We start from the raw sequence: 64,416 nt of genomic DNA, 5'->3' as shown, positions 1-64,416 counted from the left end.
GTTTCACCGTGTTAGCCAGGATGGTCTTGATCTCCTGACCTTGTGATCCGCCCGTCTCGGCCTCCCAAAGTGCTGGGATTACAGGCTTGAGCCACTATGCCCGGCCAAGGTTGGATCTTAAGTACACTGATGTGGCCTGATTTTCCTCCTCCAATAAGTTTGGAATTATGATGTTGGAAACGCAAGACATTGAAAGCCCATATACAAATGAAGATACTTTCTCTATTGGCCTTCATAATAGAGAAATTTATCAGAGTCATTTTTAGATAGATGGACATTTAGTATTAAAATCATAAGGGGAATTGGAGTCGGAAAGGAAGACAGACTTACAGCTGCACATTTCCGCATCAGATGCAAGAAAGGCATATATTTGGACATAGCTAGATCTGCTGCACTGACCCAGACCAAAGCACACCTCTCCTCTCACACTCTGGGGTGGGTTTGAGGAGACAAGGTAACAGAAACACTAAAGCAACAGTAATGCCAAAAATAAGAGGGAGTGACAAATTAATGAAGCAAGAATTATCGTTTAATAGACTTTCAGACATTCTATGACAACTGCTGCACTCTCAACTTAGGCCTGAGACAAAATGGCAGAGGAAGAAGATTAGGGACAAGGGTGAGGGCAGAGAAATCGGAGTGCTGTCAGTGGCACGAGCTTCCAATTGGTGAATTTTTTTTTTTTTTTTGAGACGGAGTCTCGCTCTGTGGCCCGGGCTGGAGTGCAGTGGCCGGATCTCAGCTCACTGCAAGCTCTGCCTCCCGGGTTTATGCCATTCTCCTGCCTCAGCCTCCCGAGTAGCTGGGACTACAGGCACCAGCCACCTCGCCCAGCTAGCTTTTTGTATTTTTTAGTAGAGACGGGGTTTCACCGTGTTAGCCGGGATGGTCTCGAACTCCTGACCTCGTGATCCGCCCATCTTGGCCTCCCAAAGTGCTGGGATTACAGGCTTGAGCCACCACGCCCGGCCCCAATTGGTGAATTTTTAAAAAATGAGCCACAGATTTGCCAGCCCTTTGGTATTTTCTGCTTGTATTGATATATATAAATTGCCAGTGTGTATTTCTTTGAGGTTTACAGATTTTCTTTATCAAAGTATCAAAATATTCAGAGATTTTTTATTTATCCCTGGCATGTAGAGATAATGTGGAGCTCTTAGGAAAAAAAAAAAAAAAACATTCTAGGCTTAGGAAGTGGAACCTGAAACTTCTTTCAATAAGCTTCTGAAGCCTGTGAACCAAAGTTGTCTGCTCTTTTACAGGGCTTATTGTGTAGAAGGAAAAGGCCTGGTAACCCTCCCAACTCAACATGCTAAAACCAAAGTAGCAGCCTTCCCAGCACCAATGGCCTGTTTCTATTAATTCTCCTAGGCTGTCCAATATCTTGGATTCTTTTCTTTTTCCTATATATTAAGGACATCATTGTGTTCTGAGAATTGTCCTTCCATGTGATCTGATTCCCTCCATCTTCCATTCTCTTTGCCTGCAACACCAGTTTGAGGTCTGCAAATTACTTTTCTCTGCCTTTTCTGCCCATCCCTCTCCCTGTCTCCAATAAATCCTGAACACTACCAGGTTCAGGATTTAGGCTCTTCAGATTTTTATGTTAATTAGCCTAATAGGGATATTAAGATGAACACATTGTGTAGGAAGATCACTTTAATTTTTCCTCTAAGAATAATGGCAGAGGGGAACTGCCATAAGTGAGAATAAAGGGAAGCCATTGAGTAAGCCAGGACATTATTCCTAGGAAAATGTCGGTTTCTAATTACTGCTGACAATGCTAGTATTTTATTTCTATGACTCCTGGATATACCTGTGGTGATTGGCATTGCAGTTTAACAAGGAGTTAGTTTGCTTTTTTTAAGGGCAATGTAGAAGAGCATCTATAATACCTCACCCATAAACAAGCCTGGTGGGAGAGGAACCCCCAGTAACAGAAGTGAAGGAGAGTAGGCAATCTTTATGGCTTTTAGAAAACAGGGTAGAGCTAAGTGTAACTATCATGAGGTCCTTATGATCATATGCTTATTTGATTCAAAAAGACCATTACTAAAGTGATGAAGTACAAACTTCTTAGTATAGCATTCAAGATTTAACATCAAAATAACAAACCAATCTTTTGAAAAAGAACCTCTAATGCTCGTGAATCCTCAAGAGTGATTTCCTTCTAAAATCTTGATTTACACATGGAATGACCTCCCCAGGGTTCTGCCAGACCCATATCCATCCCCACTCCCTTCTAGGCCCAATTCAAGCCCCACCTTCCCTATGAAGCTTTGTCTGGCCAACAGGTCCACAAGACCTCTTCCTCCTCGAAATACCCTTAGCACAGGGGTCTCCAATCCCAGGCCATGGGCTAGTACCTGTTCATGGCCTGTTAGGAACTGGGCCGCACAGTAGAAGGTAATTGGCAGGTGACGGTCTAAGCTCAACTTTCTGTCAGATAAACGAGACGTTAGATTCTCATAGGAGTGCAAACCCTATTGTGAACTGCCGCATGTGAGGGATCTAGGGTGCGAGCTCTTTATGAGAATCTAACACCTGATGATCTGAGATGGAACACTTTCATCCTGAAACCATCCCACCCACTGCCACCCCCACAATCCCTCGCCCCGCCACCGCCCCACCATGAAAAATTAAAAATTGTCTTCCATGAAACCTGTCCCCAGGGTCAAATAGGCTGGGGACTGCTGGCCTAGCAGATACAGTCTGAACTCTTTTGGCTCTTAATATACATATATACCACCTTTAAACAATTCTTTATTTCTGTGTCCTCATTTCCCAGACTAAATCATTAACTCCTTCAGGACAGGCTCTGTTTGACTTAGACAAGGTTATAATTAGCACCTAGCTCATGATGGCTTCTCAATTAACATTTCCTAATTGATTACTGATTGAGCCACTATCAGAAGCAAATGAAAACTTGAGTTGATGGGACCAAAAGTGTCCTAGTTCCTGTGATGGTTAGCGGAATCCAGCACTTATCTAAAGACCTCAGAGTTTTTTACCTTTTGAGTAATAAACCCCACAAATTGGAGACTCAGGTAGATTCAAAGCCATCAACACACTGGAAGAAATTTCGGACTCAGTGAGCATCGGGATTTCCAGAAGCTAAATTTTTGTTTAGGTTTTTTGTCTTTCTTTCTTTCACTCTCTCTGTCTTGGAATTTCACTCTGTGGCTCAGGCTGGAGTGAAGTGGTGCAATCGGGGCACTGCAACCTCTGCCTCCCGGGTTCAATGATTCTCCTGCCTCAGCCTCCTGAATAGCTGGGATTATAGGCGCATGCCACCACGCCTGGCTATTCGTTGTATTTTTAGTAGAGACAGGGTTTCACTATGTTGGTTAGGCTGGCCTCAAACTCCTGACCTCTTGATCCGCCCATCTCAGCCTCCCAAAGTGCTGGGATTACAGGCGTGAGCCACGCCACCCGACTTTTTTCTTTTTTTGGAGGAACTCCCTGTCGCTGGAGTGCAGTGGCGCGATCTCAGCTCACCGCAACCTCCGCCTCCCTGAGTTCAAGCGATTCTCCTGCCTCAGCCTCCAGAGTAGCTGGGCGGATTACAGGCGTGCACCACCACACTCAGCTAATTTTTGTATTCTTAGTAGAGACAGGACTTAGCTGATTTTTGTATTTTAGTAGAGCCGGGGTTTCACTATGTTGGCCAGACTGGCCTCCAACTCCTAGCCTCAGGTGATCTGCCCGCCTCGGCCTCCCAAAGTGCTGGGATTGCAGGTGTGAGCCACCGTGCCCAGCCTTATTTTTTTAGGTATTTAACTCAAGAGGCCAAGGAAGCAGAACCTCCACCTAATCTCCTTCTAGCATGAACAGCTCTTTATTTTGTATTGTCAAATGACCCTTGAAACACTTTTGAGAGGTAAAGTAAAAAGGTATTAAAGACCAAGGGCAGAGAAGACTAGGCTCTTTCCCAACTCACTCTTAAGAAACATCAGCCTATTACATATTACTTATTTCCTCTTTAGACATCTGGACTCCTCTACAAAGAGGTGTCTATTTTTGATTTTATGGTGTCTAAGAACTTGGTCTCCCAGAGTGCCCTGTCCCCCAAAAGATGTTGAAAGCGGGCATTCTGTAATCTACCCAAACATTTCTGCTTTTATGTTAATTACAGCTGACTGTAGAGAGAGTCCAGTCCCGTGAGCCCCACCTTCCACGTGAAGCTGTTTGACAGGTCCCCTGTGTGGCTCAGGGCCCAGCCTTTCAGATCAGTTAAATAAAGCCCAGGGGTCTACTCCAAGGACACTAACCCATCGCTTTCCAGTGCCTCGTATGATTCTGCAGCCGACTCTAGAACGCCCCTGCCCTGCCCACGTCCCCTCTACATGAAGTCGGTGAGCCAAAAACTCCTCAGGTTTTTCCACAGGCCGTCGTCGTCCCTTCCTCTTTGCCATGGCATTTGAGATTCTGGGCTAAGACTGTTGATTTCAGCATCTGGGATATTTTCTCACAGCCGAGGACGCTGATAGAAAACTGCCAGAAAGCGGGAGGGGTCCCCGGCAGCAGGTCCAGTTTTTTCTCCCCTCCTGCCTCCCAGGTGCTGCGGATTACGCCACGACAGTCTCGACCCTGCACACGGATTTTTTTCTTCCGTTCCACGAACCAGACATAATGATTCTGATTTACATATTTAAGTGAAGGGGAGAAGAAACACGACTCTCAGGACCCAAGGACTGAGGCACGGTTTTTCTTTCTCAAAGAATTCCAGTTAAGACATTTTTCTCTTGCAAAGCCTTTCCTACAATGATGGTTTAATCGTGTAATTATGTAGACCAGTTACAACCTGGATAGCTAAAACAAAAAAGCCAATTCCCTACGCCCGAGCCAAGCCAGCTCCCCCTCGCCGCGCCGCATCCCAGACACCCGATGCTCGCTCAGCAACTGCCAGGTTTCGGTTCAACCGAAAACCACGGGAAATGGGAGAAGCTACTGGCCCAAGGGAGGGAGGCAGGACTTGATCGCCGAGCAACGGCCCCGGCGATTGGCCAGCCTTCTGCCGCCGCCACCAATGGGCAGGCGCCCTAAAACGTTCGGCGAGCCGACTGCGGCTGCGCGGGGTATTCGAATCGGCGGCTTGGCTCCGGGTTTGTGGCTGAAATTTGGCCGCTACCGGCCAGCGTCCTCTGGCCATGGACACCCCGGAAAATGTCCTTCAGTAAGTGTCCGTCTGGTGAGGTGGGGAAGCCCAGGGGATTGGGGCGGCTGGGGTTCGGGCCTGGCCTGCCCCAGATCTGCCTTCTTTTGCCCTCTCCTCCCCCTTCCTGGGTTTGGAATGTGTCCCACCCAGCAAGGCCGTGGGCTGCTTGAGAGCCGGGGAGGGCTCCGGCACCTTGAATTCCGCTGAGGCCCGGAGCTTGTCCGCCCATCCGCGCCACATAGGCCGTTTGGAGGAATCTGGATAATTCGTTAGGTCCTCAGAGCTCGCGTTTATTCTTTGCAAGGAATCCCCTCCTGACAGTTCAACCTGAGAAAAATCCTGAACCTTGTATTTAGATTTTATGATACATTTTCAAAATCACGTATTTAACAATTCGACTACAGTAGGGAACGAATTTAAAGTTGCTCTTCCATCCATAATCTCACTGCTGTTTTTTAAAAGTCTTTGAATACAGGGTACTTTAAGAAAAAAAAATTGAAAAAAAAAAAAAAAAACTTTGGTTATTATTGAGTGATGTGTGCCAACCCGCCAACATCACTAACTTTTGAAGTTCCCACGCCTTTGTTTTATGACTTAGATGATTTACCCAGAATGTGACTTAAAGGCATTTAAAACGATTAAGTCATAGGTGCAGGAAGTAAAACTGGTCCGTTTTATCAGTTCCTTGGGATCAGAAGACCGAGATTGTTAAATATAGTCAAAACAAAAATCCATTTGCTCTAAGACGTTTTCTGTAGCCTTCAACCTAGCCGGCAAATTATTTTCTTTCAGAAGTCCCCCGCCCCCTTTTTTTTTTGAGGCAGAGTCTCGCTCTGTCGACCAGACTGGAGTGCAGTGGCCTGATCTCAGCTCACTGCAAGCTCCGCCTCCCGGGTTTACGCCATTCTCCTGCCTCAGCCCCCCGAGTAGCTGGGACTACAGGCGCCCGCCACCTCGCCTGGCTAGTTTTTGTATTTTTAGTAGAGACGGGGTTTCACCGTGTTAGCCAGGATGGTCTCGATCTCCTGACCTCGTGATCCGCCCGTCTCGGCCTCCCAAAGTGCTGGGATTACAGGCTTGAGCCACCGCGCCCGCCCCAGAAGTCCCCCGCTCCTTTTTTTAAATGGAAAGCAGATATTCCTGGTCCTATTTTGACTTACTAAAGATGAATTTGCTTTAATGAACTGGATGTTTTACTATTACAGGGTATTCAGGTCATTTTACTAGAGAAATGTGGTTGGTTTTAGAACATGAAATGTTTACCTTGGGCGGGCCTACTAGACATATTTTGGAAGAAAGGTTCTGAAATAGGGATTTGTCCCTCTGCTATAAAGCATGAGAGACATTTAAAATTCAGAATTTATTTTTTTCAATTTTAAAAATAAGCAATACGTTTATATGACTAAAAGAAGATTTAGAACAGTATTTACCAAGAACTCCTGTACCTGTCTACTCTCCTACTCTGTCACATGTAACCGTTTTTCTAGTTTCTTTTTGGAAATATAAATAGTTACATTATTATAATATATTAAATGTCTGCATGTTTGTATACATTTTTTGCCTTTACCACACACAAAATATAACAGTATATACACTGCTCTTTTGCCTAACAATATCCCTGGCGATCTCTACCAATACATAAAGTTCTTTCTTATTCTTTTTTTACAACCGTGTAATATTTCATGTACCATAATTGATCTAAGCAGTCAACTATTGATAGACACAGATTGTTGACAGTCTGTTTCAAATGGTGGCACAGTGAAAAATCTTGTACAAAACATTTTGCGGATACACATGTGTATGTGTCTTCCAAATCTGCAGAAGTGGTTTGCTGGATCAGAAGCAAATCAGTCCAGTTTTGGTAGATAATTCCCTTGGCAGGAATTGAGCACATGCCCACCTACAAGCAAGATGTGACAGAGAGCCTGCTTCCCATTGCTGCACCTACACAGTCTTGTCATGTTTTTTATTTTTGCCAATCTGATGAGTGAAAAATTGTGTCTCAGTGAAGTGAATTTCTGTTTTGACAGGTTGAACATTTTTCATGTTTGTGAGCCATATATGTTTTTCTGTGAAATAATTTCTTATGCCCTTTGCTCGTTAAAAAAAAAAAATGGGTTAATAACTTTTTTTTTTCAGCTTCTAAAAGCTCATTGTTTTTCCAGTTTATCATTTCTCTTTTGACTCTATTTTGTAGTTTTTTTGTTTGTTTTGGTTATTTGCCATGCGGAAGTTTTATTTATATATAGTTGTCTTTATTTAGCTTTTCTTTTGTGGCTTCTGGATTTTGAGTCATAAGAAACATTGATTTCATTTATATACCAAGGTGATAGCTAGAAGTAAATATTGCTTTTTAGGCAGGACGTGGTGGCTCATGCCTGTAATTCCAACACTTTGGGAGACTAAGGTGAGAGAGTCGCTTGAGGCCAGGAGTTCAACAGCAGCCTGCGAAATATAGTGATACCTCATCTCTGCAAAAAATAAAATAAAAAATTAGTCAACATGGTGGCATGTGCCTGTAGCCTCAGCTACTCAGGAGGCTGAGGCAGGAGGATCACTTGAACACAAGAGTTTGAGGTTACAGTGAGCCATGATTACACCGTTGCACTCCAGCATGGGCAACAGAGCAAGATTCCATCTCTAAAAAAATAAAAATAAAAATACATATTGCTTTTTACATCTTTTAAAAAAAAATCATATAATGTCTCAGATAGAAAACCTAGGAGTCTTACTGACTGGTTTCCCACTTCTGTTCTCACCTCTACCTCCTTCATACAGAGGTACGTTAAAATGCAAATTAGGTCTTGTCACCCCTGCATTTTCCTGCTCATCACACTTAAACCACACTGGCTTTCTTTGTGTTCCTGAAGTTCTCTCGGCCTTGACCATTTCCCCCTCAGATAGCTACATGGCTGTCTGGCACTGATCACATGTCACCACCTCTGAGAGGCGGGACTTCCCTGACCACCCTGTCTAAAACTAGTAACTCTTATCATATTCTCACCCTTTCTCCTGTTATATTTTATTTTGTTTGTTCTTCTAAGTACTTAGTGTAACCTGACATTACTTTGCATGTTTCTTTTTGTTTGTTTCGTCCCTCTAGCATCTGAATTCCCAAGGGGAATTTTGCTCTGCCTGACTGATTTTTTTCAGCTGTGGTTAAGTATGTGGAAGTGGGGGACGCAGAGTTCTCTGGGAGCTCTGTGGCTGATTTCTGAGCACTGCTATCATCTGCTGTTCCTCAGGGACTTCGTTACTTTGAAGCCATGAAAACAAACTGTCTGGGAACTCTACTTTGTGGTACTCTGGGCTGCCTCACACCCATTTACAAGTCCTCTTTGACTCTTGTTCCAGCCATGTCTCAGCCATGCTCCTGGGAAGCAGAGGCAGGGGTCTGAGTCAGTGCCATGCCTGGATCCCACTGGAAGGGCAGGGGTCTGAGTCAGTGCCATGCCTGGATCCCACTGGAAGGGCAGGGGTCTGAGTCAGTGCCATGCCTGGATCCCACTGGAAGGGCAGGGGTCTGAGTCCCATGCCTGGATCCCACTGGAAGGGCAGGGGTCTGAGTCAGTGCCATGCCTGGATCCCACTGGAAGGGCAGGGGTCTGAGTCAGTGCCATGCCTGTATCCCACTGGAAGGACAGGGATCTGAGACAGTGCTATGCTTGGATCCTCTTGTTAGGAGGAGGAACACACTTCTGGACACTGCCCCTCATGGTGGTAGTGACATTGGGGTTCTGTGAGAGGAGAAGGACACTCGGGGTTAGAGCTGGGACTTCTGGAAAAACACCGGCTGCTTCTGAGTTTTCTATGTCTGAGCGAATGCTTCTTAAAATTTTAAATACTATGTGGATTGATATTTAAGATTTTCATTGTAATGCATATAAATGGTATATGTAAAATGAAGTCTATCTTTTGCTTTTAGACATTATCCCTAATATCCCATGTGCATACCTTTCTCTCTTCTAGGATACTTGAAGTCCACATGCAGAGCTACAAGGGCAATGACCCCCTTGGTGAATGGGAAAGGTTAGCATTTAGTTATTTTATTTCCCCTAAACAGACTATAGGCTGCCCCATGGAAAATTAACATTATCCATATTTTTCTAGATACATACAGTGGGTAGAAGAGAATTTTCCTGAGAATAAAGAATACTTGATAACTTTACTAGAACATTTAATGAAGGAATTTTTAGATAAGAAGAAATACCACAATGACCCAAGATTCATCAATTATTGTTTAAAATTTGTAAGTATACTTAAGATGTATAATCAAATCTATAATCATGTTGTACTTTTGCTTTTTAAACTTAGATTGTAAGATCATTTTAGACTTTTAATTCCTTGTTTCTAGTTCTGAAGATATAGAGAGGAAAGACTGTTTATTCTCTGATTCAACAGACTTCAGTGCCACTAGTGATTAAAAAGTATGTAGGGGCTGGGCACAGTGGCTCACGCCTGTAATTCCAGCACTTTGGGAGGCCAAGGCAGGTGGATCACTTGAGTTCAGGAATTCGAGACCAGCCTGGCCAACATGGTGAAATCCTGTCTCTACTAAAAATACAAAAATTAACTGGACATGGTGGCAGGCACTTGTAATCCCAGCTACTCGGCAGGCTGAGGCAGGAGAATTGCTTGAGCCTGGGAGGTGGAGGTTGCAGTGAGCTGAGATCACGCCACTTCACTCCAGCCAGGGTGACAGAGTGAGACTCTGTCCCCCCACCAAGAAAAAAAATTATGTGCAGACTTCTCTCTACCAGCAACCAGTTAGTCAACTCTGTAGTTGTGTCTCCAATTCAATTCCAGCACTACGTGAAAATACCTTCAGATTCCATAGGTTAACGGTTCTGTTCCACAAGACTGCCTCTCACTTCTAATGCCAGTTGTAAGCCACAGGTTGTTTTACTTGTGCTTCTGACTGACTGGCTATAAAGCAGAGTTCCCACAACCCTTCCCTGGGCCTGGGTTTGATGAATTTGCTAGAGTGGCTCACAGAACTCAGGGAAACACTTTCAGTTAATGTTTTATTATAAAGGATATTACTAAGAATACTGATGAATGCCAGATGAAGAGATGTTTAGGGCAAGGTATTGGGGAAGGTGTGTGGAGCTTCCTTGCCCTTTCCAGGTGTGACACCCTCCAGGAACCTCCATGTATTTAGCTCTCCAGAAGCTTGTCTAAGCTCTATCCTTTTGGGTTTTTATGGAGGTGCCTTACACAGATGTGATTGATTAAATCATTGGCCATTGGTGATCGGCTTAAACTTCAGTCCCTCTTCCCTCCCTGGAGGTTCAGCGGTAGGGCTGAAAAGTCCAACCCTCTAAACCTGCCTTGGTTTTGCTGGTGAACAGCTGCCATCTGAAGCTACCTAGGGGCTCCCAGCTTAGCTGGCTAACTACCTCACCAGACATAGACTCGCAGTTCCATTATTCTTATGTCTTTTTGTTTTGGGTTCCCGTAGGCTGAGTACAACAGTGACCTCCATCAGTTTTTTGAGTTTCTGTACAACCGTGGGATTGGAACCCTGTCATCCCTTCTGTACATAACCTGGGCAGGGCATCTGGAAGCCCAAGGAGAGCTGCAGCACGCCAGTACTGTCCTTCAGAGAGGAATTCAAAACCAGGCTGAACCCAGAGAGCTCCTGCAGCAACAGTACAGGTACTTACAAAGTCAAACTCACCGTGATGAATCTGACTTTGAAAAGTAGTGTTTGCTGTTAAAAATTGTATCGTTAGCAATTTGTACAGGGAAATCCTTCTAGTTTCGGAAAATGTGGATAATATAGGATAGTGTAAAGAAAAAAACTGCTCAGAAATATTACTGTTAACAATAACTGGCACATTTCCTTCTAGTATCTTTTCCTGTGCCTGTGTGGGTATCTTTGTGTTTATATATTTTAACAACAAGTCATATTGTATGTCTGGTTATACATACAAAGAAATTATGAACTTTTAAACTACTTCTGTAGTAGTTGTGAAATCTGTCACAGTGTTGTGTCATAATCCAACCACACTGAAGTTCTTTACATTTTGGTTTTTATAAATGGCACTATGATAAATACCTTTTTTTTTTGGAGATAGAGTCTCACTCTGTTGCCCGGGCTGGAGTGCAGTGGTGTGATCTCAGCTCACTGCAACCTCCCACTTCCGGCCTCAGGAGATTCTCCTGCCTCAGCCTCTTGAGTAGCTGGGACTACAGGGACATGCCACCATGCCCAGCTAATTTTTGTATTTTTAGTAGAGACGAGGTTTCGCCATGTTGGCCAGGCTGGTCTTGAACTCCTGACCTCAAGTGATCTTCCTGCCTTACTCGGCCTCTCAAAGTGCTGGGATTACAGATGTGAACCACTGCGCCTGGACTGTGATGAATATATTTCTTAATGAATAACATTGTTCACATTTTAAAAACTTTTTCTGTGATCAAACATATGTCACTTAGGGAATTGTGAAAATATAGAAAATGAAAGAAAACCTTTTGGCATTTTCCTTGGCACTTTTTTTCTTTGTTACAGGATTGCATGCATGCTTTATGTACATATACAGCTTTGTGTCAACGTCTTTTTCCTTCATCATAAAAGTATTTTTTAGTATATTTCCTATTTTTACTTAGTTTTTTCTCTTAGATTCTCAGAATTGAAACTGTTGAGTCAAAGGGTGTATGAAGAGTTTTTACACTTGTGGTGCATGTAACCAAACTACCTACTTGAAGGTTACACCAATTGTTTACTCTTCTCTCATTAGTAGAATTTGAGATCCATTATCTACTGCACCCCTTGCCAGCCATTAATATACTCATCTTTTCAATTTTTCTGTATTACTCATGCCTTTTTAAGATGTCATTATGAGATTTTTCAAACACACAAAAAAGAAAAAATTAGTATAATAAACTTTCATTTATCTATCACCAGCTTTTAATAATTAACATTTCATGTTTCTCAATGCTGAGGAATTTTAAAGCTGATCCATAACAGCAAAATATTTTTCTCCAAACCCTATTGTAAACATCTCTAAAGTCTTATTTCTTACAGAGCCTTATTCCATAATCATACCTAAGAAGACTAATAATAATTATTTAATATCACGTAATTTTCAGTCTTTCCTCATCATGTAAAATGGCTTCTTAACCATTGGTTTGTTTGACTAAAGAGCCAACAAGGCTTACCACTTGGTTGCTTTATAGCGTGCACTTTGGCTCGCATCGCTCAGAAATGTCAGGCGTGGGAATTGCACATTACTCGACAGATAGAGTTGAAAATGAAATATGCCATGAAATGACATATTTGAGAACTTCTCACAGAGCGTGAACAATGACATGTCTGCCTTTTGAAGCAGTAATCTAAGTACTTTTGTACTTTCACTTCTTTCTTCCAAATGTATTCATTATGTTCCAAATGTATAAAGTATCTAAAGTAGGAGTTCAAACATCCTTGTTAGAACATTTGCAGACTTGACACATGGAGAAAGAGGGTGCATTTTTATATGAATTTGAGAAATACTAACATAAACTAGGCAAAAGGAGGAATTTTTGTAATACAGATAATGTATTGGATATAAAAATATTTCCAGAATTTTATTTTTTAATTTCAAAGCAACTCTAAAATTTAACTGTACATTCTCTCTTGACATCAGACTTTACTAGCTTATAATAAGTTGTCTATGGTATTTAGTTTTCACTCTAACAGCTGTGTATTGTTTTATAATCTATATTGATGTCTTTTCTGCTATCATTTAGGTTATTTCAGACACGCCGCACTGAAACCCATTTGCCAGCTCAAGGTAAAATCAGGCTGTCTAAAATGCCTGTTGTTGTCCATTTAGCCTTGGATTTGTACTAGTATTTTCTTTTCTTTAAAAAACAAACCTGGCTGGGCGTGGTGGCTCAGACCTGTGATCTCAGGACTTTGGGAGGCCAAGACGGGTGCATCACCTGAGGTCAGGAGTTTGAGACCAACCTGGCCAACGTGGTGAAATCCCGTCTCTACTAAATACAAAAATTAGCCGAGTGTGGTGGTAGGCGTCTGTAGTGCTGGCTACTCAGGAGGCTGAGACAGGAGAATTGCTTGAGCCCAGGAGGCAGAGGTTGCAGTGAGCCGAGATCATGCCACTGTATTCCAGCCTGGGCGACAAAGTGAGACTCCATCTCCACGAAAAAAAAAAGGAAGAAAAAAGAAAACCCATCCAATTTTTAATGAAAACCAAACTGTACTCTGAGGTAACAGAGAAAGCATTCTGATCATCATAGTCCCACTAAATAGCCCCAGAGAGCAGGGGCTTTGTCTTAGCATTTTAAAAGAGCAAACCTGCAAGAAAAGCTTGATAATTTCACTGTATTTCTAGGATTTTTTTTTTTAATTCAAAATTGACCAAAATACTTAATCTGGACTCCATCTATTTGTAATGGAATCAAATGTGTTTAATGCAACTTTTAAAGAAATACAGCCATTTCTTTTTCTTAGAACTAAATATCACATTTCAGCAATAAGCATTGCCTATCCTATCTGGTTGTTTAAAATTACTAGTTAGGTTTTACATTTCTTTTCGGGACTTCCTGGCATTTTGAATTGGTCAGAAAATTGTATAATACTTATTTTAAAAACGTTTTAGTTGCAATTTCTGAGACGGTGTAAATGAGTTGATTTACTTCTTATGATTCCTACTGGAAGGATCAGGGGAATTTATTATGTGTGATAATTTTACTTAATATGGTTTTACCCTTAATTTCTCCTTACTTTATTCTCTTTTCCCTCTTAGCTAGAACCTCAGAACCTCTGCATAATGCTCAGGTTTTAAACCAAATGATAACATCAAAATCAAATCCAGGAAATAACATGGCCTGCATTTCTAAGAATCAGGTAATAATGACATTTGTAGCTTGTGTGGAAACTGGGAATGGTATTGAATGGCCAGCCTGGCTGCCTTCTACATCCACTTTGACATCTCATTTCTTTGATCTTTCATGGCTTTAACCTCCATGTCAGCCACCTGCTCCTGTGGCAACTTCCTGGGCCTGTTATTCTCCCCGACAACTCACCTCAAATACAATTTGTTGTTTAACCCAGGGGCCCTCACCACATAGCCTCCTGTCTTTACTCTCCCCACCAACTTTTCCCTTACCAATGAGTGTCCTTCCCTCTGTTCTGCTGGCCTCTGCATAGGCTCTGGAAATCCCTACCTGGGATTGCACCCATCTGGGGGCTCCTGAGCCTGGCTTTCAAAACTCAGAGCCTCAAAGGTTGGTGCCTGTTACCTCAAGTAACAGGGAGGTCTCATACTTCCAGGCACTGGGACATGCTTCCAGTGTCCAATTCACTCTTTTATGTTTTGTGTATCTCTTATGTTTCTAGGTTCACTCTTTAGTGCCAAAAGATAGTGATTTTAGACTTCTTTTCAGTCTCTTCAAACTTGGGACCTTGCTACCTCTAGCCTCTGTCTCAGGAACTTCAAAAATACTATCTCAACAGAAAGCAGATGCCATCAAGTGACATCTGTCAGTTTTCTGCCACCAACCAATAAATGTAACTGCATCCTTCCCTGTGAGAAAAGGTGGCCTTCTATCTGTGCTTGTCCTTATCCTCATCAAGATTTTTGCCCTGTGGAGATCTCTTCTGCCTCCATGGCGTGTCAACATGGGAAAATGCTCAAGTCTCTTCTTCCCTCAGCCTCATGTTTCCCAACTATATTTCCCATGTTACCCTCCACAGTACAACTTTCTTTCAAAGTTCATCAAGGACCTCCTTGAAGCAAAAGCCAATGGAAACGCCTCTGTTCTTAGGGTGTATGTACAGGTTTTATTAATGTAACACATTCTTAGAAGTTGAATATGCATTCCTAGCTTTGACAGGTAGTGCAGCTTGTCCCAATTTACATTTTACATCCTATACTTGCTTGCCAGCCTCCTGACCTCCTGTTGCCCTGTCTAAGCTCTAGACAGTAGAGATGGGTCTTGATTGCAGTCACAGTTCCCAGACCTACCTCAGAGTGTGACATGGAAGTGTCTGGTAAATATTTGTTTAGTGAATGAATTTGAGAACTCTTAAGGGCAGAGTAGTACCTGAGGAAAACTTTAATTAAAAAACAAAATTTAACACCGCAGTTGGGAATGTCAGTCGCATAATGTTCAGACACTATCGTCTAGCTCCTAGATTATGAATTGAAGGGAAATAAACTATGGTTCTTCTCTACTGCTGAGTAGGACTTTATTAAAAAACAAACAAAAAAGTCTTTCTTTGATTAGATTAAGTTGCAGTAGTTATTGTGAGGTTGTTGATACAAACTAAATCTTTTGATATTAATCATAATTTAAAATTACGTACATCTTGGGATTAAGGTCCCTCTTCCCCTCAAGCATTTTCATATTGTTTTCTGAAGTAATTTGGGTGACGCTTTCTTCTCAGATAAGTGAATACTGATGTTGGTTTTTCGTTTTTTAGGGTTCAGAGCTTTCTGGAGTGATATCTTCAGCTTGTGATAAAGAGTCAAATATGCAAGTATAATCAGTGCATTAATCTATTATTAGTTTCCTTTAAGTGCTCTTCGGTACATTGTGGTAAATAATGTATTTTTCCCCCTTATAGGGAACAAAGAGTGATCATGATTTCTAAATCAGAATATTCTGTGCACTCATCTTTGGCATCCAAAGCTGATGTTGAGCAGGTTGTTATGTATTGCAAGGAGAAGCTTATTCGTGGGGAATCAGAATTTTCCTTTGAAGAACTGAGAGCCCAGAAATACAATCAACGGAGAAAGCATGAGCAATGGGGTACTTGCAATCTTGTATTTTGAGTTATTCTTATGTCACCTAAAAAAATCCTCATCTCTGAGTAATTACTTTTTTATAGAATAATTGACTATGTTGAAAGACTGCAAAAGTCTTCATCTCATCCCATCAGAAGCCCGAAATCATTCTTAACCCATTTTGTGTTTGCCTCGAGAGTACTACGCTGGCAGCGAGCTGCACTTCTTTTTTCTGAATTGGAAATTGCTTAACCAAGTCCAAGGACTAAATTGATGTCTTGGCAACAAACTCATGGTTGAAAGAGTGCTAAATTAGATCTCCATACCACTGTCATCTTAGCTTTAGTGAAATAAATATTTTAAAATTTTTCAGCATTATCTGTATATAGTAATTCTAAACCCCTAGGTCAGTTATTTGAATCTTGATTCCACTCAGAACTTCTATACCATCTAAGTTATTTGGGCTGTAGCCATTCTGGGCCTTCCTTTTTTGTTCATTACTTTTCATACTCAGTTGACAACAGAGAAGACAAGTCAGTTAACACAGAGGACTCATTTTGTGCTGGGCATAGATGCATTTTTCTTTCACATGCCATGACCAAAGTCTTAAGCCAGATTCTTTGACTTGTCTGTGGCATGGCTGTGTTAACCAGTTGTTGGAAATGGGACTGACCACAGCATGCTTGAAGCCCTGATCAGTTAGTGCACTTCACTTCTACTTAGAAAGTCTCTAGAAATTTTTATCTTTTAAAAACAAATAAAAACTTACTTTAAAATGATTTGGCAATCATGATTGTTTACAAGAACAATCATGTATATGATGGTTAAAAAAATCTTTACTATTATACTGTGCTATTATTATTATTTTTGATCAGCATGTAATTTTTTTTTTTTAGTAATTTACATGCCCTGAACATATAGCAGCCAAGCTGTGGGCAGGTAAAAATTAAAAGGTAATACAAGTTTCGCTTCTAAAACCAAATATGAGAAAGACAAAAAAATCGGTCCCCTAAAATATAACCCTTTCCTCATTTTGCATGTATTCCTATGATGAGCTGGATTTAAATTTTGCATGCAAACCATTTTTATCTTTCCTAAAGTAAATGAAGACAGACATTATATGAAAAGGAAAGAAGCAAATGCTTTTGAAGAACAGCTATTAAAACAGAAAATGGATGAACTTCATAAGAAGTTACATCAGGTGGTGGAGACATCCCATGAGGAGCTGCCCGCTTCCCAGGAAAGGTCCGAGGTATGTTGTGCTCTTCATGACATGTCCTGTACCCAGCAGCAGGAATGGCAGTTTGATCTGTTCCTTTCTATGTGCTGTTTTAGAGTTAATTCTGATGTTAATTTAGCTAGTAACTTTCTGAAAGTCTAAAATAATTTGACACAGAAGTTCAAAAAGTAGAGTGAGAGTAGAAAGTTATAGAACAGAATGGTAGTATGTTTTACATGTTTGTGTGTATGTGTACATGTCTATACATTCATGTATTTATATATAGACCTTTTTCTGGTTTTTGTACAGTGACTATTGTGTAATGAATATTGGAGTATAGTACGCTCAATAATTTATCATTTAGATATGTTTTTTGTTTGCCATTATTTCATCTTGGAAAAGGAGGTAAGTGATGAGTGTGTTAGAGCCACATATATTTTCCTAAAATTAGAAATGAATGAAGGAGATTGGAAATAAACTCATTTAAGCTGTATAATGGTTGCTTAATCTTTCATAGTATATGTCTGTCTATGACATAGGATACCATGAAGATAAAATACTTTATTTTCTTACATATTTGGAAAGTATAAAAATATGTGACTATATGATGGGTTTTTAAAATAGCACATGAAATGTGTGTATGTATGTGTATATGAAGGAGAACATTCATTTGTATATATGTTTGTGTGTATGTATGCATTTATATATACACACACACACACAAACATTCTCCTTTTTCGTTTTTTTTTTTTTTTTTTTTTTAATTTTTAGACCAGGGTCTTGCGCTGTCACCCATGCTAGAGTGCAGTGGTATGATAACTGTTCATTGTATCCTCCTTAGTAGCTGCGACCACATGCATGTACCACCACACTCACCTAATTTTTTATTTTATTTTTTATAGAGATGGGGTCTCGCCATGTTGCCCAGCCTGGTGCCAAACTCCTGGGCTCAAGCGATCCTCTTGCCTCAGCCTCCCAGTGTTGTGATTAAAGGTGTAAGCCACCACATCTGGTCTGAATGTTCTCCTTTATTGCTAACTGCTGTAGTTTGTATTTTTCCAGACTTACTGTGTATGAAAACACATAAATATGAATACAATAGAACGTTCTACATAAATAAGACTTATTTTCTGCTTCTTCTACCTAACACCTCTGATAGACCTTTCACTACTATTGCATAGATACCTAGCTAATTCTACTTACAGCATAGTCTTCTGTCATACCTTATAAAAGGGAGTGTATCATGTAGAAACTATTAGAAGTCATGCTGCCTTTCAAGTGTATGTACCTAAAATGCTGTCAGTCTGCCCTCTATAAACTTGGGATTGTGCACTCACATTAATAGTGTGTAAAAGGACTTATTTCTTGTACACATTTGGCTAACATTAACTATACTAAATCTTTTCGAGCACCTGATGTAGTTTCTTTAATTATAGGTGGATTTGGACATTTTTTGGGATACATTTAGTGGCTGTTTAACTTTTTTCCTTTACATTGACTGGATGGCTTTGTCCATTTTTCTATTGAGTCATTTCATTTTTTTCTGATTTATTTGTGTTTCTTTTTTTGTATAATTTATATTTTCCCTGGATAGTTGTAAGAAATTATTAATAAATTGTTCTTCCTGGCTCCTTTCCTGTGGTATATCCCTGGTTCCCGTGTCTTTATTTCTCCTTAATGTCCTCATTTTGAAGGCACACATTCTCCAGTAGCTTATTTAAAAAACAAACAAAAAAAAAGAAGAAGCAACAGCAGCATGTTTGAGGGGTTAGTTTTTGAGGTCTCTTGCATGTCTAAAAGCATCTTTATTCTACCCTCATACTTGGCTGCTAATTTGGTTGGACACAGTGTTCTAGGAAGGAAATCACATTCACTCAAGAGTTTTTAAAGACACTCCTTCATTGTTTTTTGGCTTGCGCTATTGGGGTGGAAAAACCCTGAGTCCTTCTCATTCTTGGTTCTTTGAGATGACATTTGTTTTTCTCTGGAGGGGTGTAGGATCATTTTTCCCCGCTGTATTGTGACATATTTATCTTTTCATCCATTATACTTAGTGCTTAAATGTTCTAGTTTTGCAACTCTGGGGAATTTTCTTAATATGTATTTTTAGAAGTGGATATTTTTTCCTCATACTCTCTGTTAGGCTATCCTGGACTGGTCATTTAATTTTCTTAATTTTCTTAAATTTCACCATTTTTTCTATCTTTGTCCTTTTTTCCCCCTAATTTTCTTTGAGATTGCCTTAATTTTCATGGCCATCTTATTAAATTCTTTTTTTTTTTTTTTTGAGACGGAGTCTTGCTCTGTCGCCCAGGCTGGAGTGCACTGGTGCAGTCTCGTCTCACTGCAAGCTCTGCCTCTCGGGTTCACACCATTCTTCTGCCTCAGCCTCCCGAGTAGCTGGGACTACAGGCACCTACCACCACTCCCAGCTATTTTTTTTTTTGTATTTTTAGTAGGGACGGGGTTTCACCGTGTTCGCCAGGATGATCTCGATCTCCTGACCTCGTGATTTCCCCACCTTGGCCTCCCAAAGTGCTGGGATTACAGGCTTGAGCCACCGTGCCCGGCCAGCATCTGCTTTTTAAACAGACTTTTACAATGTTCCTATCTTCAGCTCCACCTTCACTTCCATTCTCAGGTGTAGATTTCTGAACTTGTTTAGCAATTAGGGACATACCGCTCCTAGCCGCCTTCAACAGCTATGTTAAGTGTAGAATTCCTTCACTGTCATTTTGGTGAGATTTTTGGAGTATATCAAGCCACTGTCTTTAACTAGAAGCCTGCCTTTTTCAAACTTACTTCTCTATATGAATAGCATCAGGTTATAATTTCCAAGTGGATTGCCTGTTGTCTCTAAATCATTTATTGATCTGCTCAGCCTTTCCCCATTGATTTAAAATATCTTTACCATGTACTAAATTTTCATGTATACAAGATCCAATTCTAAAATATCTATACCTTCGTTTTAGTCAGTAGATCTCTACTTGATCATTTAATAGGTGTATTTACTACAACTTTCTTTTTTTTTTTGAAACGGAGTCTCCCACTATTTCCCATGCTGGAGTGCAGTGGTGCGATCTCTGCTCACTGCAACCTCTGCTTCCTGGGTTCAAGTAATTCTCCTGCCTCAGCCTCCCGAGTAGCTGGGATTACAGGCGCCGGCCAACATGGCCGGCTAATTTTTTGTATTTTTAATAAAGATGAGGTTTCACTGTGTTGGCCAGGCTGATCTTGAACTCCTGACCTTGTGATCCATCTACCTCGGCGTCCAACTTTCTTACATGTTTTGGTATCTGGTGGAGAAAATCTCTGGTATTGTTCAGAATATTTCTTCAGAATTGAATATTATGATTATTTATGATCTTTACTAATTTGGTAGGTGAGAAAGTGGTGTCGGTTATCATGTTTGCTGACAAAGGAGGATGAGGTTTTTGTATTTTTTTCCATTAGTCTGTAAAATAACTATTCTTGCCCTAGATATTTGGTGGTGTTTGTTTGTTTGTGGTTTGAGACAGGATCTCACTCTGTCATCCAGGCTGGAATGCAGTGGTGCAATCTCTGCTCACTGCAGCCTCCTCCTCCCAGGCTCAAGTGATCCTCCCGCCTCAGCTTCCTGAGTAGCTGGGACTATAGGCACTTGCCTCCATGTCCAGCTAATTTCTTGTATTTTGTGTAGAGACAGGGTTTTGCCATGTTGCTGAGCCTGATTTCAAACTCCTGAGCTCAAGCAAACCACCAGCCTTGGTCTCCCAAAGTTCTGGGATTGAAAAGTTACAGGCTTCAGCCACCCATGCCTGGCTGGTGTTTTTCTTAACAATTTATAAGCATACTTTTATATGGTGAGAAATTAACTCATCTAACTTTGTAACACTAAAGCATACAATTACAATCTTATATTGATGTGAGTAGCAAAGCAAAGATTTTAAATTTAGAGCTTATTATTCTTCCTGTTGTGAGACAGGCTTTTGTGGCAGTTATTATTACAATTTATATTTGTGTTTCCTATTCTTCAAAGTGAAAATGGCTACGAAAAGTATTCTATTTATTTATTTTTTCCCGTTTTCAAGTCCTGTCTCATATACCAATCTAAGGGTATTTTAATGGGAGGAACACCATAATGAGCTTTTGATAACACTGATTTGTTGACCTTTTCCCAAAATTAAGTAAAGAGAAATAAGATAATACTTAAATGCTGATACAACTACAGAGACTTGTTATTTCAGTGGTTAGAAATTATGAGCTGCTAATGGTGTCTGTGGTTCAGAAGCTACAAAGCATCCATTTTGTAGAGTGGTCTTTTTGTTGTTGACTGTACATTTCAGAATGCTTGAAGAAGGAGTATGGGGAAACGTCAAGGAAAAAGGAATCTACTGAAGACAGATGCCATGCTTTGAGAAGTTGTAATGCCTGATTAGTAGTATTCTGGACTTCATGGTTTTGTTTTTGTTGTTTGTTTGTTCAACATGAAAGGTTAATCCAGCATGTATGGGGACAAGTGTAGGCTCCCAGCAGGAACTGAGAGCTCCATGTCTTCCAGTCACCCATCAACAGACACCAGTGAACATGGAAAAGAACCCAAGAGAGGCACCTCCTGTTGTTCATCCTTTGGCAAATGCTATTTCTGCAGCTTTGGTGTCCCCAGCCACCAGCCAGAGCATTGCTCCTCCTGTTCCTTTGAAAGCCCAGAGAGTAACAGACTCCGTGTTTGCAGTGGCCAGCAAAGATACTGGGTAAGCTGAAGGTAGTCCTAGAGATGACAGTGATGTGAGTGGCACTTGTCACCTTCTCTACATGACCTGCATTATCAGGAACAGTATGTAAAAGATGAATGATGTCTGCCTTTTATTTTTAGATAGGTATGTTGTTGAAAAAGCAAGTGGCAAAATATTGCTCCCAATCCTTTAGGCTTACTTATTCCATGCTTCTTTTAGAGTATTTATTTTATTTTATACGTTTGTGAATTAAAAATTTTCAATACTCTGAAAGTCAACAGTCACTTGGTAACTGAAGAATATACAGCTTTTAGGCTAAAATTGCCTTTGCTCACTGGCTTTGAATACCTGCAGAGATTGTAACTATCTAGACAGTTACTTGACATGTATTCTCATATTCCTTCTGTCTTCCCATAGAGAGCAGTTTGGGATTAATACACATGATTCTGTCTCTCAAAATGTACCTCTGCATTGGAAATTTTTACCCCAATTTTGAGGGATTTTCCCAGATTTCAGAAATTATAATTAGTGTCATATTACTTTTTTAATTACCTCCAGTCATTTCGACTCTCTTTTAGCTCGTTTTTATAGGGATTTGTAAAATTAAAAATGCTTTGCATGTTTTACTTTATACCTTAACAGGGTTTATTAAGGGAACTCCAGCAATGTTAAATAGACACATTAGATCCACTACCCCAAGTGCACTTAAACTGATGTAAATGGCTTGTGTATCATTTTTTTCTTTCTTGATAACCATTACTTTTAAAGGCTGGAGGACATTGCACTGTGGCTGCTGGCTCATCACAGCAAAGGTGTCCTGCACAGCTGAGGCACACCAGTGCTTCTCCATGTCCTGACTCTGGTTAGCTGCCTGGAGCCGGGCTCAACTCTTTAACCTCTGTAATGAATGGGATCATTTGAATAGTCATAGGACTTTACCACGTATAGAGATGGTTCTTATTCCTATAATCACTGTGTCACACAAATGTTTACTACCTGGTCTTTTCTGTGAAAATTCTTTTCCTGAAATGGAACTCAAAGGAAAAAAAAACCATTTTATTTACTTACACTGTAGACCCTAAGTGGTTCCATCTGTATTTTGACAGGCTTGTAATTATTGACTGATTTTTTTTTCTTTCTATTATTTCTTGAGAGTTAGTTAAAAATTCTAATAGATCAAGCTTTTTTTTTTTTTCTTTTTTTTTGAGATGGAGTCTCTCTCTTGTTGCCCAGGCTGGAGTGCAATGGTGCGATCTTGGCTCACTGCAACCTCTACCTCCCGGATTCAAGTGATTTCTCCTGCCTCAGCCTCCCAAGTAGCTGGGATTACAGGTGCCTACCAGCACACCTGGCTAATTTTTTTGTATTTCTAGTAGAGAAGGGGGTTTCACCATATTGGCCAGGCTGGTCTCGAACTCCTGACCTCAGGCGATCCACCTGCCTCGGCCTCCCAAAGTGCTGGGATTACAGGCGTGAGCTACTGCGCCCAGCCTAGATCAAGCATTTTATTCTCTAGTGTGTCTCAAGAGTTTTCTCTTCCAGATGTGTGAATAAGAGTACTCATGAATTCAAGCCACAGAGTGGAGCAGAAATAAAAGAAGGTAATGTTTAATTATAATAAATGTGTTTCTGTCCATATTCCTCTATATCACTTAGAGGTGTGTTTTATGACTGTGGTTTATGAAGTCTTCAGGCCTTCATGAACCTGAGTGTTAGATTTCCTGTTCTTAGAGTATAGGTTATTTATCCATGAACCATTTCAAATAAATGTAGAAATCCACTTGTTAGTCACATCTTTTTAGTTTAACATTCTTTGGAAATGTAATTTGTGAATACATTTCTAGTAAATTTCTCAGGAAATTAATCCAAAACAGAGCCATCTTTAGTATGTTAGGTAGGAAAGGTTATCAAAAGTTTAGTTAGAAGTGTTACACTGTTATTTGATACTACTTCATTGGAGGCATTTTCATAGAAGATAATTTTTATAAATAATAAGACACACAGATTGGACTTTCACATCCCCGCTGTGTGACTGGGACATCTTTTTTTCTGGACAGTTTGGTGAGGAGCAGGGCTGTTTGAAATAGCTGGAGGCTCATTAACTGAACCAAGACTTACTGAGCCTGCTCTGTAGGTGCCAGGCACTGTTATACATAGTTAGGGATGAAGTCATGAACAAAAAATCTCCACGCACAGAGAAGGGGAAAGAAACGTACTATTGGAGTTGTGGGGTTGAAATTTCAGAGAAGGTGATATTTGGGTAAAGGGCTGAAGTTAGGGAGCTTCCCATGCCACTAGCTTGGGCAACCTTTTCAGGCAGAGGGAATATTAAGTGTTAAGCCCTCAAGCAGGAAAATCTCTGATATATTCCAAGCACAGCAAAGGGACCAATGTGGGAAGGTAAGCAGGGAGAGGAGGAAGGTGAGGCCTGATCAAACAGGACCCAGGCTGTGCAGGGCCTTGTATTCTATGCCTGACTGCAGTGGAATGAGATGGGAAGCCAGTCTTAAGATTTACATTGTGACAATGAACTTGGGATAGGATACAGTGGCACTAAGGGTATCATTTATGACAAAGTTGCTAATCTGGTATAATCCAGACCAAACACTCAGTCTCTTTGAGCCTTCATTTCCTTTTCTGGAAAAGGATAATTTTCACCTTACTTACCTCATAGGACTATTACAAAGATAAAAATGAAATATATGAAAGCACTATAATACTGGAAATCATTAGTGATAATTTTTAACGATGACAAACTGGTTTAATTGTAACTTGCTTAAATTGTGTGTCTTTTAAGTTATTCTGATTTGCCTTCTGATACCACATTTTGTCTCCATTTCTTTGCTAGGGTGTGAAACACATAAGGTTGCCAACACAAGTTCTTTTCACACAACTCCAAACACATCACTGGGAATGGTTCAGGCAACGCCATCCAAAGTGCAGCCATCACCCACCGTGCACACAAAAGAAGCGTTAGGTAAACTATTTTATCTGAGTGTGTAGCACCCGATGACAAGTTAATGAAAGCTCTTTTGCAACCTTTTTACAGTTACTCTTTTTGTTCTTTAAGGTTTCATCATGAATATGTTTCAAGCTCCTACACTTCCTGATATTTCTGATAACAAAGATGAATGGCAATCTCTAGATCAAAATGAAGATGCATTTGAAGCCCAGTTTCAAAGTAATAACTATTTAAAAGCTCCTAAGTGCATAGCATTATAGGTGGTTATCACAGAAAATGTCAAGAATTATATAAGAGGTGGCCCTGCCCTTGATTAGCTTGTCACATAAGGGCAGGGAATGCATGAAATAAAAATAAGACAGTTCTTGACAAGGTACTCAATGTGTGTGATAGATTTGCTTGATTAAAGGAAAAAGAAAGAATAGTGCTAAAGAAGGACAAAAGCCCCATGGGTAAGAAGGGCTGAGTACTCAAGGTGTGACTTGAGCCTTCACTGGTAGAGGAGTGGCTGGGGCAGAGTGTTAGAGGAGGCTGGCAGCTAGCCCACATTTGTTTAGAGTCAGGGGATTCATGCTAGAAGCCAGAGATCATGATAAAGATAAGTAGGAACCAATTAGACTTAGGAAGACTTGAAATGTAAAACTCAGAGGTTAATTCTTTCTTGAAGGAAATGGAAAACAAAACCCTGAGAGCTTTTACTGAGTGAGTCAGGTGACAATAGTAGTGATTTAGGAGAATGATTAACACCTTGCAGATATGTGGCAGGGACTCTGTGACCTGGGACTTGAGTACAAAACCCTGTTACCATACTTAAGTCACTTCATCTCACTATAGTGCTTTATTGCCTAGTATTTGAAAAGCTGATATTAGTTATTTTCTGTCAGCTGTTACTCCTTTTTCTTATTTGTAGTTGAAATTTAACATAAAGGATGTTTTTTCCTAGTACAATAATTAGATGCTATTTTTTATTATATTGCAGAAAATGTAAGCTCGTCTGGGGCTTGGGGAGTCAATAAGATTATCTCTTCTTTGTCATCTGCTTTTCATGTGTTTGAAGATGGAAACAAAGAAAATTATGGGTAAAAAAAAATACCATCTAGTTAATGGGTTGCAGCAGAGTTTTCTCTGGGACCAGAGGTGGTGGGGTGGTGAGGAGAGAATGTGAACTGCTAATCACATGGTCAAATGAGCCTTTTGACCACATGACCAGGGGGGTGTTGCCAAAGTTCTCCAGATCTACAGTACTGCAGGAGTTCCAAGAGAGCAAGCCTCCCATAGACAAAGCATGTGTTGAAAAAGGAAAACAGTGGTGAACTAGCAGAGAACTGAGGATTCTGTGGATTTGAAATCATATTAGGTGTGAATGAATTCACCAGTACAGGTATCCATACATGCTCTGGTTATATTTGCAGCACTGATAAAGTAGACAAGGAAGTGGCTTATACTGGGTGTTGCTGCAGAGAATGTGTTTTAAGGCTAAGGGATATTACATTAGAGAGCTTTTACCTCGGGGTAGAGAGGGGTAACTCCAGGAATTTTCATTGTTCATAGTTTGAACCATGGAAAGAGAGGTGTCAGTGTGAACTAAAGGTTTTATGGTATTTAAGAAATTCATAGTGAGGTAGAAATGAGAAAGGGCATGGCTAGCTCTCAGAGAGGAATTCCATAGCTAGACAAGTGCTGAAAATTAAAAAAATATGTTGGCATCCATGACTTTCCACTGGCCATGGCCTTAATTCATTTTTGGCTTCTAAAAGTTATGTGACAGAAATTTCTGTATTTTCCACCCTCACTTAAGACCTATCATTATAGGTCTACTTTTATAAGTTAATTCAGTTACACTCAGTTTTGCTAGAACTGCTATAAAAGCAAGGAATATCTATATAAATATTAACTCATTAAATAGGATAAGTAGAGAACTTTTCTAATGGTCAAGTGATGCCATTTATTTCCTTAGCATATTTTACTATTTATAATTTAGCAAATCTTTCCTTAGATTACCACAGCCTAAAAATAAACCCACAGGAGCCAGGACCTTTGGAGAACGCTCTGTCAGCAGACTTCCTTCAAAACCAAAGGTAAGCAAACCTGTTTTATCTATGAAATGGGTCCTACAACCCCATCCACTTTATTCTACCAAATGATTATGCCGGCAGGTCAGAGGATATTGTGTATGTGAAACTGTGCTGAAAAATATGAAACATAGGAAGAATATGTTTCTTTTAGGACATTATGTAATAATTATTCAAGAAGAAATAGGGTATATGCATATTTTTCAAGTGTCCTACCAAAATTATTTATTAATATTAATTACTATGGCGGTTTCACATTTATCCACACATTCTTTGAATTTTTTCCTCCAGTTTAATTCATCTCCTTTTGAGTGTGGCTAGATTTGGTGACTTGCTTCAGACAAAAAGGAAAGGGAAAGGGAAAGGGAAAATTAGATTACAGTAGGGAAACATGGCAGATTCTTCCTAACCATGTGATTTGGTTGTGTTGGCAGGAATAAGTCATGTTGACAGCAGATATCCCCTAATATGATGTAATGAGAAGAACACTTCACTTCTGATATCCTTCCCCAAAATCTGTAACCCCAGTCTAATCATGAGAAAGCATCAAATAGGCCCAAACTGTGTAGGGACATTCTACACAGTTTCTGACTAGTGTTCAAAAGTGTCAGTACAAGAAAGACTAGGAAAGGCCAATAGACAATGACAGACTCAGACTCAAGGAGGCTAAGAACACTTGACAACTAAAGGTGACATGGGATCCTGGATTATCCCTGAACAGAAGAGGCACATTAGTGGGAAAAAAAGGTGAAATCCAAATACTCTACAGTTAATAGTACTATTTCGTTTTTACAAATGTGCCACAGTTCTATAAGAAGTTGACATTAGAGGAAGCTTGGTGAGGAGGGTATGTGGAAATTCTGTGCTATGTTTGTAACTCTTCTGTAAATCACAACTTTTTCAAATTAAAAAATACATATAAAATTTGAAAACAAAAATGTGGCTCTTGCTGTAATGTAACTCCACTGATTTTCCAGTTCTGGGGAAAAGGACTGAACTATGATATTGTGGGCTGTGTTAGCCAGGGGTTGACATCTGTTTCTTCTTTAATTCCTATTTCTTTGGATCGTAAAGTGTTAATGAGTAAGGTTTCAGGGACAAAAGAGGGAGATTGCTGCTTTTTTTTCATTTCATCTTCTGTTATAGGAGGAAGTGCCTCATGCTGAAGAGTTTTTGGATGATTCAACTGTATGGGGTATTCGCTGCAACAAAACCCTGGCACCCAGTCCTAAGAGCCCAGGAGACTTCACATCTGCTGCACAACTAGCGTCTACACCATTCCACAAGCTTCCAGCGGAGTCAGTGCAGAGTTTAGAAGATAAAGGTGTGTGTTACACTATTTTAGTGTTTGTCTTCTGCCAGCTTTGATTCTTTCAGTTTTCTTCATGAAGTTTGATTCTTATAGTTTTCTTCATGAAAATTCCACATGGGAACTTTGAAAATCATAAAGAAGAAACTTAAAATCTGTTCATTGTATTTTTCTCACAGGTTTTTTTTCCTTTGGCATATTGTCTTCCTAAAGTCTACGTATTTTTAAAATATAATAGCTTAGATTATAGGTAGAATGGGAGAAAATCTATAGAAGCATTTAAAGGAAATAAGGTCCAACCCATTTGTGTAGATAGAACATGTTTATTTTGTTTCATAGCAAACAAAACAGCCACTACAGACAGATTAAATTATTTGAATGCTAAAAATAATGAACATTTATATTTTCCAATTTAATAAGAGTAACAGCCAATTTTAGTCCTAGATGTGTGTCTACACACATATATGTCAACTTTATTAGACATATAGCCAAGTATGATAGTCAGAAAGTCTTATTTTTCTTACTTTTAGTGATCTGACTTTAAGAAAGCAATGATAAAACTCACAAGTAGTCCTTATTTCTACGCTGTTTCAAATCTATCACCCTATATCTTTAAAAGTTCATCATATATCTGAATTGAATCCTAATATATGACATTGTCATTGAGCACAGATAATTGTTAACTATTTATTAAGTACCAACCTACAAACTAGATAGTCCTCTCATCATCCAGAGGATTGGTTGCAGGAACCCCTGCAGATACCAAAATCCAGGTGGATGCTCAAGTTCCATAGTTGACCCTGCAGAACCTGTGGATACAGAGGACTGACTGTATACTAACTGTATCATTGCTCACACTTTTTTTTTTTTTTTTGAGACGGAGTCTTGCTCTGTCGCCCAGGCTGGAGTGCAGTGGCTTGATCTCAGCTCACTGAAAGCTCCGCCTCCCGGGTTCACGCCATTCTCCTGCCTCAGCCTCCTGAGTAGCTGGGACTACAGGCGCCCGCCACCTCGCCCGGCTAGTTTTTTGTATTTTTTTAGTAGAGACGGGGTTTCACCATTTTAGCCAGGATGGTCTCAATATCCTGACCTCATGATCCGCCCGTCTCGGCCTCCCAAAGTGCTGGGATTATAGGCTTGAGCCACCGCGCCCAGCCCACACTTTAAAAATATAGAAATTGTTTACCAAAGCAATAATAGAAGAGCTGCCAAAGAATTTCACTTCACTGGATGGAAACATATTTTAATGTGGGTTCTGAGCCTATAGACCTAAACATTTTTGACCAAGGGTTTCTTAGAGTGTTAATCCAATATAATATGTTTCTTTTCTGAATCTTAAAGGAGAGGTCAGTTGAAACTTTGACAATTGCCAAGCACCATCACAAGCTTGCCTTTAATTAAAAAAAAAAAAAAAGATTAAAGCCTTTTCCATCCAGGAAAGGTAGTTTAATGAGTCTAAAGAATCTTTCAAAAAGTCAATATTGGCTATTCTTAGAGTATTTGCCCCTTTGGCTCTATAAACAGAAACTAATGTTCTAGTGCTAAAAAGTAATAACACCTGTTGAGTGAAGGAATATCTGATAAAATGTAATCCAATATACTTGGATTATACAGTATTATATATTATTATTATACAGTATATTATAATATACATTATTATAATCACTTGGTAGAAGTTTATTCTGTATTTCTGCCCTACCTAGTTTATCTATCTATACATAGATTTTTTTTTTAATTATAGGGAGTAATAAATATTGCCAGGTTGCTTTCTGATTTAAACACAAAATCGTTTCAATAAATTAAATGCTAACTTAGTCAATCAACTAATTGACTACAACATGTTAAAGTGAAAGACACAAAATATCTGCCCTCCAGAAGCATTGAAGCCTTTTACTCTCCATATTCTTGTCTCCAGGTTCTCCTGAAGCTGGGTGTAGCCCTGCCATCCATACCAGTAACTTCCCATGGTCTGGTCATCCTGCCCACAATGGACTTGCCACTCTCTCAACCCCTTTTTTCTTGAAGGATTGTTAGGGATTAGATGTAGAGTTGAAATGCTCACGTATATTAGTAGTAGATTTTATTTGTTTGCTTGTTTTTAAGAGATACGGTCTTGCTATGTTGCCCAGGCTGAGTGCAGTGCAGCTTCAAACTCCTGGGCTCAAGTGATCCTCCCACCTCAGCCTCTTGAGTAGCTAGGGCTACAGGCTCCTACCACCACATCTAGTTAATTTTAAAAAGTTATTTTAGGGATAGGGTCTCACTATGTTGCTCAGCCTTGCCTCAAACTACTGGCCTCAAGTCAAGTGATCCTCCCACCTCAGCCTCACAAAGCACTGGGATATAGGCATGAGCCACTGTGCCTGGCCAGTAGTGGATTTTTTAAAGTGATTTTTTCCTCCCATTTTTTGAATCTTATTATACATTTTACAATGGAACACTATTTTGAAATCATAATGTAAGTCAGTGTCAAAAGAAATCCTAGATTTTGTAACCATATCAAATGGTGTGTGTTCTGCACACATATGCATCTAACATATCTGTCTCTAATTTTTGAATCTTTCAGAAAATGTGGTAGCAAAACAGTGCACCCATGTGACTTTGGATTCTTGTGAAGAAAACATGGTGGTGCCTTCAAAGGATAGAAAATTCAGGTATTGTGAGGGTTTATTTGGTTCTGTCATTCTCGTCATTTCCATTCTAACATTGCTTACCATTTCCATTCTAGCTGTGCCTTTTAGGCTGTAATAGAATACCTAATTTTAGCCTTAAAGGCTGATACAGATTTTGTGGACTAGTAACTTTAAGTCAGAAGGTACTCTCCGTGAATATACATACAACAGTGAACCTAAGCACTTGATATATCAGGCCAGTGCTTGATGAGGAAACATCAGAGAAACCAAGTTGAAGGACATTCTACAGAATACCTGGCCAGTACTCCTCAAAACTGTCAAGGTCTTGGGAAACTAGGAAAGACTAAGAAACTCTCACAGATGAAAGAAGAGTAAAGAGACATAACAACTAAATGCAACATGGTACCCAGGACTAGATCCTGAAGCAGAAGTTCCTTAGTGAAAAGAGTGGTGAAATCGAATGATGTCTACAGTTTAGTTAATAGTAACAGAGCAAATGCTGGTTTATTACTTTTGACAAAGGTACCATTGTAATAGGAAATGATAATCTTAGCAGAAATTGAGTGAGGAGTATACAGGAATTCTCTATTATCTTTGCAACGTTTCTTTATACCTAAAATTATTACAAAAAAAGTATAGTTGAAAAAAGTTTACAACAGGAAAAATGTGATAAGTGAAAATAGCAGTGTATGAAATTGCATATCTAAATTTATTTGTATAAAAATACATACTTCAGTATGTTTAGGTAGATATTTGGGTGTGTGTGTGTGGAGATATATGTGCAGTCAGTTCTCATTATTCACTATAATTCTATAGAGTCACCACAAACACTGAATTAGTGAATACTGAATATTCTTAAAGGGAATACAGACAGCATCCCGCAAGCCTCTGATAACAACATTTTGTTGAAAAACACCTTATTTATTATATATTGTGAATTCATTAAGATTGAATTCATGTCCAGCAAACACTGACTTACATCTAAATAAAGCTTATCTAATACACATATTTTCACAGGTTTCTAGTGCTTAGAACATTAGAGAGCACTTCAGCACTATACTTTGGGACCATTTTCAATACCAAAATCATCAAGAAAAAGCACAAAGACACAAAAATTGTGGCACTGAGTACAGCTCGAAAAGGATGCTTGTTTACAGTATGAGAGCTGGAACAGGAAGGCTGAGTGTCACCTTGTTCAACCTTAGCTGAGAACATGTATGTTAGGTGACTCAATTTTCACCACTCTGCATATATGTAAATGACTGAAAAATCACTGTATTGATTTGAAGCTTACAAATGAATTTTAGCATGCAGGTGAATTCACAAATATGAAATCCATGAATAATAAGGATCAACTGTATACTGTGTGTTTGTGTGCATGTGTACACGTATGGATATATGTGTATACATATACATCCATATACAGTCATGCAGTTGCTTAACAACTGGGATACATTCTGAGAAATGCGTCCTCAGGCAATTCCATTGTTGTGTGAACATCAGAGTGTGCTTACATGAACTTAGATGGTTTGATTAGTTTACTACACACCTAGGCTATAAGGTATAACCTGTGGCTTGTAGGCTACAAACATGTACAGCACGTTACTATATTGAATACTGAGTGGCATAAGAATTTGTGTATGTAAACATAGAGAAGATACAGTAAAAATACCATGTAAAAGAGAAAAATGGTGTTCTGTACAGGGCACTTCCCATGAATGGAGCTTGCAGGACTGAAGTTGCTCTCGGTGAGTGAGTGAGTGAGTGAGTGGTGAGTGAACGTGAGGGACTAGGACATTACTGTACACTGCTGTAGACTTTAGAAACACTATAGTTAGGCTACACTAAATTTATATATAAAAAACTTTTTCTTCAATAATAAATTAGCCTTAGCTTACTGTGCCTTTTTTACTTTAAAAACTTAAAAACTTTTATCTTTTTGACTTTAGTGATAACACTTAGCTTAAAAAACAAACGCATTGTACAGCTCTACAAAAATATTTTTTCTTTATATCATTCTATAAGCATTTAAAAACATTTTTTTTTCACTTTTTAAACTTTTTTTGTTAAAACCGACCACACAAACATACATATTAGCTGAGACCTACACACCTAGCTAGGGTCAGGATCATCAGACATCACTGGGAGACCAGAGATTTTCAGCTCCATTATGATCCTGTGGGGCCACCATTGCATATGCTGTTCTCTGAATTGTTATTATGCAGCACATGACTGTATATATGGAAGTGTACTGGAGTGTTGTATTGTGATTGACATTTTCTGTTTGTTTCAACGTTATAAAAGGAGCCATTTTTGGAATAAAGTTAAATATTCAGTCTTGATGATAGTAGTGTCACATAGATGCAGCTTGGAGAAATAAACCCACTCCTATTAAATTTCCTACTAAAGAATATCCCATGTATTACCTCGCCTATTTATCTCATACAACCATATCTTGATTTTATTAATTCTGTTCATATTGTACTAGCTGTATATTTTCATAGATTTGTTTGTCTAAAAATGCTTTAATCAACTTTTAGTCTGTGAGGCTATTGTGAAATGTCATTTCTAGAATGAGAAGGGACTTTTATGTGACTGTATTCAACAGATTTCTAATCATGCGGTGTTTTGGTTTCTTTATTCCTTTCACATGTGCAGTCCAATTCAAGAGAAAAGCCCAGAACAGGCCTTCTCGTCTCACATGTATTCAGCATCGTTACTCCATCTGAGCCAGCCTGCTGCAGATGGGGTACTTACCTGTGAGGCAGAGTTGGGCGTTGAGGCTTGCAGACTCACAGACACTGACGCTGCCATTGCAGAAGATCCACCAGATGCTATTGCTGGGCTCCAAGCAGAACGGATACAGATGAGTTCACTTGGGAATGTTGATGCTCCAAGTACGGTCACTCACTCTTCGTGGGGAAAGCTGTCCCATCAAAGAAACCCACAGTGGGACTTGAATGTCACTGAGTCATTGAGTTCAGACAAAACTTGCATAATGCATCACAATGGAGTAACAGTACCATACTTGAAGGGCAAATCAATCTTTTAATTTTAGAAGGTATCAAAATAACTACTGTTGGAAGAGGGAATTAGAATTTGACAGCCTGCTATGTGCAAGGCATTTAATCTAATACTATTATATTTTACATTTTACAGAAAAGTAAACTGAGGCCCAAGGTTAAAGAGAACCCCCTCCCCCTCAACATATTACACATAAACAATCTGGCATAGTGGTTAAGAGCACAGAGTCTGGAGATGGACTGACTATGTTCTAGCTCCCTCACTTAAGTAGTCACGTGATCTTGACTGAGCTCATTTCAATTTTCCGTATCCCTCTTTTCTGTAGAGTTGAGCTGATGATGCTAGTACCTACCTTAGAGGCTTATTGTAATTAAATTAATATAGTACTGAGAACAGTGTTCTGCATGTGCTTCGCACTCACTGAGTGAGTGTTAACCATATTGGATTAGTGTTTGATAACTGCCACTAATATAATGTTTTGTAACATTCCAGGTTGGAGAGAAAGCTTTTTCTTACTTTTAGAAATTATTTCCCTTTTGTGGACCCAAAGTATATCTCATATACGCAAATTGCAGATAGGTAGTATAAGTTTTGTGGATATAAGTGGAAAAGCAATTAAATAATATGTGTTTATCTGAGCACGTTAGAAGTAACTAATGTCCGCATCTGCCCTTAAGACACGTATCCCCAGTTGTGTTAAAGATAGAATCTAGCCGTTCAGTTGAGTGGAGAAAATGCACCTAGAGTTGATTCCCTTTGTCACAACTGAATATTGATCCAAATTTGTAGATATAAAATGGCAAATAATAAACTGTGCAGAGCTACCAATTTTGATTTTTAAAAATAGTTCTTTTTAATTTTGAATCAATGCTCTTAAAAGTATAAGGCTTTGAAAGCTTATTTAGTAAATATCTCTACTCACTTTGTCTACAGTTTATTTGGTAAAGTTCTTCAGTTCTCAATTCATGTTCCTTTTTTTTTTTGTTCTCATTCCTTTAAGACTTCATTGTTGGGAACCCATGGGATGATAAGCTGATTTTCAAACTTTTATCTGGGCTTTCTAAACCAGTGAGTTCCTATCCAAATACTTTTGAATGGCAATGTAAACTTCCAGCTATCAAACCCAAGACTGAATTTCAATTGGGTAAGAATTATTTGGATAATATAACTTTAAATTCTTGTTTGTCTATGAGAAGTTGATGGTAACTTGTGTTTGTATGTGTGTGAGATTCTCCTATTTGCCCCCCCCACCTCCAATAGGGAGTTGTATCTGTAATACTAAACTGAACATTTTGTTAAGCCATGATTGTAGGATTGTGCTTGCTGTTGGGACTATAACTCCTATAACTTATAGAGGGCAATTTGCCAATATCTATTAAAATTAAAAATGCATGTACTTTTAAACCCAGCTATCCACTTTCAAGTATTTCCCATAGATATTATTATATACTTCTGTAGTAAAATACTATAGTAATATTGGCAACAGAACAAGAAAGCTCACTCTGTACGGATAGGGAATGAGTTCCAAAACATACCATACTGTTAAATGAAAAGGGCAGAGCCGTATGTATTATATACCACAATTAAAATGGTTAGCCGTAGGTGGGAGTGGGAAACATTCACAATATTCCCTTTAAAATTTTTTAATGAATAGACTTTATTTTTAAGAGAAGTTTTAAGCTTACAGAAAAATCCAGCATAAAGTACATATCCCTGCCTCCCCATGTATATACCCACAGATTTTCCTGTTATTAACATCTTGCATGAGTGTGGTATTGTTAAAATTAAGCCAATGTTGATGCATTGTTAACTAAAGTGCTAGTTTACATTAGGGTTCACTCTTTGGGTTGTATATTCTGTGGGGTTTGACGAATGTAGTATAATGACATGTATCCATCATTACAGTATCACACAGAATCATTTCCTCACCTTAAAAGTCCCCTGTGTCTCACCTATTCATCCCTTCCTCCTTGCCCCCAACCCCTAGCAATCACTGATTGTTTTGCTATCTGTGTAGTTTTGCCTTTTCCATAATGTCATATAGCTGGAGTCATATAGTATGTACCCTTTTCAGTTGGCATCTTTTACTTAGCAATATGCATTTAAGGTTCCCCTGTGTCATTTCGTGATCCGATAGCTTTTTTTTTTTTAAATCACTGAATAATGTTTATTGCATGAATGTACCACACAGTTAAACCTTTCCACTCATCTAATGAAAGAGATCTTGGTTACTTCCACGTTTTGGCAATTATGAATAAAGTTGCTGTAAACATCATTATGCAAGTTTTTGTGTGGATATAAGTTTTCAACTCATAATTTGGGTAAATAGGAAGGAGTGTAATTGCAGGGTTATATAATGAGAGTATGTTTACTTTTGTAAGAAACTTCCAAGGTGACTGTACCATTTAGCATTCCCACCAACAGTGAATGAGAGCTCCTGTTCCCCAGTCTTGCCCTCATTAGGTGGTTGTCAGCGTTTTGGGTTTTAGCCATTCTGATAGGTGAATAGTGATATCTCAATCTTGTTATAAGTTTCAATTCCCTGAAGACATACAGCATTGAATATTTTTTCATATGCTTATTTGCCATCAGTATATCTTCTTCAGTGAGATGTCTATCCAGATCTTTTGTCCATTTTCTAATTGGTTGGTTGGTTTCTTATTGTTGCCTTGTTCCTGATCTTAGGGCAAAAGCATCTACATAGTTTATTACCTCTAAATATGATTTTAGCTGCAGGTTTTTTGTACATATTCTTTGTCAGAAAGTATCTATTCCTAGTTTGCTGAGAGGGTTTTTGCTGAGAGGGTTTTTTTTTTTTTTTAATCATAAGTGGGTGTTGGATTTTATTTGTCGTGCTCCTTTCAATATTTTCTGCATTTATTGATATGATTATATGATTCTTTGTTGATGTGATGGATTTCATTAATTGAAATTAACTAACTAATTAAGTGTTGAACTAGCTTTGTATACCTGGGATAAATTGCACTTGACTGTCATAGTGTGTAATTCTTTTTCTGTGTTTTTGGATTGGATTTACTTACAATTCTTTTGATGCATTGTTGGATTGGATTTACTAATATTTTGCTGAAGATATTTGTATCCGTGTTCATGAGAGGTACTGGTCTGTAGTATTCCTTTCTTGTAAGATCTTTATCTGGTCTTGGTGTCAGGGAAATGCTGGCCCCTTAGAGCCCCTTAGAATGAGATAGGAAGTATTCCCTCTGCTTCTTTGATCTGCAAGAGATTGTTGAGAATTGATATAATTTCTTTCTCAAATGTTTGATAGAATTCACTAGTGAACCCATCTGAGCCTAGTGCTTCCCGTTTTGGAAGGTTATCAGTTACTGATTCCATTTCTTTAACAGCTATAGGACTGTTCAGAGTATCTGTGTCTCTTTTGTGAGGTTTGATAGATTGCGTCTTTCAAGGAATTTGTTCATTTCATCTCAGTTCTCATTTGTGGATATGGCATTCCACTGTTGATTTCTACTATAATGTTTATTTCTTTTATTCTGCTTACTTTAGTTTTAATTTGCTCTTTTTTCTAGTTTCTTAAGGTAGAATCTCATTGATTTTTAGATCTTCTTTTCTAATATATGTATTTAGTGCTACAAATTTTCCTTTACTGCATCCTACAAATTTTGGTAAATTGTATTTGCATTTTCATTTGGTTCAAAATATTTTTAAATTTCTCTTAAGACTTTGACCAATGTGGTATTCAGAAATATGTTTAATCTCCAAGTATTTGGGGGACTTTACAACTATCTTTCATACTGTGTATGATTTCTGTTCTTTTAAATTTGGTAAAATGTGTTTTATGGCCCAGAATGTTGTCTATTTTGGTGAATATTCCATGTGAGCTTGAGAAGAATGTATACTCTGCTGTTATTAGATGAAGTATTCCATAAATGTCAATTAGATCCAATTGATTGATGCTACTATTCAGTTCAACCATGTTTTTACTGCTGATTTCCTGCCTGCTTTATCTGCCCCTTCCCATCCCTCCCTGTCCCTCCCCTCCCCTCCCCTCCCCTCCGCTCTCCTCCCCTCCCCTTCTTTTCTTTTCTTTCTTTGTTGAAACAGGGTATCACTCTGTCATCCAGACTGGAGTGCAGTAGCACAATCTTGGCTCACTGCAACCTCAAACTCCTGGATTCAAGCAGTCCTTTGGCCCCAGCTTCCTGAGTAGTTATGACTATGTCATGCACCACAACATGCAGCTTTTTTTTTTTTTGGCAGAGATAGGGTTTTCGCTATGTTGCCCAAGTCTCGAACTACTGACCTCAATCAATCTTTCTGTCTTGGCCTCCTAAAGTGCTGGGATTACAGGTGTGAGCCACCACACCCAGTTGATCTGTCCATTTCTGATGGAAGGGTGTTGAAGTCTCCAACTATGATAGTGAATTCATCTTTTTCTCCTTGCAGTTCTATTAGTTTTTGGTAACTTTTGACTCACGTATTTTGCTACTTTCTTGTTAGGCTTATACACATTATGTCTTCTTGGAGAATTAATCCCTTTAACATTATATAATGCAGGCCAGGCACAGTGACTCACACCTGTAATCCAGCACTTTGGGAGGCCAAGGCAATAGGATCAACCGAGGCCAGGAGTTTGAGACAAGTCTGGGCAATGCAGTGAGGCCTCATCTCTACAAAAATTTTTTTAGAAAATTAACCAGGCATGGTGACATGTACCTATAAGTCCCAGATACTTGGGAGGTTGAGGCTGGAGGATCACTTGAGCACAGGAGTTCATATTAGCCAGGGAACATAGCAAGACCTTGTCTTGTACACACACACACACACACACACGTAATGCCCTTTTCTATGCTGATAATTGTTTTGCTCTGAAGTCTGCTCTGTCAGAAATGAATATAGCTATTATTACACTTTTCTTTTGTTAGTGTTAGCATGGTATATCTTTTTCTATCCCTTTACTTTTTTTTTTTTTTTTTTTTTTGAGAAGGTATCTCACTCTGTCGCCCAGGCTGGAGTGCAGTGCCATGATCTTGGCTCACTGCAACCTCTGCCTCCTGGGTTCAAGTGATTCTCCTGTCTCAGCCTCCTGAGTAGCTGGGACTACAGGCGCACACCACCACGCCCAGCTAATTTTTGTATTTTTTTTAGAGACAGGGTTTCACCATATTGGTCAGACTGGTCTCAAACTCCTGACCTCAGGTGATCAACCTCCCTTTGCCTCCCAAAATTCTGGGATTACAATTGTGAGCCACTGCGCCCGGCCTTATCCCTTTACTTTTCATCTGTCTTGGTATTTAAAGTATGTCTTTGTTTTGATTGGTATATTTAGACCATTGATATTTAAAGTGATTGTTGATATAATTGGATTGTCACTATATTTTTCTATTCCTTGCCCTTGTTCTTTGTCTTCTACTCCTTCCTTCTCTGATTTTGAGTTACTTCATAATTCCATTTTGTCGCCTCTCTTAGCATATTAATTATACCTCTTTAAAAAATTTTTTAAGTGGTTACCATAGTGTTTGCAATATACATCACAACTAATCTTTTTTGCTTGTGTAAGGAAGTTTTTATTCTTCCTATTTGAAGGACAATTTTACTGGATACAGAATTCTAGATTGGTGGATTCCAAATTTCTAAGTACTTTAGATATTTCACTCCATTCTCTTCTTGCTTGCATGGTTTCTGAGAAGTCCTGTGTAATTCTTATCTTTGCTCCTCTATAGGTAAGATGGTTTTATTTATCTTGCTTCTTTCAATATTTTCTCTGTGTCTTTTTCTGCAGTTTGAATATGGTATGCCTAGGTGTTGATTTTTCAGTATTTATCCTGCTTGGTGCTCTCTGAGCTTCCTGGATCTGTAGTTTAGTGTCTATCATTAATTTTGGAAAATTCTGTGCTATTATTACTTCATTTTTTTTTTTTTTTTTTTGTGCTATTATTTTTTTTTTTTTTTTTTTTTTTTTTTGAGACAGAGTTTTGCTCTTTTTGCCCAGGCTAGAGTGCAGTGGCACAATCTCAGTGCACTGCAACCTCCACCTCTGCGTTCAAGCGATTCTACTGCCTCAGCCTCCCGAGTAGCTGGGACTACAGATGCCTGCCACCATATCCGGCTAATTTTTTGTATTTTTAGTAGAGATGGGGTTTCATCATGTTGGCCTTGAACTCCTGACCTCAAGTGATCCGCCCATCATGGCCTCCCAAAGTGCTGGGATTACAGGCATGAGCCACTGCACCCGGCCTCAAATATTTTTGTCTGTTCCTTTCTCCCTTCTTCCTTCTGGTATTCCCAATCTACATCTGTTACACATTTTGTAGTTGTCCCACACTCCTGAAATTCTCTGTTCTGTCTCTTTATATATATATATATTTTGTTTGTTTGTTTGTTTGTTTTTTGCATTTCAGTTTTGGAAGTTTTTATTGGCCTATCTTCAAGCTTACTGATTCTTTTCCCTGCCATGTATTGGTGAGTCAATCCAAGGCATTCTTTATTTCTATTACAGTGGGTTTTTATTTCTAGCACCCTTTTTTACTTCTCAGTTTCTCTCTGCTTGTATTACCCATTTCTTCCTGCACACTGTCTACTTTTTTCATTAGAACCCTTTGCATGTCAATTAGAATTCAAAAAAAAAAAATTCTAGTGTGGGCCGGGCATGGTAGCTCATTCCTATAATCCCACCACTTTGGGAGACTGAGGTAGGACGATCACTTGAGGCCAGGAGTTCAAGACTAGCCTGGGCAACATAGCAAGACTCTGTCTCTGCAAAAAGTTAAAAGATTAACCAGTCTTAATGGTGTGTACCTATAGTCCTAGCTACATGGGAGGTGAGGCAGGAAGATCACTTGAGTTTGAGGCTAGAGGCTATAGTGAGCTATGTTGATGCTACTGCACTCTAGCCTGGGTGACAGAGTGAGAACCTATCTCTAAAAACACAAACAACAAAATCCTAGTATGATAATTCTAAAATCTCTGCCATATGTGTGTCTATTTCTGATGCTTACTCTGGTGATTTTTGTCTTTTACTATGTCTTGTGATTTTTTTGTTAAGAGCCAGACCTAATATATGAGCTAAAAGGAAATGAGATTAAATAGACATTTAGTGTGAGCTTTCATGCTTAATCTGTCTAGGGTTAGGCTGTGTTTACAGTTTGCTGTCACTATATCAGAGGCTATAAATTGCCCTTTGTGTCCTTATTTTGTTGTCTTTGGGTTTCCCTAGGGACTTCTTAAATAAGGTCTGAGATGTGCAGTTCTTTACATTATAACTCCCCCAGTACTGGTTCCAGCAGTGGTTTCTGTTCCTGGCCTTCTACTTTGGCAAGCTGTGATTCTCTGTGTCCACCTGTCTGTCTGTCCAATTTTGGAGGAAGCAGATTGTCCTTTGACCTCAGTTCTCTAATGGATCTCAGAAGTGTTACTGATTTTCAGCCATTTGGCTTACTATGAGGGTGGAGGGATGACTCCAAGCTCCTCATATGCTAGACCAGGAACCAGAAATCTACTTCTTTACATCTGATTTTGAACATGTGAATTCTTTTTTTTAAATGTAATTTTAAAAAATCTAGTACAGTCTAGGTGTGTTTTCTCACTCCTGTAATCCCAACACTTTGGGAGGCCAAGGCAGGAGGATCACTTGAAGCCAGGAATTTGAGACAAGCCTGGGCAACATGATGAGACCCCATCTCTACAAAAAATTTAAGAATTAGCTGGGCATGGTGGTGCATGCCTATGGTCCTGGCTTCTCGGGAGCCTGAGGTGGGAGGATCACTTGGGCCCAGGAGGTCGAAGCTGGAGTGATCTATTACCTTGCCATGGCAACCCAGACTGGGCAACAGCAAGACCCTGTCTCTAAAGAACAAACAAAAAACTACTACAACTTCACCTCTGTGGTCTTTCCCCCAAAATCTAGTAACTCCAAAGTAACCACAAGAAACACATCAAACAAACCCCATTTGAGGGCCATTCTACAGCATACCTGACCAGTACTCTTTGGAACTGTCAAGGTCATCAAAAACAAGGAACATCTGAGAAACTCACAGCCCAGAAGAGGCTAAGTGGACATGATGACTAAACATAATGTATCCTAGAACATAGGCAAAAACTAGGGAAATGTGAGTAAGATGTAGAGTTTAGTTAATAGGAGCATAATACTTCGGTTGATTGATTATTTGTGACAAATATACCATGGTTATATAAGAGTTAACAATTGCAGACAGTGGATGCAAAGTATACAGCAAACTCTACTCTCATTGTAACTTCTCTGTAAATTGAAAACTATTTAAAATAAAAGGCTTACATAAATTAAAATTTTCAATTATCTTCTAAGGTTCTAAGCTGGTCAATGTCCATCACCTTCTTGGAGAAGGAGCCTTTGCCCAGGTGTACGAAGCTACCCAGGGAGATGTGAATGATGCTAAAAATAAACAGAAATTTGTTTTAAAGGTAAATGACCTGAGTTGTTTTTTGTATGATATAGAAATGAATTTTAGACCTTGAGTTTGCCAGTCATTTTTTTTCTTTAAGATAGTGGTGTTTTTATTTATGTCTATAGTTGGCAATTCAAAAACAAAAACTACAAAGGATTTAGAATTTTTTTCCCACTAGGATTGTCTTGCAGCAAGTCCCACACTGCAGCAACAGTTCATAACTTGTTATCACTGTCAATACCACATCTTTATTGGGATAGAGGTTGCTTTATTGCTATCATTTTTCAGGATGTGAGACTGGATATGAATTTCACATACCTGATTTGTAGGTCCAGAAGCCTGCCAACCCCTGGGAATTCTACATTGGGACCCAGTTGATGGAAAGACTAAAGCCAACTATGCAACACATGTTTATGAAGTTCTATTCTGCCCACTTCTTCCAGAACGGCAGTGTATTAGTAGGAGAGCTCTACAGCTATGGAACATTATTAGTAAGTATTCATTTTTATGATGAGCACATGACTTTAAAATGCATTTTTGGCTTGTACCTTGCACGTACTTTTGTGGTTGGGGCTTTTGTGGGGTGGTGGGCAGGGGCAAAGCTCTCAATTTGAAATTTTATTAATCTTGTGCAGCTAACTCAGGATTCCACTTTCCATTGTTCCTAGAATGCCATTAACCTCTATAAAAATACCCCTGAGAAAGTGATGCCTCAAGGTCTTGTCATCTCTTTTGCTATGAGAATGCTTTACATGATTGAGCAAGTGCATGACTGTGAAATCATTCATGGAGACATTAAGCCAGACAATTTCATACTTGGAAACGGGCAAGTGTTATGCTTTTAACAGGGTTCTTCTCTTCCTATTTCCATAGCAGCCTTTCATCATTTGTGCTCATGCAGCCTGGCTTTGTTTGTGTTTAATATAGATTTTTGGAACAGGATGATGAAGATGATTTATCTGCTGGCTTGGCACTGATTGACCTTGGTCAGAGTATAGATATGAAACTTTTTCCAAAAGGAACTATATTCACAGCAAAGTGTGAAACATCTGGTTTTCAGTGTGTTGAGATGCTCAGCAACAAACCATGGAACTACCAGGTATAAAACCAAAGTGAGGGACTTGGAACTATTTTTCTGTGTTGCACTCATCAGATTTTCAAAATGAATTTGGGGATCTAGGTAGTTTGAGGTGGTCTCTTGAGGAGCAGTTGAAGGAGAGATAAGCCTAAGGCCCACATGGCAGGGATAGAATTCTATTCCTGAAAAATACTCTACTTTCTTATTAGTCCATTATAGATCCTATTATCAGGAAAGGGGAGCAGATATATTCTGTGGTGTTTGATCATAGGGAAGAGTATTTAATGATTAGTGAACCCTTCAGAAAGGAAGTCATGCAGTAAAGAGACAGCTTGGTTTATTGAGGTCAAGGTAGGCCAGCCCGATTTCCTAAATCAGGGATAACAGGGAGACCCGCATGCCCACTCTGGGCAGAGTTGAGCACATGTTGGATATACCTGGGATGCTCTCAGGCAGGATGGTGGATTTGACTATAATAGATGGTAAAGCCAGATTCCCAACTGGTCAAATCAAGAAATGGATCATTATTATTCTAATGGAAGATTGCAGAATTTTCAACCAACTAGAATATTAGGTGGCCAGGGAGGAGAATGCTAATTGGGATAAATGAGAACCTGGGTTAACAAAACCAACTGCCAAGTTCCCTGGTGAGAACTATGTCTTTCCGGGAGCCCGTGGTAAAAGGGGCAAAGATTCGGAGGTGGGGGTCTTGTTTCTAGTATGTTGTCACTGCTAGTGAGGCCTTAGGAGTTTTCCATCCTGTGGATGTGGAGGGGGCTGGAGTGTTCTTTTCAGTTATGAACATATCACACAACGAGAGGCCATGGGGGCAAGTTAGAGAACGACAGCCAGAGTCCCAGGGGAGTGAGCCAGGAGGACTTCCAAGCTGTCCATGTGGACGACGGCTTAGAGTGTTGTGTTTGCCCCGTGTGACAGAATGAAGGACTTGAGAGGGACATGGTAGCTCAGGAGGGCAGAGCTTTCCAAGAGACTACCTTAGGGGGTGGAGGGTAGTCTGCTATCCGTAGAAGCCTCTGGCAAAGCCTAGATATTCAGTAAGACATGTTAGTGGGGTGATTGAACAAATGCCTTCCAAAATGTTTTAAAAGTAAAATCCTGTGAGTATTTAACTTGCTGCCTAAGTTAGGCATCTTAATATAGTCATGTGTAAATTGCTATTTAAGTCATATATACCTCTATCTTCTTCATAGATTGATTACTTTGGGGTTGCTGCAACAGTATATTGCATGCTCTTTGGCACTTACATGAAAGTGAAAAATGAAGGAGGACAGTGTAAGCCTGAAGGTCTTTTTAGAAGGTGGGTATTAGCATTGGTGCTGTAGTGAAAAGAGAATAACTATAGTAGAATGTTAGGTTCCATCTGGCAAAAAAAAAAAAAAAAAGGATCTCTGTCACCACATGGAAATCCTATGCCTTGGGCAGTATGGTGACAGGACAGTCCTGGGCACTGGCACAGGGAGCAAGCTGCATAGTTTTACCACTTCTCTCTCCCCACTGGAGCAGCTGATGTTCTCACTGAAAGCTCCTGGCCAAGTGGTTGACATCCTTTACACATGCAAATGTTTCCACCCTTAATCACCTAATGTCACTAACCCTCAGGTTTTCACTTGTTTTTTTTTTTTTTTTTTCGTCTGTGGAAATACTGATCCTGTTTTTGTCAGATATTTGTAAGAAGCAAAGGAAATAGTGTATGTGAAAGTGCTTCATAAATTATAAAGTAATATGAATAGCTCTCTCTCACAGGACAGTCCTAGCCTTGTGTTACTTGAGCTTCTCAAAGATTTTTTTTTTTTTTGTCTATAAATCACAGTGAAAATTCATGATTAGGCAAGAGTTCTTCCTATCAACATGGATGGCTCTCCTAACACAATGTGTGAACACACTGTTGGAATGTTTTGTTTAAGCTGAGTTTTTGGTACCTGCATGTTCATTATATCACTTATACTTTCTTTTTTGAGGCATAAAAACATGCAGAAAAGTAGACTCATTTGAAGTGTGCAGCCTAATGGACTTTTACATATGTTTATATCTTCTGGAGAAAACATAAGATGGGATTCCTGTGAACCTCATCTCCCCCAGCCTCCACTAAAAAAAAAGACAAATAGCAATAATTTTATGAAGTGTCATATACTGTACATAAATAAGGTTAGGTTCAGGTCCTGGAGGAGAGCTTATAACAACTATTCTTTATTCTGCATAATGAACCCTCGTGTTTAGCAAATACTTTATTCCATCTTTGGCTCAAAATTGAAGGAGCAGATAGTTTCATCTCTGACTGCCAGTGTGAAGAAGAGCTGGAAGGTAACCCTCAGCAGACCTGATGGCATTTCCTGTCTGGAGCACAATTCCATTACATTCTACTTTCTCTCCAAAGCCTTAAACTCCATGTTCTGGAGTTTCTGCAGTTAATTTTAACAATTATAGTAGTTGGCACTCTTAACTCTGAGCTCTCTCCTAGGCAGTCCAGCCTGTCTACCTGGTCCTGGTGCATGTGCAATTAGGCTTGACAGAAGCATTTGGCCAGATTATCCAATTCTGGCAGTATTGTATGTATGGCTAGCCAGAAGCAGATAGTTTGGGTTTTTATTTAAAGAGAGAGAGAGAAAATTTTTTGACTTGCAGTATTGCTAAAAGATTACTGGCCGGGGGCGGTGGCTCAAGCCTGTAATCCCAGCACTTTGGGAGGCCGAGACGGGCGGATCACGAGGTCAGGAGATCGAGACCATCCTGGCTAACACGGTGAAACCCCGTCTCTACTAAAAATACAAAAAAAAAAAACTAGCCGGGCAAGGTGGCGGGCGCCTGTAGTCCTGGCTACTTAGGAGGCTGAGGCAGGAGAATGGCATAAACCCGGGAGGCGGAGCTTGCAGCGAGCTGAGATCCGGCCACTGCACTCCAGTCCGGGCGACAGAAGGAGACTCCGCCTCAAAAAAAAAAAAAAAAAAAAGATTACTTATATTGTTTTTTGGAACAAGATGTATAAGACATTTAATTGGGTCTTTAATCTCTCTCATGTGTAATAGATACAGTGTTTCCATACTTGCTGCATTGTATTGTGTTTAGGTGAGAGTTGTTATACTAAACTGTCCAAGCCTGTGGAAGTCAGATGCAGGGGTGGGGTTATCCTGCATATTGAAGGCTACATTGTAGCCATTATTTATGCTTTGTCTTTTTCAGGCTTCCTCATTTGGATATGTGGAATGAATTTTTTCACATCATGTTGAATATTCCAGATAGTCATCATCTTCCATCTTTGGATTTGTTAAGGCAGAAGCTGAAGAAAGTATTTCAACAACACTATACTAACAAGATTAGGGCCCTACGTAATAGGCTAATTGTACTGCTCTTAGAATATAAGCGTTCACGAAAATAAAATTTGAATATAGACAATTCTTAAAAAACACTGTAAATATGAATCTGCTCACTTTAAACCTTGATTTTTTTCATTTACTGTTTATGTAAATGTTTGTTAAAAATAAATCTCACAGAATATTTCCATGTGACTTAGTTGTTATAAATATTTCAACAAAATACACAACCACATAAGGTCCCTATGTAGCAGACTTATTGGGCTGTTTCTAGGATGCACGCATTCGTGAAAATAATTAGATGTGAGCATTTAGAAATCACTTTTTAAACACTGACCTGTTTAAGCCAAAAAAGGGCCAAGGCAGCTATTTTCCTAATTTGAAGTTTGGTGTCTGTGTAAACACACACACACACATTTCCCTAGCATTTCCAAGGGACTTCAAGTTTTTATGAATAAAGCTTGCCTGTCCTCTATGGTACCTGTTCTTCATTGCTCTCTATGAAATACAAATCCTAAGCCTTTTTATTTTTTAAAAGTACCTAAGGAAAATCTCGGATCTTAAAGTCTTTCTTTTAAACTGTATAGATCATTCATTAACCATCTCTAAAATTATAGCAGACAACTTGGCATTTGTTGACTTTCAGAGCTGGGAGGGCCTTCTAGCCTGGACTGACTTCCTTCCTCCATCCCTTGTTCCCTTAGCATTACAATGAAAACAAATCCCAGGTTATGTACAAGTCAGGAGGACAGAGTGAATTGCTTCCTCCTACCCTTAGCCATCATGTTGCCCATTCCAGAGGCAATCACACCCCATTTTTTGTGAATCTTTCCAAAAAGAATGGAATACATATTTCTACATACTGTATTTTTGAAGCAACTAGCATAATTCTGCTTTTTTTAACTTAATGTGTGGCAACAGAGAATATAACTACATATGGAATGACCTCATGCTTTTTAACAGTCGCATATTAGTTGGTTATGTGGTATCTGTCATATAAATGCCTAGAAGTGAAATTGTTGGGTCAAAGGTGAGTGCGTTTAAAATTTTGTATTAGTAGCTGCAAATAGCCTCCCATGGGAGTTGTGTAAAACATCTATAAGTGTCTTTGTTCCCCATAATCTCATTAGGACAGATCAGGCTCTCTTTGACTTTTGCCAATTGATTGATGAAAAAATATTATGTCTTTTTTTTTAATTATACTTTTTTTAAATTATATTTTAAGTTCTAGGGTACATGTGCACAACATGCAAGTTTGTTACATATGTATACATATGCCATGTTGGTGTGCTGCACCTGTTAACTCGTCATTTACATTAGGTGTATCTCCTAATGCTATCCCTTCCCCCTCCCCCCACCCTATGGCAGGCCCCCGTGTGTGATGTTTCCCAACCTGTGTCCAAGTGATCTCATTGTTCACTTCCCACCTATGAGTGAGAACATGTGGTGTTTGGTTTTCTGGCCTTGTGATAGTTTGCTGAGAATGATGGTTTCCAGCTGCATCTGTGTCCCTACAAAGGACATGAACTCATCCTTTTTTATGGCTACATAGTATTCCATGGTGTATATGTGCCACATTTTCTTAATCCAGTCTGTCACTGATGGACATTTGGGTTGGTTCCAAGTCTTTGCTATTGCGAATAGTGCCACAATAAACATACCTGTGCATGTGTCTTGATAGCGGCATGATTTATAATCCTTTAGATATATACTCAGTTATGGGATGGCTGGGTCAAATGGTATTTCTAGTTCTAGATCCTTGAGGACTTGCCACACTGTTTTCCACAATGGTTGAACTAGTTTACAGTCCTACCAACAGTGTAAAAGTGTTCCTATTTCTCCACATCCTCTCCAGCACCTGTTGTTTCCTGACTTTTTAATGATCGCCATTCTAACTGGTGTGAGATGGTATCTCATTGTGGTTTTGATTTGCATTTCTCTGATGGCCAGTGATGAGCATTTTTTTCACGTGTATGTTGGCTGCATAAATGTCTTCTTTTGAGAAGTGTCTGTTCATATCCTTTGCCCACTTTTTGATGGGGTTGGTTTTTTCTTATAAATTTGTTTAAGTTCTTTGTAGATTCTGGATATTATCCCTTTGTCAGATGGGTAGATTGTAAAAATTTTCTCCCATTCTGTAGGTTGCCTGTTCACTCCGATGGTAGTTTCTTTTGCTGTGCAGAAGCTCTTTAGTTTAATTAGATCCCATTTGTCAATTTTGGCTTTTGTTGCCATTGCTTTTGGTGTTTTAGTCATGAAGTCCTTGCCCATGCCTGTGTCCTGAATGGTATTGCCTAGGTTTTCTTCTAGGGTTTTTAAGGTTTTAGGTCTACATTTAAATCTTTAATCCATCTTGAATTAATTTTTGTATAAGGTGTAAGGAAGGGATCGAGTTTTAGCGTTCTACATATGGCTAGCCAGTTTTCCCAGCACCATTTATTAAATAGGGAATCCTTCCCCATTTCTTGCTTTTGTCTTTATAGTCTTAATTTGCATTTCTCTCACGAATTAGGCCAAATATACTTTGTAAGAGCTCTATGTGTTTTCTTTGCCTGTGAACTCTACACTTTGTCCATTTTTCATTTGGATTGTTTTTTCTTGCTCCCGATGCAGACAGTGATGCCCCAGATAGCACCCCCAACCCACTCCCCACTGCGGGCAGTGCAGCCCCGGATAGTGCACCTACCCTGCAGCCTTTCTACCACTCTGGCTGTGCTGCAGTCTCCGTCATTGTCGACACCAACCGCAGCGAGGTGAGCCATGGTGCCACACCTAGCTAATTTTTGTATTTTTAGTGGAGACAGAGTTTCACTATGTTGGCCAGGTTGGTCTCGAACTCCTGACTTTGTGATCTGCCCGCTTCAGCCTCCCAAAGTGCTGGGATTACAGGCATGAGCCACCATGCCCAGCTGAGAGATTTTTATAAAAATCTTTGCTAAATATTATTCATAAAGGCTCTTTCTGGATGGTAACATTTAAGGTGAGTTTAAATTCATACTGTTCTTTGAATTTCCATAATGTATGCATCATTTCTACAGAAATCTAGCAATGGCATTTTGCTACAAAGTAAAAAAACCTTGTTCAATGGGAAGGATGGGTGAAAATCAAAAGGTATTAGAAAAAGAATAAATGTAATTAGGACTGCCCAGCAACAGAACAGAGCAGCCTGCTTTACAGAGGAGTGATCCACTGGCTTTGGAAGTACCCCAGCAGAAGAGGATGAAGGGCTGTCTACAGAGATTTCACCCCGTGCCTCCAGCCCTGAGTCCATGCATCTGATGCCATGACTGTGCTGCAGTTGGCTACCATCCAGCAACATTTGGGAGGCACTGGTCTCATCACAGCCATTCACTCAAAGCCAACTGGAGGAGGGGTTATTTCTGGAAATGATCCTTAGACACATCTGTTCTCTTTGCTGACATGTGAATTCTTGTTAGTCTCACAGAGGCTGCTCCCTTTAATTTGGGTATTCTATCAACCTTCCCGCCTTTTGGCTCACGTGTTCCTGACCTTAATTTAGGCTAAATTCACTTCTGTTTGTATGGTTCTTCTGCAATTTCTGCAGGCATTCCAGCTATAATTCCATTTTATCTTTCTAGGGCCGTCTGTTGAGGTTATCTGAGTCTCCCCATTCGTGGGATGTGTCCACAATAAACTCCACACCCTTGTGTCTGATCATTGGAGGTATTTATCAGAGTGACACTCAGAAGCATGGTATAAAGGGGAAATATGCATTTGTCAAATGAAAAATTAAAATGTAAAAAAATGTTTAAAAGGGAAAAACAGAATGAGAAGGGCAGGGACTAGATTATAGTTTTGTCAACTGGGACAAACATTGCAGTTTTAGCCAAACATTTGCCATCTTTATAGTGGAAGATTTTGGCATGTAAGTTCTAAATTATACTTTTATTTATAAATAACTATGTAGCTTAATGAGATGGCTCCTGTTAGTATCTTAGGCCATCTATTGAAGGTTTACTGAATCCTTCCAAGGCATGTGAGTCAGTGCTCCTCAGCAAAGCAGTGACATACCTACTTTTCCCTGGTTTCCCCAACTGTGTAAAACCTTCTTAAAGAATTCCTGAACAATATAAAGTTCCCTCAGCAAGAGGGAACTTCCCAATCTCTTGGCCCAGGAGAGAATGTGGATTATAGAAAGATTGTGGGTGTGAGTGGAGTGGGAAGTTATTGAGGTAATAAGATTTTCAGGCTGGGCGCAGTGGCTCATGCCTGTAATCCCAGCACTTTGGGAGGCCAAGGCAGGTGGATACTTGAGGTCAGGAGTTTGAGACCACCCTGGCCAACATGGTAAAACCTCGTCTCTATTAAAAATACAAAAAAGTAGCCAGGCATAGTGGCATGTGCCTGTAATCCCAGCCACTGGGGAGGCTGAGGCAGGAGAATCCCTCGAACCAGGGAGGCAGAGGTTGCAGTGAGCCAAGATTGCACCACTGTGCTCCAGCATAGGCGACATGACCAAACTCCTTCCCCCTGCTGCCAAAAAAAAAAAAAAAAATTTCTTTTAGGCAAGGAAGCAAATCATAAAAACAAGATTGGGAAACAGAAGTATGATGCTGCTATTGGTAAAGTTCGATGAAACAAAATTTTAAAACAATAAAAGCTGTTGAGATTTAGAACAAGGTTTAAGATAAAAGTGTAAAAAATACATTGTTTTTCAGAATGCATAAATAACTCTTACAAATCATCAACAAAAAAGATAATTAAAACATCATCAAAGGAAATGACTAGATATTTTTTCAAAGAATATAGACAAGTGGCCAGTGACCACATGAAAAGATGCCCAACGTGATTCCTGCACATTTTATGAATGACAGCTTTTAAACTAGCTAAAGAACTCTGGTGGAAATGAGCGTGCCCATTTTTGGTTGCATCAACCTGGATTTGGGCTGCTGCTTGCCTGGCCCAGCAGTGTCTCCACTTTGAAGAGAGAGAGGAAGCTGTACTCTTGTGCCCGCAGGAAGGAAGAGTGGGGCCTCCACTGGGCTGCTGAAAGAAGACTGAATCAGACCAGATTTTTCGTCCCCTCTTGTGGGATATCTCACTACTGTTTGCCTTTGGTGTTTGGCCTTCCAAACTGCACATCTGCATTCTGACATTTTGTACCCTTTATTGCAGAAACAAGGAGCAGATCCTTTAAATCCACTTTCCTCACCCCTTTCCCAGTACACACTACTCACTAAGGCAGTCTGATATTTGATGCAGCTGTCCCCAGAGAGGGGCTGATCTGCTCTCCTGACTTTTTATTAAGTCATGGTCAGGGCAAAAGGGATGAGAGATGGTGTAAATCTATTTTGAAAAATTTTGAAAATGCAGGATTTCAACCTGACCATTTCCCTGGGCTTAATGTGTGTCTCCCTATAGTAATCCCATGCCAGTTTGGCTGAAAGGTGACTTAAGGACTTTGGACTTATCTCTGTTTAAGTTGTATGTAAATGTTCTCTGAAATGGCATCTGCTTCTCTTGCACCCTATCTTTATGGACAAAAGTTCTTGGTAAGTGTCAAGGATGACTGGAAGTTAAAATTTATCAAAGCTTATGTACACATATGATATATGGTGCCAATTGCAGTAGGGAGAAATGTAAAAAAAAAAAGTAAAGGTGCAGTAGTAAATAACTGCCTAAAATTAGCTCTAGTATATAACGTGCTACTGGAATAATTTTGTAGCCACTTGCTGTTGCTATTGCAGCAAGCTCAAGTGTTATATCACTTAAAGTGCTATGTGATGCTAATCCCCAGATGAACAATTTGTCTCTCCAGAAAACTGCATTTTGCAGTAAAAAGTGATCTCTCATGGTTCTCGCATATTGTTCATTGTTACTAGAACAATAATATGAACTTGACACCATGGAAGCCATACAAAGGGCTACTAGTGATGATGGAAGTACTACAAATATATTCTCTTTCTTATGGCTTTCTTAATAACATTTCTTTTCTCTAGCTTACTTTAACAGTCTAGAATACATAGAACATAAACATATGTGTTAACTGACTGTTTATGTTATAGGTAAGGTTTCTGGTCAACAGTCGGCTATCAGTAGTTACATTTTTGTGAAGTCAAAAATTATATGTGGATTATCAACTGTGGAGAGGTGTCAGTGTCCCTAGTCCCTGCATTCAGGATCAACTGTACTAAAGGGAACAAGTAGAATAAACACTGTGAAACTGCATTAGAATTGAAAGTATTGGTGAGAACCCATGGTTTTCAACATATTTTAATAAAGAAACATAAATGAATGTACGCATGCATGTGTGCGTATTTATGTAGACACAGGTATTGCCCTGCTCTGTTCACTGAGGAAGCCTGTGAGCAATGAAAACCCCAGCAGCCATACACTCACCTATCACAATGAGCACCCAAGACCTTGGTTTTTACATATTATTCTCTCCTCAAAAGAACCAGGTTTTCTAAGAAAAATGGCTGGTTCCAGGCCTGAAGCACAGAAAATGTAAGCTTGGAGCATCTCATTGTACCAGAAAGTAAAGTGCTCAAGGAGTAATGGGGACAGGCCACAAAGATGTGAAGCCAGCTTGAAATGGCTGCCATTGGCCAAATCTGGGAGCACCTGAGCACCACAATCACAAGACTTCTCTTTTCCTATTTGTTTGTTGGTTTTGTTTTAATAGTTTATCCGTGCAAACAAATGAAGAATATGAGAATCATCATCTGGAAATCATCATAATAATTAGTTCAACTAAGAATAATCAGTGAAATGCTACTCTAGTGAGTGAAATTCTGAGGAGTAGCCAGATACTTACAGAGCTTCAAAGTATCTTCACATGGATAGTAGGAAATACAAAGGGTAAATGATAACTTTACCATGGACAAACCTGGTAGATTCTCCTTAACTAAATAATCCAAGTCAACACTGGCCAGTAATGGAACCAAGTGAAAGCTTATGCCGCCAGACATGCTGCAGTGGGAAGAACTCAGCCTCACTTGTGCAACATTCCTGCCTCAACGGCATAACCTAAATCTAAGTATGAGGAAACATCGTATGAACCCAAATTGAGAGAAAATCTACAAAATAACCGGCCTACACTTTTGAAAAACATAAATGCCATGAAAATCAAAGACAGACTAAGGAACTGTCTCAGATTAAAAAAGACTAAAGAAACAGGACAATTGAACACAACACACCATGGAATGTGAAAATTCACCCCCTTGGATTTTCTTTGACTACAAAAGATATTATGGAGACAGCTGGCATCTCCGAATAAGGTCTGTAGATGATTATATATTAATATTAGCCAAATTTGACCAGGCGCGGTGGCTCACACCTGTAATCCCAGCACTTTGGGATGCCAAGGCGGGTGGATCATGAGGTCAGGAGATCGAGACCATCCTGGTTAATATGGTGAAACCCTGTCGCTATTAAAAATACAAAAAATTAGCCAGGCGCGGTCCCAGCTACTCGAGAGGCTGAGGCAGGAGAATGGCGTGAACCTGGGAGGTGGAGCTTGCAGTGAGCCGAGATTGCGCCACTGCACTCCAGCCTGGGAGACGGCGAGACTCCTTCTCAAAAAAAAAAAGAATACAAATTTTTAATTTCCTGACATGTCAACCATACTACAGTTGTTTAAGATAATTCCTTGTTTTAGGTGGTTGGGCACGGTAGCTCACGCCTGTAATCCCAGCACTTTGGGAGGCCAAGGCTGGCGGATCACGAGGTCAGGAGATCGAGACATCCTGGCTAACACGTGAAACCCTGTCTCTACTAAAAATACAAAAAATTAGCCAGGCGTGGTGGTGGGCGTCTGTAGTCCCAGCTACTCAGGAGGCTGAGGCAGGAGAATGGCATGAACCCGGGAGGCAGAGGTTGCAGTGAGCTGAGATCGTGCCACTGCACTCTGGCCTGGGTGACAGAGCAAGACTCTGCCTCAGGAAAAAAAAAAAAAAAATTCCTTGTTTTTACACACTAAAATATTAGGAGTAAAGAGGAACTGGATCCCCAACTTAAGAACAGTTCAGGAAAAAAGTCTACGTTATATACCTATATTTATATTTATCTAGAAAGAGAAAAGGAGAAAGAATAAAGCAAATATATGTAGTCAAATGTTAACATTTGGGAAACTGTATCCAAGAATTCTTTGTACTACTCTGATAATTTTTCTGTAAGCCTGGAATTATAAATTAAAACATACATAAAAAGAAATATCAATTTTTAAAAATATTAACAAATTACAACCTTTGAAATAAAACACGAATCCATATTGATACAAATAAACAAATTGAAAGTTCAATGAGGAACAAATATATTTACAAAGTCTCAAATCTCCTCCCCACAAAATACTAATTACAAGGTGAAAACGTAACATAACAAGAGAAACCCAGAAAATGCCACTATTGGTGATCAAGGTTGACATCACCAGTAATATGACAAATCAAAATTTTAGGTCACATGATAGGATGCAATGAGATCACAAGATACTCATCAAAAACATATGATCTAAGTCTAATCATAAAGAAACATCAGAGAAACCCAACTGAGGAAGCTTCTACATTACTGGACTTTATTCTTCAAAAGATTCAAAGTCAGGAAGGCTAAAAAAAAAGACTGAAGATCTGTTCTAAAGAGCCTAAGAGACATGACTAAATGCAATCCATGGTTCCGAATGGGATTCTTTTGCTATAAAGGGATTCTTTTGCTATTCAACTAACTTGAAAAGAATCTGAGGATAACATGACAGAATGTATTCATGTTATCTTTCTGATTATGAAAGTTGGATTGTAGTTACATAGAATGTCCTGACTTGCAGAAATACTCACTAAAGTAATCGGGTGATGGGGTAATGTCAGCAATTTATTCTCAAGTGACTGCAAGGGAAAAAATTCTTTGTATGAAAACTTGGAACTTTTCTCTAATTGTTTTGTTTGTTTGTTTGTTTTGAGATGGAGTTTCACTCTTGTTGTCCAGATTGGAGTGCAATTGTCCAGGCTGGAGTGTAATCTCAGCTCACTGCAACCTCTGTCTGCTGGCTTCAAGAAATTCTTCTGCCTCAGCCTCCCAAGTAGCTGGAATTATGGGCATAAGCCACCGTGCCCAGCTAATTTTTTGTATTTAGTAGAGATGGGGTTTCACCATGTTGGTCATGCTGGTCTCAAACTCCTGACCTCAGGTGATCCACCCCCCTCAGCCTCCCAAAGTGTTGGGATTACAGGCGTGAGCCACCACGCCCGGAACTTTTCTTAAAGACTGTTTCCAAAAAGTTAATCAAAAATAAACAAACAGAAATAGTGAACAGCCTTAGGCAAACCTTATTTTTCCATTCAACGTTCTATATAATTCAGTGTTGAAAATTAAAATTATATAAGTTTGATAGCATGGTAATAATTGTAACACATCTAATATTGACAATGGCCACGATACCAGTGTATCAAAATGATGTCTGTCTATATCTAAATCAAAATCCCTATATATAGTGGTAAAAATTATAAAGTACAAGTAAGTCATCAATTCACTAAAGTATGAATGACAACTTTGTTGTTCGGTTGTTTAAACAGCTGAAATTTGGGCAGTTTGATTATGTAAAACTGAAAAATTTTGGTTTTTATTTGCAAGATTCACTTAAAAGTTAAAGAGGCCAAGAAACATCATTTAAAACACTGTATCAGTTGTCATCAGATATACAAGATACAAAAATATTTTCATTTAATAAACATCTTTGCATGTCACACATTTAATGGGAAACAAAATATCATGTTAACAGCCTAGTAATACAATTTTATTAACTTTCAGAATTTTTTTTGTCAGCACATATTCTTTTTGTTTTGTTTTGTTTTTGAGATGGAGTCACTCTGTCACTCAGGCTGGAGTACAGTGGCGCGATCTTGGCTCACTGAAACCTCTGCCTCCCAGGTTCAAGCAATTCTCCCACCTCAGCCTCCCGAGTTGCTGAGACTACAGGCATGCACCACCACACCTGGCTAATTTTTGTATTTTCAGTAGAGATGGGGTTTCACCATATTGACCAGGCTAGTCTTGAACTCCTGACCTCAAATGATCTGCCCGCCTCAACCTCCCGAAGTGCTAAGAATACAAGCATGAGCCACTGCACCCAGCCAGCACATATTCTTGTTTTGCTTTTAAAACTAATTATTAAATTAGATTTTACTCATTAGTAGATTGTAATGCAGAAGCTATACAGCAGCAGTCCCCAGCCTTTTTGGCACCAGGCACCAGTTATGTGGAAGACAATTTTTCCACAGATGGGGGTTTGGGGGATGATTTCAGGATGATGATTCAAGCATATGACATCTATTGTGCACTTTATTTTTATTATTACTACATTGTAATACATAATGAAATAATTACACGACTTATCATAATGTAGAATCAATGGGAGTCCTGAGCTTGTTTTTCTGCAACTAGATGGTCCCATCTTGAAGAGACAGGAGATGATGACATACCATCAGGCATGAGAGTCTCATAAGGAGCATGTGACCTAGATCCCTTGAATGTGCAATTCACAATAGGGTTTTCACTCCTACGAGAATCTAATGCCTTTGCTGATCTGACAGAAGGCAGAACTCAGGTGGTAATGTGAGCAACGGGGAGTGGCTGGAAATACAGATGAAGCCTCACTCGCTTGCCTGCCACTCACCTCCTGCTGTGAAGCCTGGTTCCTAACAGGTCATGGACCTGTCTGTGGCCTGTGGGTTGGGGACCCCTGCTATAGAGGATCCAGATTTAAATTCAGAAGTTAGAATGAAAAAGAAAGAATTATATTCTTTATCTAAATGATTTCACAGTTAACTAAGAGAAAGTATAAGCTGAAAAGTTTATCAGTGTTAATAAAAATGAAAAATAAGTACAATATGCAATTACTATTAAGTATAATTTGCCCATAGTTGCACACTGAATTCATTATCATGGCGGTTAAATATCAGAGCTTCTGGTTTTCTTACTCTTCATTCATGTATTCAGCAACCATGTGCTAAGGTACTAGGACAAGCACTGGAATTACAAGATAAAGATGATATGGTCCACCTCTCAACAACTGTATGCTATAATATGAAAAACCAAACAGGCAATTCCCATACAGAATCATACATACAATGACAGCATAAGACAGCACTTACTGGAAGACACAGAAGGGATACTAGCCCAGGTTTGTGTCAATATTGTAGGCTTTTTGGTGGAGGCAATTCATAGGTTAATATCTGAAGGAGAAGGAAAACACATGTAGGATAGAGGGAAGAAGTAAATGCAAAGAGCTGGAGGTGAGGACGATCACTGCGGAGCTCCATGTAGTCTAGTTTGGCTGGATGCTAGAACAAAGGGGCAGAGTGTGGTAAGTGGTGAAAGATAAGGCTGAATAACTTGACAAGAACCACACCGATGTGGGAGTTTTGATTCCATGCTAAGGAATTTTCAACTTTTCCCAGGGGCAAAAGTAAACCAATGACAAAGTCAATGACTAGAGATTTAAAATGTCACTGGTCAAGTGACTGCTTGAGACCTGTAATTGCTTAACTAATTATTATCAATGAGTGTGGGGTCTGTTAGCCTTAAATCATTACCATAACCTTGAGAAGCTGATGATGCCTTTGTTTTCTGAGAACAGTTTCAGTGTGCAGGCTGACAGTTCTATATGGGTGGCAGAAGAAAAGCGTAGGGCCAGAAAAAAAGGGATACACAGACTTCTCGAGATTTTTTTAAAGCTATGGAACATGATGAATTAACAAAGCATAAGTATACTCTTCACTGTGAATGTTTATGTTTTCACATCTTTCACTAGATGTGTGTAAGATAAAATATTTAATGTAGTATTTATTAACCAAGCAATTGAGAGGAATACTGTTCAATACTTAGAGTTTATTTCAGAAATCAATGATTTGAACTTAATTCATAAATTTTGGCAACATACCTTCATCTACTTCCTGAACACCGGCAGCATCTGAAATAAATCAAATATTACTTACAATGTTTCAGTCAAACAAGGGACATTATCATGTAAACCCACTGTAAGTCACGGAGCATCTGTCCTGTAGATTGGTCATCCCTAATCTAAAAATCTGAAATCCAAAATGCTCTACAATCTGAAACTCTCTGAGCACGGACATAACGCCACAACTGCAGCGTTCCACACCTGACCTCATGTGACAGGCTGCAGTGAAAACGGTAAAAACGGTAAAAACTTTGTTACCTGCAAAAAATTACTGTAGAACATCGTAGAGAATTACCTTCAGGCTATGTGCATAACGTACATATGAAACATAAATGAATTTCATGTTTAGACTCAGGTACCATCCCCAAGATATTTCATTAGGTATACACAAATATTCCAAAATCTGAAAAAAATCTACTTTTGGTCCCAAGCATTTTGGACAAGGGATATTTAACCCGTCCTACTGCAAAAATAAAATTCCTTTTCAGCATGACAGAAATGAAGAGATTGGCTTACCAAACTTGAACGCTGTAGGATTTTCTCAAGCCACTCAATTTGGTCATCCTGTTTTTTAATAGTTTTTCTTATGGCATTTTCTACTTCAAGCCTGAAATGTGCATTTTAAAATAATTACTCTCACACATAATTTTTTAAAATCATGTAAATTCTAAACAAACTTCTGAAGATATAATTACACAAATTCTTAGCAATCGTAAAAGTAGGTAATTGGGCAACTGTGTCATTTTTCTACCTGTGTTTAGTTGATAATATGCAAAATTTAGGAATATTGTAGAAAAATGATGTATTTCAACATAGCTTACAAATGAAACTTTTCCTTGGCTTCACAAAGACATACTTATTAACATAACTGATACAATTCTCATACTACAGTGCTCTTTTGCTTTATAAATACTCAAGTTATTTTGCGCGCTGCTTCACGTTGTATTTTGTGCCTGGCCTTCCGTGTCCTTAGTGCATCTTATAGTCTCTGTAAGTCGATCCTGTATTTCTTGAAACTAAAAGAATTTTTAAAAAATTTACATTTGGAAATGACCTAAATGTCCATCAGTAGATGAATGAACCAACAAAATATAATATATATAAAATATTTTTAGACTATCACAATCTTTTTTATTTAAAAAAGGTCATAATCTAGGAGAAATCATCCCATTACCTGTTTTTTTTGTAATTAATTTTAGTGGGACACTGCTCTACCCTTTCAACCTGCATACTGTTTACGGCTACTTTTGTGCTATAACTGCAGGGCTGAGTTATTGCAACAAGGATCTTATGGCTCACAAAGCCTTGAATAATACTATCTGGCCCTTTACAGAAAAGTTCACTGGCCCCTGCTCTAGTACTAAAACACAACAGTCTTCTTGATTTTGAATTACATTTTATCAGATAAATACTCAAAGTTACAAACTGGTAAAATGAGGAAAGAGAAAGGATTACCTCATGCTAAGCATTTATATTTTGAATTCCAAACACTACCACATCAACTATAATTTTATTTTTTTATGTATGCATTTAGTTTTATTGTAGCAAAGCAACTTACACATTTTTAATATTTAAAACTAAACATCATCTTTTCTTTCTAGGGAAACAACAAGAAAATTTAAAAATAAGCAGGAACAAAATTAAAACCGACAGTCAGTGCCAAATAAGATCCCACAGGATCTTACTGACTCTCCCATTGAGTAGTAGGACTCAAATCATCATCAGGAGAGAAGTAACTGAAAAGCGTCATCATAAACTGCAGGATGTCCATTAAACATGCCAAAGGAGACCAGGCACAGTGGCTCACGCCTGTAATTCCAGCACTTTGGGAGGTCAAGCTGGGCGGAACACAAGGTCAGGAGTTCGAGACCAGCCTGACCAACGTGGAGAAACCCCATCTCTACTAAAAAATATACAAAAAAATTAGCCAGGCATGGTGGCAGGTGCCTGTAATGCCAGCTACTTGGGAAGGCTAAGGCAGGAGAATCGCTTGAACCCAGGAACCTGAAGTTGTGGTGAACTGAGATCGCACCATTGCACTCCAGCCTGGGCAACAGGAGCAAAACTCCATCTCAAAAAAAAAAAAAAAAAAAAAATGCCAAAGGAGAAGCCCTGTTGTGTAAATGCCCACTTAACCAACCCAAACATCTCAAACCCATCCTTTGCTGACCTTCTATAACCCCCTTTTTAGTTTGTTTTTTTTATAAACAAGAGAAAATAGACACATGTTGGCAAATGCTAACTGTCCGTATTCATACAGAGACAGAGTGTGCTCTCTGAGCCCAGTACAAAGAGAGAGTAAGGATTTTCATCAAAATCAAAATTGATTCAGTAGAATGGCCTTTCTGAACAAGTTAACCTGAAATCTATGAAATAAGTATACACAGGTTCTTTATTCATTCAGAAAAGTAGAGATTAAAAATAAGATAATTTTCTGAAACATTCCATTAGACATTATTTTCTTAATTAATCTGGCTTGCCTCACTATGCCAATAGAGAAATCACTAAAAATAGACTGTTTAACAGGGAAAAAAAACCTCTCTGAACTTCTGTGAGAAATGATGCATAATTCTCAACTTTCCTAAGGCTATTTAAGAAAAAGATATATGTATAAAAAATGGCAGAATGAAAGCCAGAGATTAAGACACAGGTGCATTAAAAAGTTAATAAAATTTTAATAAAATTAATAATAATGAAAATACAGAAGAAAGCCATCCACTAAAATTAGTACCCCCAAACACTTTATATTAACCAGCTACAGATTAACTGTTGTTGGTATGCGAAGTTTCATACATACTCAACTTCTCATCTGGCCTAATTTCTTCCTTGAATCCTGCATCTCGTTTTCTAAATGGACGCTGTGACGCCATGAAGCATCCAGCAAAGATTTTGATGTCGATTCTTTGTTCGGGACATCACCCAGTTTTTGTTGAGTTGTCTCACAACTACTTGATGCTATTTTTGTTACTGATTTTACAAATCACCTTATTATGAAACCATTAGTAATATTTAACTCTGAAGTATTCACTTTGAAAAATATCACCATGCAGAACGATTCACCTTCTTTTCCTCATGTGTGCTTATTCTGGCATATACCCAGTCTGTGTGTGTGTGTGTGTATATGCATATATACATATACATAACCTCTGTCAGATGGAAAGATTGCAAAAATTTTCTCCCACTCTGTCAGTTGCCTGTTTACTCTGATCATAGTATGGGAAGTTCTGGCCAGTGCAATCAGGCAAGAGAAAGAAATAAAAGGTATTCAAACAGGAAGAGAGGAAGTCAAATTGTCTCTGTTTGCAGATGACATGATTGTATATTTAGAAAACCACATCATCTCAGCCCCAAGTCTCCTCAAGCTGATAAGCAACCTCAGCAAAGTCTCAGGATACAAAATCAACGTGCAGAAATCACAAGCATTTCTATACACCAGTAATAGGCTAACAGAGAGCCAAATCATGAGTGAACTCCCATTCACAATTACTACAAAGAGAATATATGTATATTTAAATACACATATAAATATATATATTTATACACACACACTCTCTGTGTATATATACACACACACACATGTTTATATATACACAGTGGCTTGTTCCTATAATCTCATATATACACATATATATGCATATGTGTGTGTGTGTGTGTGTGTGTGTGTATGTGTGTATGTGTGTGTGTGTGTGTGTGTATTTACAGTGGTTTGTTCCTATAATCTCAGCTACTCAGAAGGCTGAGGCAGAATTATCACTTGAGAAGCCCAGGAGTTTGAGACTCCAGTCTGGGCAACATAACAAGACTCTTATGTTTATTTAAAAAAAAAAATCTTGCAGCTGGGCATGGTGGCTCATGCCTGTAATCCCAGTACTTTGGGAGGCCGAGGCAGGTGGATCACTTGAGCTCAGGAGTTCGAGACCAGCCTGGCCAACCCGGTGAAACCCCATCTCTATAAAAATACAAAAACAATTAGCCAAGTGAGGTGGCACGCACCTGTAGTCCCAGCGGAGGCTGAGACAGGAGAATCGCTTGAACCCAGGAGGCGGAGGTTGCAGTGAGCTGAGATCATGCCATTGCACTCCAGCCTGGGTGACAGAATGAGACTTCATCTCAAAAAAAAAAAAAAAAAAAAAAAAAAAACCATGCATACTTTTGTACATGCTTTAGACCTTGTAGGAAAAAAAGTATAAGACTTTGATGCTTTATTACAGAGACTCTCATAATTTGTTACAAAGCAGTTCTTTAGAAAAATACTTGGAGGCTATACTAAAATTATTAATTATACTATTTGTAGGCAACTAACGAATTAAGAAATCTTATTTCCCCTCTTATGTGTTTCACATATACTTATCAAACACAAAGAAGAATAGATTTTATCAAAATTTGATACCTTACAAGTGAACCTCAGTATAAAATAGTCATAATCCTAACAGAATTATATTAGACTGACAGAAAATGGCATCATTAGCAGAATCAATATAATGAGCAGATAGTGTCAAAGAACATGATTTCTGGACAAATGAACCAGGAGCAGCTGGAACAGAGTATACAGTAGTCCCCCTTATCTGCTGTATGTGTAGAAAACACATATTCAACATGATGTTCCTCTTCTTTCACATCACAACAACAATCATCAACACAGAAGACTTCTGTGACCAAATGTGTATATTTCCCCAGCAACAAGCAAACAATCAATTCCGTGGCAGACACCAGATGGGGGCCCTCTAATTCTGACATTATCTACTTGGGGATTGTGTCAGATCCCACAGGTTGAGGGCTCAGTACCACAAGACTATTCCCCCACAGCAGTCACAAGTCTGGGCCTCCAGAACTTCCAATCAACTTCCAGGTGGACTTCAAGTTGGGTTTCCCAGGACCCCCTCTTTGGTTTGATTAATTTACTAGAGTGGCTCAGAGAACTCATGGAAACACATTTACCAGTTTCTTATAAAGAATATTCAAGGATACAGATAGATGCATAGTGCAAGATATGGTGAGAAAGTAACATGCATCCATGTCCTCCCAGGGCACTCACCCTCTGGGAACATCCAGGTATTCTCCATACACCTCCATGTATTGGAGAGTTTCCAGGTAGCTGAATACAACTATCCCGATGCCTCCAAATCCAATCCTTTTGGGATTTTATGAAAGCTTCATTACATAGACACGACTGATTAATTAAACATTCAGCCCCTCTCACATCCCAGGAGGTGAGGGGTGGGGCTCAAAGTCCCTGATCTCTCTGATGATGGGCCCCACCCTGAAGCCATCTGGAAGCTGCCTGCCATGAGTCAATCATTAGCATACCAATGACATCATGTCAGAAATTCTGAGGATTTTAGGAGTCATATGACAGAAAATGGGGTTGAAGACCAAATATACATTTCATAATATGACATTGGTGGTTTTACTGACTGCAGATTCAGTTACCCATGGTCAACCATGGTCCAAAAATAAAACTCCAGATGTATATACATCATAAGTTTTAAATTGCGTAAGATTCTGAGAAGTATGACAAAATTTGAGCCACTACATCCCCGTCTGCCCAAGATGTGAATCATCCTTTGTCAAGTGCATACACATTATATATGATTTCTGCTCATTAGTCACTGACATAAGCTGTTCCTAACATCCAACCAACAATATCAGCATGGCTCACTGATCCAAGATCACGTGAAGCAGATGATTTTCTTTCTGACATACAGTCAAATAGAAGGTCAATAGGAGCCTAAGACTACATGGCAATGTCTACTACATTCGCCTCACTTACCACATAGCCATTTTATCATCTGACATCAGTGCAGAAAGTAGGGTGACTATAGTACATGATACTTTGTGAGATCACATTCACATAACTTTTATTACAGTATA

General features: G+C 39.2%; 1 protein-coding gene and 1 long non-coding RNA gene across 5 annotated transcripts; one reads left to right on the top strand and one right to left on the bottom strand.

The window, feature by feature from the left end:
- Positions 1–5,031: 5,031 nt before the first annotated feature.
- On the top strand, positions 5,032–46,827 carry BUB1 (BUB1 mitotic checkpoint serine/threonine kinase). Of its 3 annotated transcripts, XM_011959493.1 has the most exons (25): positions 5,032–5,176; positions 9,128–9,187; positions 9,269–9,407; positions 10,620–10,816; positions 12,890–12,933; positions 13,909–14,009; positions 15,588–15,640; positions 15,732–15,916; positions 16,992–17,143; positions 21,584–21,843; positions 23,368–23,426; positions 24,674–24,802; positions 24,896–25,006; positions 25,767–25,866; positions 26,784–26,865; positions 28,006–28,183; positions 30,735–30,822; positions 33,460–33,698; positions 34,826–34,969; positions 42,128–42,243; positions 42,557–42,718; positions 42,896–43,053; positions 43,155–43,326; positions 44,517–44,623; positions 46,504–46,827. In XM_011959493.1, exons 1-25 carry the CDS (start codon positions 5,151–5,153, stop codon positions 46,697–46,699), a joined length of 3,258 nt encoding a protein of 1,085 aa, XP_011814883.1. In that variant the 5' UTR covers positions 5,032–5,150; the 3' UTR covers positions 46,700–46,827. The 3 variants fall into 3 exon arrangements, with proteins under 3 accessions (XP_011814883.1, XP_011814885.1, XP_011814884.1); XM_011959495.1 differs by lacking the exon at positions 42,896–43,053 and having other exon boundaries at positions 43,168–43,326; XM_011959494.1 differs by lacking the exon at positions 9,128–9,187 and having other exon boundaries at positions 5,037–5,176.
- A 9,455-nt stretch (positions 46,828–56,282) lies between these two features.
- On the bottom strand, positions 56,283–61,520 carry LOC105524292. Of its 2 annotated transcripts, XR_001003736.1 has the most exons (5): positions 61,343–61,520; positions 59,062–59,561; positions 58,525–58,554; positions 57,405–57,817; positions 56,283–56,386 (listed from the first exon to the last, which is right to left on the bottom strand). It is a non-coding gene; the product is annotated as an uncharacterized LOC105524292 (long non-coding RNA). The 2 variants fall into 2 exon arrangements; XR_001003735.1 differs by lacking the exon at positions 61,343–61,520 and having other exon boundaries at positions 59,062–60,285.
- Positions 61,521–64,416: the final 2,896 nt, after the last annotated feature.

This window comes from Colobus angolensis, unplaced genomic scaffold (assembly GCF_000951035.1).
Source record: "Colobus angolensis palliatus isolate OR3802 unplaced genomic scaffold, Cang.pa_1.0 Scaffold498, whole genome shotgun sequence".
NCBI lineage: Eukaryota > Metazoa > Chordata > Mammalia > Primates > Cercopithecidae > Colobus > Colobus angolensis.
Note: the sequence above shows the minus strand (reverse complement) of the source record. Positions and strands in the feature narration are given on the sequence as shown.

What these genes read in the sequence shown, in the direction of transcription:
- BUB1 (XM_011959493.1), top strand. Translation starts at nt 5,151, where the DNA reads ATGGACACCCCGGAAAATGTCCTTCA. An exon ending in CCTGCATTTCTAAGAATCAG is followed by an intron (nt 14,010 to 15,587) that starts GTAATAATGACA and finishes TTCGTTTTTTAG; the next exon opens with GGTTCAGAGCTTTCTGGAGT. An exon ending in TCAAAGGATAGAAAATTCAG is followed by an intron (nt 30,823 to 33,459) that starts GTATTGTGAGGG and finishes TCACATGTGCAG; the next exon opens with TCCAATTCAAGAGAAAAGCC.